At 34.3% G+C, this 72,089-nt stretch overlaps 2 protein-coding genes and 1 pseudogene across 4 annotated transcripts; 2 read left to right on the top strand and 1 right to left on the bottom strand.

The window, feature by feature from the left end:
• The first annotated feature begins 12,860 nt into the window (after positions 1 to 12,860).
• P58IPK (dnaJ homolog subfamily C member P58IPK) lies at positions 12,861 to 26,633 on the top strand. Its single transcript, XM_085951662.1, has 10 exons — positions 12,861 to 13,050; positions 13,388 to 13,504; positions 15,188 to 15,387; positions 16,128 to 16,328; positions 20,131 to 20,259; positions 21,257 to 21,481; positions 22,745 to 22,862; positions 23,404 to 23,536; positions 24,176 to 24,305; positions 25,362 to 26,633. The coding sequence occupies exons 1-10, from the start codon at positions 12,972 to 12,974 to the stop codon at positions 25,506 to 25,508; spliced, it is 1,479 nt and encodes a 492-aa protein (XP_085807788.1). The 5' UTR covers positions 12,861 to 12,971; the 3' UTR covers positions 25,509 to 26,633.
• Positions 26,634 to 36,304: 9,671 nt separating this feature from the next.
• SelR (methionine sulfoxide reductase SelR) lies at positions 36,305 to 50,496 on the top strand. Of its 3 annotated transcripts, none has more exons than XM_085951115.1 (4): positions 36,305 to 36,495; positions 36,671 to 36,775; positions 41,358 to 41,519; positions 50,199 to 50,496. In XM_085951115.1, exons 1-4 carry the CDS (start codon positions 36,405 to 36,407, stop codon positions 50,351 to 50,353), a joined length of 513 nt encoding a protein of 170 aa, XP_085807241.1. In that variant the 5' UTR covers positions 36,305 to 36,404; the 3' UTR covers positions 50,354 to 50,496. The 3 variants fall into 3 exon arrangements, with proteins under 3 accessions (XP_085807241.1, XP_085807240.1, XP_085807242.1); XM_085951114.1 differs by having other exon boundaries at positions 50,163 to 50,496; XM_085951116.1 differs by having other exon boundaries at positions 36,313 to 36,402; positions 50,163 to 50,496.
• A 6,390-nt stretch (positions 50,497 to 56,886) lies between these two features.
• LOC147069071 (S-phase kinase-associated protein 1 pseudogene) lies at positions 56,887 to 57,316 on the bottom strand (annotated as a pseudogene).
• Between the last annotated feature and the right edge of the window lie 14,773 nt (positions 57,317 to 72,089).

The following is a 72,089-nucleotide window of genomic DNA, read 5'->3' as shown; positions in this document are numbered from 1 at the left end:
TGTATTTTTTTTCTTCTGTTTCTCTGTATCCAGTGACGTCCCTAGACAAAATGCCGCCCCTGGGCAGCGCCATAATGCCGCCCCATTTTTGTATAAAATATTTTTTATCATCCGTGTTCGTGTTGTTTCTGGTCATCAAGGACGTCGAAGGGAAACGGAAGTAAACTAGACATCACGAACCCGACAAAAAAAATACAGCTCTGTTAAACGTTTCATGTTAATTAATGCATTTTGATTCCAACCAGTGAGCTGATTTTTTTAAATGAAAGATATTTTCGTTATTTAGTACTCAGTTTAGTTAGCTATTTCTATATATCGCTCATGAAAAAACAATACCTCGTATGCCACAAAACACGAGATGAAGAAAACTCTTTCTAGTCACTATCAAGGCATAAAAATTCTTCATTTTTTGTATATCACTATTAAGATTAATAGTAGAATACGAAAAATACATGATAAATTTGATGGAATCATAGAGAATATAGATATTTTTTCATCTCATCCACAAAAAGTGTCATGTGGCATACGAGGTATTGCTTTCTCATGAGCGATATACCAAAAGATTCTCCTCAATTTGCCGCCCTTTGAGTAACTGCCGCCCCCAAGCGACGCTCAATCTGCCTACCCCCACGGGACGTCACTGCCTGTATCACCTGTTTTTAGTGAAGCCCGCTGATGTGTAACGCGAAAACCGTCACAAAAAAGAATGACTCGAACGTCCCGAATACGACCAGGATTTCCCTACGACCTACGATATATGTATAATACCTATGCAACGTAGAGCTGTATTCTATAAACTGGCGCACACGTCACACAGAAAGCATTGTGCCATCGCGTTGATCTGTTGCAAGGTTTCAATGGGAGGGAACGAGATGGACGCTGAAGCGGGGGGAAACCGGCACGCCAGCTTATAGAAGACAGACTCTAGGTAAGTATTGTCCGTCACAAGAAAAATAACAGGAAGTCGCGTTAATAGCACGTAGAAGAATTCCAGTAACGTAACTGTCATGGCGGCAACCCGTGTTAGAGGCGTGTTTAAAATAATGTATCGGTTTTTTTTTTGGATGTTACTACTTTCCTTCTTCGCAATACGCCAAAAGTATACTAATAATAATTCTAATATCATTCCTGATCGTTTTAGACACATTTTTATTAGAAAAAGCTTCAAATTACGTATTTTGTCATATCCGTACACCACGGAAGCGTGAACTGAAATAATAAATTTGGGGGCGTTCCTCATTTGAAAACGAAAATGTGATTAGTTGCACTGGGTAGGATTGTTAGTTCACAGTTGTTTCAACACGTAGACAAGAAGTTCTTGTTCGACAGTGGGTAGTTTCGTGTTGACTGTCGAGTTTCAACGACTCAATTATGTCAAAACCAGTCGCACAATGATCGGAAGAGTCTCGCTAAAGTAAATGTGCGAATGCACCTCCTAAGAATAAGCCTCGAAAATTTGGCGATAGCGTGTCTGAGAATGAAGAGCAAAACAAAAAGTTTCAATTCTTTCGCGTGCTGTCGCGAGTCGCCACACACTCATTTTGGCGAAAGGTTTCTCTTAGTAAACCTATCGAGAGGCCCACAGCGCGCTTCTTTCGTCCTTCCATGTGTGATCTCTGAAACCTCTCTAAATTGCTACCGTGTGTTCTGGCTTTATGGCTCAAGAACTGCAGAGCTGATAGCTCTGAGGACACCTTATGGAGAAACAGTTTTCCTTAGTACCTACGAATATATTAGATCTTTCCCCGTTCACGTTATCTTCAATAAGCTTCACCATGTCTCCATAACGCCAATTTTATTGAAGGTGATAACGTCCATTCAGTGACGTCCCTAGACAAAATTCCGCCCCTAAGCAGCGCCAAAATGCCGCCCCATTTTTTATACAGTATTTTGTTTCATCCTTTCATCACTCCAATATCTAAGAAATGTGTTGAATGGATGAATTAGGTACTAAAATATATACCACTAAATCTAATTTAAAATATTGCAATATAAGTCCACGATTTTAAATACATATATTTAAAAATACACTTGACAACTTTCAAAACTCGCGAGTAACTGGCAAAAAGATTTGGATATGTACCTATAATTGAAAATATAATTCGCAAATCTGCACGTGTTATTGCTGGTCATCAAGGACGTGACGTCAGAGGACAGCGGAAGTAAACTAGACATCGCAAAACCGACATTAAAATTACGGTCCTGTTAAACCTTTTAAGTGTGTTAATTATTAATACATTTTGTTTCCAACCAGTGAGCTGATTTTTTTTATTGGAAAGATATTTCCGTTATTACTGAGTTTATGTGCATACCTATTTCTATTTAGAGGTAGGTAATATACCTAATGATTCTCCTCGATTTGCCGCCCTTCGAGTAACTGCCGCCCCCAAGCGACGCTCAATCTGCCTACCCCCACGGGACGTCACTGCGTCCATTCTGTGGTAACCCATTTCCTCCGCTTAGGACTCTTCTTAGGTGCAAACATAGTAATTCTTCCATATAATAACAAGTAATCCTAGTAAGTATGGCCAGTGATGTCTATAGGCAATGTGCCACCCTTAAGCAGACTTATTATACCATCACCTTTACTTCTTATTTTTAGTCACGAATGCAAGGGATATGCAAATTTCTTAGGTGAACCTACCTACTTTACTATCTTAATCTAAAAAATGCAACAAAAACCTTGTGAAAAATTACGTACTATTGTCGTCTACTGATTAATGGAGCGTTACTACGAAACTTACTCTCAAACACTTCCTAAGCAACGCATGGTCTGCCTGCTCCCACGGGACGTCACCGAGTATGACCAACAGGTCACTCACAAAGCAGTTTTTGATCGATCGCGGTCGTATTATTATTTTGTTTTATATCATCATATTATTATTAAATTATCTGAGAATGATGAATCTAACAGATTAGGAATTTACTTGAATTCACCGTTTTTAGTATAAAACTGCATCGAATGAATTAGACAATATTACAGTAAAACGATTAGAAGCTTATGTAAATGTTAATAAAAATAAATCTTTAATATTAATTATCAAAGATCTTTATCAAAAAAACCGTTATTAGATTTTAAGTTATTCAAATACACATAGATAAGCATTCGATTAATATTTCATGAAAATTTTCTGATTAAATTTCTTCAACCAGATCGATGTCCATATCCGTTTTGATATTCTGAAAAAAACATAAATAATTACAAGATAAAAAGAACTTTTTATATACCTACCACGTTTTTAAATTTTCTGTTGAATCATATAAACTTGACAATTCTATGTATTCATAATTTAGGACAAATAAGGCAATTGTCAACAAATCATTTTTTTGCTATTTTGCAACAAACAAAAATATGGAATAAGTACTGAAATGTCATTTTGACTTCCATAGTAACGCACGTATTTATTAATAATTTAGTTGCTAGGACCACCCCCTTAGCAACCGATAATAGTGGATTGGATTACAGATTTCTTCCGAAATAACTTTTCATGCAAAACAGAATTAACTGAAAATGAATTCAATTCTACTTAAAGATGGCTAAAAGTATTAAAAGAATGCATTGGCATCGTGTTACGATATATTCTAAAAGTTTCAAATGTATAGCTAGTCGGGAAGTTAGTTAAAAATCGATTGCAAGATTTGTACTAGACAAACAACCACCGGACAAACAAGAATACGACCTAATAAAAACGTTGTAATTAAAATACAAATAGTTACTACTGGAAACTATACCAATTCAATAGACATAATATAAAAAATTGGTAAAAAACCATATTATAGATACGCTTGTTTCTCATTTTATTATGTGAATTTGGCAAATAGCGGCGGAGCGAATGAAAACAACTATAGATAATCTATCATAGCGATGTGAAACTATCCATAAGCGATGAAAATAATGAAAAAAATGTAAGTAATAACAATTGCTTGGGTAATAATATTCTTAGTACGCCACTGGAAATGGAGTACCTACCTACCATAAATTATAATAATATGCGGGCTGTGAAATTCGATAATATGTCGTTATCTAGAGAAAAATGTCAAACTAACTATTATTCATTTTAATATTTAGTAATAGGTATACACTTGGGTATTTTTGATCATTCATCGGACGTAGCAACAAGTGGTCTTGTGGAATGTTGTTTAAATTACACCGAGCAAATTTATATGATTTGGACTGTCTAAGCTACATTTAATTTGACGGGAATGTTTTCAGGTATGAACGTGCGATGAGTTTCAAGACTTTCAAACAAACACTCGTTAATTTCCAAAGCATTGTACCTATTGGTATGAGAACATACTATTATTATGTACCTTGGTCTGAACCAGAGCTGTTTGAAACCATTTTTTTTTTTTAATATTTCAGTCTCATCAATTAGTCTTAAATCGAAACTCCGATTCCAGGGTTCGGAACATGAATACCTATATTATTTTAATAAAATATTAAGTACCTAGATGCTTTAACTATTACTTATATTGTATCTGTGCAGCATATGGACACGACATTGACTGTAGGCATTCTACCGCATTATTAAGTAAACAAAACTTTTGTAAAACATTACCTCTGAATGTAGGTATACTTAATAATATATTAATTATAAAAGTTAATAGTGATCAAAAATAGTAGAATAATAGAACCTATGGTACCGCTTAATTTTTAAATTGGTTCCGATTCGGGGTTTTCAAAAAAAATGGTTTCCATTTTTCCAGGGTTCGGTCCCGGTTCAATTTCCAGCTCTGGTCTGGACTAGCCATAAGCGTGACAAGCGAATCCTTTGTATCCAAGTAGGTACTATTATTTTATAATAATTATTATGGTGTTCTGATGTCCGTTTCCAAGGAGCGTGACGTCACTTCCCCGGTAAGAAAAGGACCTTTTCTTCGTCTGCTGGTCGCACCGGAAGTCCACTTGAATCACTTACTTCCGGTAATAATAGCTTCGCGAACACGCGATACCTGATTCACTGTAAAATAAACCATACCCACCTGGTCGCCAATCCAGTTAAAAATAAAGTATCTAGTTATATTTGGAATTTACTTGATCTTATTATGCAGTGCCGTTCCTAGGTAAAGTGTCGCCCGTAAACAGAATTAAAATGCCACCCCCTTTTATGTTTAGTTTCAAATTATACATGGTCAGAGGTTAGGTATTAAATTATACTTACCGCGATCTTAAAAAAGATGCGTATTTCTTACAAATCAATTATAAAGTATTTCCATATTATAAATATCAATATAAAATAGGAATTTAGGGGGCGAAAAGAAAAAAAATGTAAATAATACCTACCTAAGTAAAATGTATTAAATTGCATCTTTCATATTCTCAGTATTCAGTTCAGGCTTCGCTGGCAGACTCTATGAGCTTGATCCTGTTACCCGTTTAATATGTCCATGTGGTGGAGAAATGCAGGATGGAAACCACATCCTCTAGGAATATCCTAAAATATGTACGGAAAGGGAAGAACTGCTCAATTCAATTTAACGGGCTGTCCGACCTAGTCGACATAAATGTCAATTTTGTCGCCTTTAGCTTTAGATTACCTATTTACGAAGTCATACTGCCAACGTTGAGATCTCTTCACTAAGATTGTTCGGCAGTTTTGTATTTGCTTTTGTTACTTATTACAATTTTGCCTCAACGTGCTCCTCTCTCCAATGGGCACTATAAATTATTTAAAATCATGTAAATTCAGTCAAATCACATTTAAGTGCATGATCTTAGTCTTGGATTACTACTCCTGAGACATTCCTAGTCATAAAAAATATGTTTCACACCAAACGCAGTGTCCCATGACCCGCCCGATTAAGACCGGTGCGTGGCGGTGTGGTTTGGTGGGGCCATTAACTTAAATGATGCCAGCAGAACTATTCTAACTAGTTAACACGATCACACGTTTCCGTTGTTTTTCTTGATCTGAAATATCACGGCTACCACTCGGGTCAATTCTGTTTACAAGTTGGTTATCTAGATTGCAAGTTAATATTTCGTCGCTGTAGGATTGGTTTACCGAATAGACCAAATGTTCAGGAGACGAAAAACAAATTTCATAATCCTATATTTAAATACATGGAGATATTTAAATTGTTGTTTTTGCAGCATATGAATGATGTATTCATTACCATTACAAAGTAATTTAAAGAAAGGGATGGTTCTAGTCCAATTAGATACAAAAAAAACATTCTGCATTAAGAGGTCGACTTCAAAAAAAACGGATATTCGGGAAACCAATCTATAGCGACGATTTAGCAGCCACTGTAGAAGCTCCACGCGTGCACAATGTAACTGACAGTTATACTATGTGACTTTAACGTTTCTTTAACCCAAAAAAAGAAATGAAATGATGTATACGTATTATACGCTATATCGTGATTAGTTTTTAAATTACGTATACAATATAGGTACATTAAATTGTATATTATACGTTATACCTACAAAGGTACACTGCCGTTGTAATTTGTTGAAAATATTTCACGTAATCAATGACATTTCACAGCCAGCGGTGTAATATGCCAACTTCGACTTGGTGGCGCTGCGCGGTGACACTGGTGTCGAAATGTTATTATGAATTTTCAAAATCGCCGCATTTCAAGACGTAATTTCAGTCCTATATATCTCTCTACGAAGTAGTTTTCAGAGCCATTTGCACCCGCGTTAAAAATATCACGCCTGACGGTTTTTTTTTTTTTTTTAATTATTAATAACCATGTCCTTGCTTTTTCGTACAAGGTGGTTGTTAGTAATTTTGAACAATCACAAACAACCAGGCTTTGAGAAAAACACATACATGTTTTTGTCATGACCGGGAATCGAACCCAGAACTCTCTGACGGTTTATATCACGGGGTAATTGACTGTTGGAATACGAGACATCATATTATTTGAAACTGAGAGATTTTGGAGTTAAGGGAAAGGTATGTTAGAATAGCCCTGCGGATGTCCCTAATATAGCAACACTCCCCATTAACATACCCGTATGCTGTGCATAATATAGTATTAGTAACATAATATTATCAGCATACAATAGAACTGACGATCTCAGTCGATAATAAAGTATTCGTCACTCAAACTTAGCATAATATATTGTATTAGATATAATGAGTAGTCGATATCAAACCTTTTAATCAAGCAGTTCTTAAATAATCTCTCAATTGAATAATCATTCCTCGCATAGCGTGTTTGTCCATAATAAACATTAAACTATCAAAATAATAACGTCATATTATTATTATAATATGAAACAATAAACAACCATTAAAACAATTCTGTGTTTATTAATCAAATATGTACCTATTTTATAATATAAAACTAAGCTTAGTAGTTGGACATCATACCATTCATACCAAACAACTACAATAATGAATGGCGATCCCGACAGAAAATGAAGAACAACTACCGACATGCACACCTGTAGATTGACTCTCAATTGAAATAATAAATGCTAATATGCAGATGAGGATGAACATGAAGGTGGTAGAAAACATTTAAGGCGCCCCCTAATATTCACGCTCTGTTGACGGTCACGCTTCCTTACATGCAGATTTCCATTTCACGTTGTTTTAAAACTCATTTAAAATCATAATAAATAGTAGTTAGTGTATTTTTATTTCGATTTGCTACACACAATGCAAACAATACCTAAATGAGCGGCTAAGGACCGAAGGGGCACAATCGACTCATTCAATAAAATTGATCCGATCACCAACAGCTGAAGTCAATCATGTTGCCAACTGTTCTTTTACGCTTCCAGTGGCAATATGGTTTTTGAGGTTGTATTTTTAATTACTTTTGTGATATCAAAATTATAACAACGAAATAAGTAAAAAAGATTCGGGATATGTAGGTATATTAGGTACCTAGTGGTATTGTTTGCTAGCATAAAAACAGGCATTGTAACAAACAATTAAAATACACCCACGAATCGCCTATGGTGCCATTGTATACTGTAGGGTTGGCGAACCTTTTTACGTACACGTGCCAAAATTTCCCTAATATTATTTTATGACTATCCGGCGTGCCGAGCAGTTTTTCGAGTAACTCGAGCAGGAAAAAAATGAAAAAATAGTTCTCAAAATTCTATTTAAAAGTTAAAAAAACATAAGAAATTGAGCTTTTGAGTATTACTATAAAACTTCCTTAGTTTGGTTCTTTGCGCACAAATTGTCATCAAAATTGCTCGGATCAGATGAGGCATCCTCTCCGCGACGCGGCTTCCCCCGACGCCTGATGATGTCAGTTCTATAATATTATTATGTGTGACTTATAAAACCTAAGGACCAATCTATCCAATTTAAACTAATTATTAACTTATTCTTAAAGAATATCTGCCTGCTCTTTTTTATACAATGCGATCTGTCATTAATGCATAAATTTCTCCGTTTCCGTTTGCGCATCGATTGATAAATATTATTGGTAAAAATATTATTAATAACCGAAGATAACACGTATTTTTTAGTATTATATAATATTATATTTAGGTATTTGTAAAACTTTTTTGTAAAAAAAAATATGTTTTAAATAATATCTGTTTTTTTCTCATTACTATAAAACATTCGCGTGCCATGCAAAATCATCACGTGGCACGCATGCCATAAGTTCGCCATCCCTGGATACTGAATTGCTTATACATAGATAGGTCATACAGATACAGTATACTATATACCTAGTGAGCTCATGCATTATAACAGGAATTAACACAATTTTTCCTTGGCCCCGAGCTATTCCGCTGCATTTTTGCTGCGCTTATATTATTCTAAAATGTATACGCCATGTTCAAATTGCAGATCATCTCGCGACAAAATCAGATCATTCAATAATTTTATTCAAAGGGAATCTAATTATTATTATTATAAATGTCCAATTAATAATAATATTGTCTGTGTATTTATGGCCCCCAGATTATGAAGCGGGCACGTAGGCCAGGATGTTTGGCGGGACCCCCCCCCCCACGTATCTCTAAGGTTAAGGACAGTGTGATGTTCTACAATAGTGTTCCCCAAATGGTATTCCGCAGAACCCCACGGTTCCACGAGGTAAAATGAAGAATATTTTTAGTGGTTTTTTGTATTGAAAAATTAATCGCTTGAATTATTGAGTGATCGGCACTCATCATCATATTATTATGAAGCACTGATTGCGACCCCCTTTTGTGGTAGTCAAGTAACATGCATTATTTTATTAGTCTGGAAACCAGGGCTCGAAATTGACCGGAACGCACCGGAGCGCCGTTCCGGGTCGTAAAATCGGCAACATTGTCGTTCCGTCTCATGGAAAAAATAATTTTACCATTTGAGCTAAAATGGCCATAATATAACAAAAAATCACAAACTTATTTTTTTATAAAACACATAAAATTAGATAACTATGTTAATATTTAAAAAATAATACCGAGCGCTCCGGTTCGTAAAATTCTCCATTTCGAGTGCTGCTGGAAACGCATTAAAAACAATAATAACTTAACATTCTACGCGTGATTATCAATCATCATATCGTATCAAGTGGCATCGCTTAGCAATATATTTTTAAATAATAATATTTTGCAAGCAGATTATTTAATTTAATTTTACTATTAGAACAAATTTGTGGTGTGTGTTAATCTCACTTAACTGCTCGACCTGCAACGCCGGGCCCCCAGGTTACAGCCCTGTCACCCCCCCCCCCCCCCCTTGTGGAGGCCATGTGTGTATTACTTATACGTAGTAACTAATCCCATCGTTTTGCTACCTTCATAAAATTGTTTTCGCATATTTTGTCCAAAATAAACCGGTGTAGTACGCCACGTTACCGGTTGCCGACTGACAAGACTGATTTGAAGGTAACTGACAGTGAGTCCTACGAAACCGCACAAACTGGCATAATAAACAATATCTTGATTAAAATCACCTATGCTTCGTGCTTGAGGTAATATGTATAGGTTTCTTATTTTCGCATACCTACCATAATATTATTTAACTTCGGAATCAATTTACTGAAGTATGCAGTTGGATCCGTTGTTTTCTCAGCACCTCGATATTATGGTGCTTTCGAGAACAATGGTTGTTGATTCTGCACCAAGTAAAGCCGAATAGAGTCTGCAGGCTGCATTTTTAGATGTTTTATTTTGTAACTTATGGCTTCGTGACTCAGGTTGTAGAACGCAGCATTCATGACTCACAGCTCGAATATAATAATAAATACATAATAATATATGTGAAATTTGTACGCCATAATTATATTATAATAGCTAAGTAAAGTATTATGGTATTCTTATTTATATTCCTTTCCTTCTTACTTTCCATGAAATTATAAAGTTATTGTTTTTAAAGTTTTTACGTTCGTTTATAGTTACATTTACATAGTACCTACTACCTAGTATCATTGCAGTATTAGGAGGTTGGCCACTACGAATAATATGGTCGTGGAATTGGCCCAATAAATAAATTAATTAATAAAAAAATATTTTTTCAATTCAGTAACATCCAGGGGAGGGGAGGGGGTAGGCAGGCCATGCGTTGCATAGGGGCGATATATTATAAAGGGCGACGAATAAAGGAACGTATAAAAATATTAAGTACATCTTTTGAAAACACTGGTAGTTTCCTATGAAATAGACAATGCCGTCTCTTAATTTGAAAGTATCGACATCTAAGGCCATCCTCTCACGGCGCAACTTATGTCCGTCGGAACTGAAACTAAAATTCCAGCCAGTATCTAGCTAATGTATTTCAATGGCGGCTCGCTGACGGCGAGACTGGAATCTCTCAGCTTCAAAACGGTCGCGAAGAGATGCGACATGCTAGTCGCGCGGTCTCTGAAGTTTCCAGTCACCGTAAAACAATGGTACCAACATCATTAGATTTCGGTGAAAAATCATATTTTCTTACCAAAATTGGTTAAATGTTAATTGGAAAATCAAAATAACCTTATGTAAACGCTGCAGCGCGCGTGTTGTCAGTTTTTGTACAACACGGTTGATAGTTAAGTTTGACAGTTTGAGGTTATGTGATTATTATTTCAACTGGGTTTCAGTGGCGCCGTGTGCGAAGCATCACATTGGTCAGTTTATGAGTTCCTTCATAAACCAGTTCCATCAGATTTCAGTTGCGCCGTGGGAGGATGGCCTTAGTTTAAAAAATAATTGAAGCATAAAAAATCCTGACAACATACTGAGGTAACAGCTATCGTTTTATTGTAATGGCGGTGTATCGCACATTCAAAAAATTCACAAGGGTGCATCCAAACCTGTCAGTGCCGCAGACCTCCATGTACATAAAACCACCCCGTTTTGAGAGTACATTTAGTCGAAATGCTCTAATTCTCAGTAGATGATGTGTATTAAAGCTACAAATTTTGAAGGGACATTTTTTCATGAATTTGTTTCATGTCTTGTAAAAAAATCGCATGTGGTGTAATTTCTTTCACGATATTAAAAGACAAAACAGTGCGGACGACTCAACCGGACACTAACGATACTTACTAATAATTATGACCGTTAAACGGTAGGAGCGGCATGCACAATTTAAGATTTCGATCCTAAGGATAAGTCGCCGAAAAGCATGACTTAACTATAGACAATCCTGAGTATAGAGTTAAGGAATCATTAATCATATACTACTTTTGTTATGAACACGCCCCCTTCTGCATTACCATTTACCACTGACAGCTGCTGTCAAAATAAATTCGCATGTCTATAAAACAGTCCATACACTCAAATTCATTTAACAATGTATCTCAATATGGATATTGATAGTATTAATTCGTTTGGCATGTAGGTACTTGCAGAATATTATTTTACTTTTATACGCCAGTCCGCAGAAATACAATAATATGTATTTATAGTTATTGCATTTATAAAATGCATTTGTCATATTTTTGTCATCGTTTAACAAGTGTTTTCTGCTAAGGAAATTTTAGTTATGACAAATGTTTCTGCATTCCACACTAGGTACATATTAAAAAAATATGAAATAGGTACTTTTTGTTACCCTTAATAGATAGGTACCTCATAAATATGTAGATTAAATAAAATAATTATTTCAACTTTTCTTATTGCGGTTGGCACCCGGGCGCATAGACTATATACGGGCGGCAGCCATCCTGGCGCGGCCCTGAAAGGCTCCTTCTTGAAGGAGATTGAACATAATAATAATATTAGTACGACATCTGTCAATATAAACGCACACTTATTAGTTGAAAAGAAGATACATTATAATAGTGTATGTACTTATTTAATTTTATCGCTGGAATCGAATTAGTGTATTTTTTTTATATGTATTGTTAGACAAAATAGTTTAAATACGAATTACCTACATACTCAAATATTATTTGCCTCATGAATAAATAATTATTGTAGGTACAGACCTACAAACTTTTCTGGAGAATGGCCAAAAATGGAACTACGAACTACCTCAGGACGCCATATTGAAAAACGTCATTTGAATGTCAGATTTTGTCAGTTACGAGTCGTGATTGAGTAGTTTTCGACAGTGGCTTCCTTATTTCATTCTCCAGATAAGTTTGTAGGTCTGTAGGTAATTCTAAAAATGTAATAAAAACATTATTAATTTTAAATTTTGTTGATTTTATTTTCACAACACCAACATCATAGCCATTGATGGCGGATATTATTATTTCGAAAATCAATAATTAACAGATAACTCCAAAGATATTGGAATATATGAATATTATTTCTCTTGCTTTATGGATGATTTCAAATAGTAAGTTCTTGAAAATTAATAATAATTACTATTGAAAAGAAACTAGAATAATAATTATTGTTATATTTAATAATATTGAGTAGCCATATTTTTGATTATTTTTTTTCTTTCTTATGTTACCATACTTGACAGCAGCTGTCGTATTGTGCAATGATTTGGACCAATCACGTTAGACCACGAAAAGAAATAATGGAGTGTAGTTCGTGTGTCATATTTTTATTCAACTACTAGTAATAGATAAAACATCTCAACTATAACAAATTATCTAGATAGTCGCCAACCATGGACAGTATTCAAAAATTAAATTGGCAGAGATTAGCGACATGTCTACTTTTTTTAGCATTAGAATTATTATTCGGAAGTGAGTGTGATATCCTAACCTATCTCGTACAAAATATTGAAATATCCAAATGAAAATATTAAACAAACCCAGTGAACAATCTGCTCCTAATAACTTAATCGTTCCATATGATTGAAAATGACGATCAAAATAGTGAAGTTATTGATGTATCTCAAAATCCAGCCACATTTTCAAGTAGTCGGCTGGTTCTATGATCATTTATTTTGCTGCCAAATAATACATTTTAATCTTGTTTTAATTAAGCCGCTATGAATGTGTTATATTCGTGCAATCATGTATTGATTATTCTGGTGATTAATGCTATTATTCTGTGTTAATTTGATTGTTTTATGTCCAGTTACAGAACCAGTATCGGCTAGTTCCGCGGAAGTAAATAAACATTTAGAACTAGGAAGAGATTTCCTTTCCCGAGGACAGCTGTCGGACGCCTTAACACATTACCATGCCGCTGTCGGTGAGTGCTTTTGTTATTCAAAATATGACGTGTTCATGTAAACAAATTGAATTGATTAGAAATCCGCTTCGTATGCATTTTTGTATGTACTTAGTCGGTTTACGTATATTATCTATGGTCCGTAAGTACTGTCATTTTGACATCACATGGAATAGTATTCCAAATTCCAATATACCAGCGATTTACAGAATAATATTTCAAAAATATATTTAAAAACAAAAAAAAAAAACAAAGATATTTCTCGAATTCTCCGTTATGTTTATGTGACAAACAAAAAACTTTCATTTTCAACACGTCCTATAATTTTTGCCGAAATACTATCATTTCTTAGACCGCGTACTATAATTCGATGACAAAAAGAGAGCTGAATTCCAAAATGGCGACTGACAGCTAAAGATGGCGGAGGACCAGTCACAACACTCACAACCACCATTTATTTATAACATTGGTTGAATACACATGACTTGTCTTAAGTTTCTTTCCACGCTCAAATGATCTATAATGTGTTTCTGTGATGAAATCATGTGTGTGAAATTGTCCGTTTCTGAGAAGGTGAATGCGAAGAATTGATAACAATTATTGCTTTATTAATATTATTGATTTTTCCTACTACTGTATACTGTGAAAGATCATTCAGCGTAATGCACTTCATAAAAAACAAATATGTATCGAAGCCAGTTGACAGATGTAGAAGCAGCTATGCAGCTCGAATTGGGAAAAAAGAGTATTAAGGAATTTACATTTGCATTATTTTTAAATAAATAGATACTTATGTACTAAAATGTTCAAGTTTCTTTGATTAAATGGACTTGTCTATAAATAAATTGATCCATTTTTTTAGTAAATAAAATTTAGCTTTAATCTTTTCAATCACAACAAAAGTTAAATTTGGTGCGGCCACCAGACGTTTCCATAGAACTTTCAATGTCAATTGTGCGGGCACAGTTAAATTTCACATGAGAACCACTGATCTATAGTATAGAATAGATGAAGCGTAATTTAATTAATATTAACGCTTAAAATAGGTTACTAAGATTAATGACTAAATTAGCAGCTGCATTTCAACACCATTTTAGATTAAAGAGATCAAACAGACAATTATATGAGGCATATGTCTAGATCAGCATTTCCCAATTATTTTTTATCACGGAACCCCTTTATTATGTAGAACAATATTACGGAACCCTTTTAAACGTGGTACGTCAAAAAAATACTCCACAGAGGAATTTTTTTTTATTTTGCAAGTTTGAATTCTTCAAGAAAATTCGTAAGTAAGTGTCATAAAACAGTCATATTTTCTCCACAACTGTGATGTCTGAAACTTGAATTTGATTAGAATAGATGTTTTATGAACTATGTGCATTTCGAACACAAAATATCGCAGACTTGTAACAACACCATAATATTCCACAAGACAGGACAGACTTGACAATTATTGTAGACAGATACAATACACAAGTGGCGTAATATGTCATACTGAAACATCCAAACAGCTGCCAAAAATAGCAGATATAAATTATAGTTTATGATTACTATTTAATAATTTATCTATGTTTACTAATTCACTAATTTTCACTAGTTTTGTAATTAAAATATTTCATAAATGCATCCTTCTAGTTATAGTCCTAACATTTTGGATCGACCCCTCAAGTATAATTTCTATGTTATCTTTGAAATATGTAGAAGGCGACCCCCGCAACTACCTCACATACTACAAAAGGGGCACGGTGTATTTTGCCCTGGGGAAGGCGAAGTTTGCCCTCTCCGACTTCAGCAAAGTGCTGGACATCAAGCCCGACTTCACGGCTGCTCGGCTGCAGCGGGCTAACGTCCACATGAAACTTGGCTCTCTCACCGATGCCGCGCAGGACTATTACGATGTGGTAAGGCCATCAACTTGTCAATATCTTTTGCCATAAAATGTTTGTAAATAGTGTTTATGCAATGTTTATTTGTTCACATGCAGATGTATCTTGGCTTGGATTAAGCATGAGGCTCTTTAAAAGGTTCCTACGTCACAGACAATACAGTATTATTTTGACATGTGTATAATCATTGCATCACGCATGGATTTGACTAACTGCCAAGACACATGCCTATTTAAATTGTTCGACATATTATCATTGGTCTATCTTTTAAATCTTATAAATCCCATTCTGTTTAAAAATTAGGTTTTTTTTGAATATCACCGAATATCAACCTCTGTGTAATATTCTTGCACACATAACATGTCTGATTATTTAAAAAATATAAATATATAATCCAGTCCATATCCATATAGCAAATATTTTGCAATCTTCGGAAATTGTTGTTATTTTGTGTAGGTCTTTTTTATTTTAGAATTTTTTTAAATTAAAAATCTGCTATCAAATATATGCATTCACCTGGTCATCCTGCAATGGGGCTTAATTCATATCTTTGATTAATATATAGTTTGTCACATAATGCTAGTTGTCAGATGGGGCAATGTTTGTGAAAACCACGAAAGGCTTCACCTGGCAAGAAAAGAGTTTCTTCAACACATTTGATTTTTACACATTCGAATTTTCCTCCAGCGTGAATGTCCAGAATCCATCGTATGGATGTAAGCAAGTTTTTATTTAAAAGAATTTATTGTTCACAGCTGGTAGTGGAGCCTTACAATGAGGAGGCGACCCTGCATTACCAGCGCATTTCGGAGCTGTCGGAAGATATGCAGCTTGCAGAGGCTTATTACCGCGGACACGACTACGCCGCCGCCACAGAAATGGTGCAGCGGATCCTAGAAGTGTGTCCGTGGGCTTCACATCTGCGCCAACTACGAGCTGAGTGTTATATTGCACAGGTACTTACATTATCTAATGCTTTCATTTAGTCTACAGTGAATAAGATATAATATTTTCTAAGTGTCTACACTATACGACAAATGGCAGACAGACATTTTTGTTCCTACCGAATATTAAGTGACACATGGAGATAACCAGACTGACTTCAGATCATTGGATTGGCCAGTTGTTAACCGGTCATGGTGGTTTGACTGTTCTGTCAACTTGGCCCTATAGAGTCCCATATCATGCATAATAAGCGAATCGTAAGATGGCGGACTCCGTTGATTTGCCATACTTATAGGATAGGCTTTAGCTATATTTTCATAGATTTAACATATTGTATACAATTTATGACAGTTCATAGGGCAATCAGGACTATTTTGGTCTCCCCACTCCTTGGTGATTATTAAATAACAAATAGTTTGTCAATGTATTGGTTTTGGCTGCTTGTACAGAATTGACGAGGGAGTGTCTTTCCATGGGAATTTATGGCAAAATTTTTCAATTCAAATATCTGCTTTGATACGGCAGTATGTGAGATATATGAAATGTCAAATTAAAGTCGACTTTAAGTATTTTTTGGCAATATCTGCATATAGAATCATGTACTTATGTAATTATTAATTGGTTCAATCTGAAATTAAAAAACAGTGGAATGTCATAATAGAATAACATAATATTAACACTTAACTCCAAAACCAATTAAAAAAGTGATAAATGTGATAAACATATCACATTTAACACTATACAGGCAATTAATTATCACGGAAAGTTACGTCAAACGCGCTATCTTTTAACACGGTCTCGGATAGAGTACGTCAATTACAGATCGAGATGTGACTATTTTTTAAATTAGTAGTTAGCCGGCGCCGCCTTAACTTACAGTTACCTGCGAGCTGTCAAATATTGTAGGTTATGTTCGATTATCGTTTGTACACAAATTCGCTTTGGGTAGGAATGCCATACACGAGCACACACGACCTTGAGACTTATTTTACACGACATGTGTACCAACTTACATTTTCACCGTATTACCAATTATTCTAGATAACCGCATTGTTTCCATGTTAATTTGGAGAAATAAAAATAACAAAAATGTGTTAATTATTAAGAATAGCTCTGCTGCGGTCCTCGTCTGTTTCAATTTCATACGTTTAGGCTCCATCTCAATAATAGAAGAAGGTTATTTTCAAAATCTTTTCTACATACACTAATATTATGTATATACAGTCGAACTTGGTTATTACGATCGCGGAAATAGCGAGATCTCGGGTGTAATGTGGAAACATTCGTTGAGATTTTAGTTTATGATTTTCTCCATACATTTATTCACTTTTATAAAGAGCTACTTGTCGGGAATACCGAGCAAAACTGTTAATGTGTGGATCGTTTAAAAACAACATTTTCGACCCTAAACAATAAAATCCGACCAGACAGTTAACTAGACAGATGCCGCCGGGATCGGATTACGTTTATGACACTAGTTAAGTGTCTAAGTACCTAATTGGTGTTTTCGCCGACAACATTGAAAAAGTATCCACGTATCGTTGAAATTCCATGTAAAAAATCTAAGCTTTGTGTAGTCAGTAAGGTACCTACCAGCACCGGCGGCTCGGCACTCCATTACAATAAACAACTTCTAGTTTATGAATGCTATGCTTGTTTCGGGGATTTTTACGATGGTTTTCAGATTTTTTATATTCTATGCTTAGATAGAACGTGGCGAGAAAAATGTTATATAACGATATAACTAGTAATGCTTGTAACGGGCAAATTCAGTCGGTCCCATTTTCCTCGTATAAACCAAGTTCGACTGTAATTAATAAGTTAGTGTTATTCAGTTTTTTCGTGAAATTTTATCATTCATTACTTAAGAGGTACATACGTAATTGCCATTATAAAATAACACTATCTGCTATGTTTTATCAAAATGAGATGACATAAAAATTAAATAATTGTAATAATTGCAGCTTCAGCCAATAATAATTATATCGTAATGTTTCATGATAACGTTTACGACCGATAAAGAAGAAAAAATGTAATTTATTTTAAATGAAATATAATCCGTATCGTGTTTAGTGTAGAGGTATTTGAAATATTATGTAATTAGTTGATATTATTTACACAGCATTTCAATGGTATCATTCAAAATGTCAAAGTTTGTAGGAAGCAAATATCTACCTCACAATACGGCTTTCCTCGGTCTATATACGGCCTTCAGTTTAAAGAAATACTTTTCTATAATATAATATTATGTTCAATACTTTGGACGCTGTAGACGCACCTGGCGCGTAATGACCAGGCGGCCGATAGATGTAATTAACATGAATTTTAAAGGTGTTAATTAAAAAGTCATTATCTAGTCAGCAGCGAATGAGTTTATTGGTCCAATATCAAAATGGCAGCTATCTACTACACTCTACCAGGGTCAATCTTCAACTATAAAAAACCTATTATGTTATATGACTGAGGACACAGGCGTTACTAATTAACCATAAGCACTTATCTTTCACGATCACAAAGAAATTCTCAATTTTCCATTCATCGTGAAAATGATCAACACAAACAAAGACCCATCCAAACTAACCGTCCCGCACTACACTCGGTATTAATCAAGCGTATCACGTGGCCCTACGCTTGGATGTGAAGCATCAGCAGTTTTATACGCCTGGTAATGTCTCGTGAGCAGACCCAAGTCTGAGGTCACCACGCTCTCAAGTGAGCTTTGACTGAGTTTACGGATTGGGAGTGATGGGGCGGCGTAAGGGGGGCCCGGTTTGGCGGGTCGACCAGATAAGTGAGATAAATACAATACAAATTTGCTCTAATTGGCACTATGTTACTATAAGAATATTAACATTTATAATACGTGGTTTTGCGATGCAATTTTTGATTATTGTGTATCGATTCTCAAAAACTCCATAATTCAAGTGGACATATTAAAAAATACACCTTAATTTTAACACCATTTGGAAAATGCTACCGTAGAGTGTCGCTGCCTTTAACCTTAGCGATAGGTAGGGAACTCCGCCAAAGATCCTGTCCTGGGGGCCGCTTTAGGCTGTGGGTGCCATGCATTGCACTCTCTACTATACAAAGAGCCTACCGCGCGACAGCAAGGGGAAACTATGCTCTTTGATGAAATTTTATTTGATTGTACATTGAAATAGAGATGGATCGTATTAAAAAAATTCTTTCAGGTTTCTAACACTAATTCAAGGCTTGTTATCTCAATGCGGCCATTCCAAATATACATCAGAGAACATGTCTGAAGCTTTCTACAAAAGAACCGCGTAATGCGAAATGTCTTGCAGCTTTAGTAAACTTATCGTCAGCTTCTCTTTCATATAGTAAAGGCCCAGAACAGATCAATAAAATAGAAATATAAAACCCATCGCTATGGACCACGGTTTTGAAGCAGGGTACTTCATGACAGTGATGTCATAAAGCCCAAGTGAAAAAAAGTGCGCCTACTGTCCTCAGATATTGAAAGCACGTTACATTTATGTGACAAACTTTAATGCATATTATTATATGGTAGGCGTGACTTGAAAATAACATATTCTTTAACACTTGTTTAAGTTTATCCCATATTTTTCCACACTTGACATTTGTAACATGTTATAACCACACCCAGTAGATTAATTTTTGTGTTCCCTGAATAAACACTATATCTCCAAAGAAAATTTTTTTTTACGTGTTTGCATTAAAAAGGTTCTGAAATCGCAATCAAGTGTTGTGATACAAAAGATTCAATGGCCTCTTCCAAGATTAGTGCAAACTCTTTGGTTATTTAATTCAATCTTTAATCTTTTACAGGGAGATATTCTGTCTGCCGTATCGGACATCCGGTCGGTGAACAGGCTGCAGCAGGATTCCACGGGAGGCTATTTTAGACTGGCCACCCTTCTTTACACGCATCTTGGACACGTTGCTGATGCCTTGAAGGTGAGTCCAATAGCCGTATCTTCAATCATACCTGCCCTTTAAATGTACATCATTGGTTTACTTTTGACCTATGCCCAAATGCATAGAATAGTACTAAACACTAATCAGCTGTTATTCAGATACTGTTTAACATGAATACGTAGTGTATAATGGTATGCACACATGATAGGCAGGGTGTACCGGTAGTGCGACAAAGATTTAAATAAATTTGATAGCTGTCATAATAATATTTTTTTTAACCAGAAAACAAATTAATACAGTCGTTAATGTCTTGTTTCCGACAATGCAAAATTATTATGAGAGACGCAAATATAAAAGACTTTTTTTTGACCATGTCTGATCCTAAGAAGATCATAGGGCCTCCACGAGTGGAAGTTTGTTTTAACAGATATTTATTTTTACGAGAAATGGATGTTAGCCACTTGCTCAACCATTAGGTCCAAACTCTGATTCCAAACACACGCTGAAAAACAATACGTGTATTTGCCAGACCCAGGATGCAAACCTTACAAGCCTATGCGTAAGTCGCTCGGTCATTGCGACTAGCAGTATTAAATATGTTTTATTATAGTATTCATATGTCGACACTACATTGACATCTATAATGCCAACAGACACCGTCTCAATAATATATTAAATTTTATTGCCATGCCACTAAAAAATGTACCAGTGTTGGAAGACACTGTAGGTAGGTATAAAACACTGATAAAACAACTATTAGATTATTTAAATTTTATAATTATGTATTCAATTTATATTGTGTAGTTTTCATACATTTACCATTGTATATCAATATAAAAGATTTAAATAATAATCAAGCGATCGGAATTTAAAAAATGGCAAAAATTTTGATACAGCCACAAAAGAAAATTATTTATAAGTAATATGATTATAGTATCTATATATCGTTCCATGCATTTCATTGCCCGAATAACTGAAGGTTATATGAAGCCCGTGGTGACCTAGTTGATTGCTAATTATATTATGTCTCATTCAGGAAATCCGCGAATGTCTGAAGTTAGATCCTGAACACAAAGACTGCTTCCCATTGTATAAGAAGATCAAGAAGATCGACAAGTTCCTGACTGAGGCCCAGAATAATCTGGATGCCAGGGAGTTCAAGGAGTGCATCACAGAGGCACAGAGGGTGCTCAAGAATGAAGAGGAGGCCGGTATGGTCATCTTCGAGGCTAATAGACTCCTGTGTACGTGTTCTAATAAGGTAAGTGTTTTTTAAATTACATTATGTGACGTTATTACACCGATTTCTAGCTTGGAGCCATATCCCTGATGTAATTATGAGACGGTTATCAGTACTTGAAACTAACGTAGCCATCTGGTTTTCGCATTAGCAATAGCATTGGTCTTATAATTGGTTGATTTCTTTTTTTTTAACCACGTCCAATCCTAAGAAGGTCATATGGGCCTCCACAGGGTGGAGGTTGTATTATCAGATTTTAATTTTTACGAGAAATGATTAGGTCCATACTCTAGATCCAAAATAACATGTGAATTTTTTTTGCCCGACCCGGGATTCGAACCCACGACATTATAGGCTGACATGTTAGTCGCTCGGCTATCGTGGGCATAAATATAATTAGCTGAGGTTTTCAAATTCCACCAACATTGTAATTTAAAGCGAGGTAATGATGATGAAAGCTGAGGTCACGACAATACTCACACTGACGCATTGTTTACAAACAGGATGTTTCAAATGTTTAAAACGACTTTTACACGACCTCTCACAAACAAAAGATCCATCGAACTAATCAATAAAGGAACAGACTGTAAAAGCGTCTGGAATATTCTAAACATCAACGTATCAACGTAACGTAAACAGACAAACGGCTGTTTCTCTTAGACGTTGTGCAATGTCCGTTGCCTCAAAAACACACCAATATACACAGATTTCGTATCTGTGGATGGCCTCAGCTTTCATTGCGCGACCTATACTACATAGTACGATTTGTTACTGGCTTCAGGAGTTACCCAAATATTAGCTATGAATTCCTTTATGAACACTTAATACGATAGCTTAATGGATAAGACTTGTCACCAGTACAGTGAATGATCACTAGTGTGATCGAATCCTACTTGGTCCAACTTCTAATTCTAGTATTTTTTCGGTACTGTTCGGTTATCAGGAATACAGCGGAAAACACATTTTGAAAATAGCTGACAAACTGGATTATTTGTTAGGTTAACCTAACCAAACCTAACCTAACCTAACCCAACCCAACCTAAACTAACCCAAACTAACAAATAATACAGTATATCGGGTATTTTCAAAATGTGTTTTCTGCTGTATTCCTGATAACCGAACAGTATCATTTTTTCTAATAAGTATGTTTCTGTTCTTTTCAAAAATATGTTTTAGTAGATTGTGATTTTATTAGTTTTATCATCTATTTCAGGTTACAAACCCATCATCACAGTGTTGACTGAAAATAACTTATTGATATACAATTATTATTGTCTTTTCCAGGACGAACAGTACACGCCAGCAATTGGATTCTGCAAAGCAGCGTTGGATATTTTAAAAGATATTAATGTTTATTGCGAAATGGCTGAAGCGCTTATAGGATTAGAAATGTATGATGATGGTGAGTCGAACATTCAATATTTTACTTTTATAAAACTCATACAAAGAAATTGGACTCAAGATAAAAGGAGGCTTATTATACGCATTCCGTATTAGGGATTTTGAAGGCAGTTCTAATAATGATTGTATCAGTAACAAGTTCATTATTTTTCATCTTCTATTGACAGCCTGAAAACAAAATGGCAGCTCACATTCTGGTTTTTTTATGTGATCATTTTACAAAAAATAATAGTCAGTGTATTTGTTATGGCTACCTGCATAAAATTGACGAGGGGGATTCTTTCCATGGTAGTCATGGGAAATGATACACTTAAATTTGAACACAAGTCTTCGCATCAATTACATCGTCTTGTTCTTACTGATTAAGTCATTTAAGTCACATTCGCACAATAATTTGCATCAAACGCATTGACGGAGGTGATACCTTTGTCTGTGTTCTTCAAAATGATGTAACATGGAAAGATAGTGTGCGTAGGTAGCTTAGAGATCATTGCCTAAAAAATCAGACGTGAACCAGTAGTGATATGATTTATCTGTTGCAGCGACTCACACATACCAAGACGCTCTGGCCATCGATGGTCAGAATCCTCGCGCCAAGGAAGGTGTGCAGAGGGCACAGAAGCTCCAAAAGCAAGCCGAGAAGAGAGACTATTACAAGATTCTTAATGTTAAGAGGTAACCGTTTTTACTATGACTGAACTTCAGCCAATTATAATTCTAGTCTTGTATGTAACACTTACAGCCTGTAAAGCCTCAATTACATTGAGCTTCTTTACGAGCTGTTTATTGGCGAATTTACAATCTGCCTGTAAAGACGCCCAGTGTAATCATCGAATAAGCTAATAAGCAGGTTGTAAACACTCTACCGAGAAAAGTTGAAAGCCGGTCAACTTTATACCCTACACGCCGGCGTGTGGGCCTACTGCGTCTGCGCAGTAGAGCGCAGTACCAACCTCCCGGTAAAAAAACCAACTATGTTCTGTCAAAATAGTGGCTGGCTTGTGGCTTTTCAGCGAATGGACAGTTTTGTGTGTAATCATCAAATCGTAGTAGCTGAACCGCCCGCTTTTAAATTCGCCAATAAACAGCTCGTAAAGAAGCTCAATGTAATTGACGCTTAAGCAGTGTTCCCTGTAAGGTGTACGCGCGCAAACCTACCAAAATGTGTCTGTACACATGTTTTCATCCCCCGCACAGTCCTCACACAAAAATATGTCAAATGCATCATATGCTCCGCAGCAAATATGCAAGGAGAATTCACATCTGGATTTCGAAAATTATATTTGTTATTTAGATTTTTGTTTTTTTTTTCAGATCGGCAAACAAACAGGAGATAGTGAAAGCTTACAGAAAAGCAGCGCAAAAATGGCACCCCGATAATTACAGAGGGGATGAGAAAAAGGTGGCGGAGAGAAAGTTCATCGACATCGCCGCTGCCAAAGAAGTAAGCGTTCATCTCATACTTTTAGTCCATCACTTAAATATCTGACCAAGTCTGCTGTATTGTTTTATTAATTTGTCACCATATGAAAACTTTGGCAATTTTTTCACAAAGTTTCACAAATTCTCACGAATCCTGATTTGGAATTCATTTATTTATTAACAGGAGTGAACATTAAAAATTAAAAATTAATGACGAACATGACATGGAACATTTAATAAAAAACGTGTACATATTGTGTAATACAATAAAAAGTGTGAAATAATTTACATACAACAAAATTGGAGTTTGTCCGTTTGTTCGGTGGTTATAACTCAAAAACTACTGGACCGATATTGATGAAACTTGCACAGCTTATAGACTACAGTATTGTTACTAACTTAGTAGACATTCATCTCGATATTTTAAAAGAAACTTGCTAATAATAACATGTAATTATTTTAAAAAAATCGTGTAAATGGTATGAGTACAAGAAAGTGCGCTGAACAGCATTCTGAACTCTTTCCCATGCAAGTGGAATATATCAATACACTAATCGATTTGGTTGAAGAGAATTATTATTGCTCTCCCAATAGACATCACAGATGGCAGATTACATCTCCACCTTGTCAGAAACAGAGGTCACTTAGTAGAAACAGCAGATTTCTTACTTAGTCCATATCTATGATGGTAGCCAGTCTTCTTGCATCTTCGTTGGTCAACATGGTGTATTTAGTCGGGAAGAATGCATAGATCTCTTTTTTATTCAACCTTATATAATATGTAGCTGCATTTTTGCTATTGCTTTATGTAGTTTGTATGCAGAAATATGCTGTCGAAAGTGACGCAACACAATGATTTTAAGATAATAGTTTATAAATAATTCGTATAGAACAGCTTTACAGTATGTATTTATTATAGCCAGGTGAGGTTCTCTTCCGGCATCTGCAGCATGTGGCCGTGCCAGGTCCAATGTCGCCTCTTCACTCTCAGCGTGATGAGAGGCTGCTCGGTGCATTAAAACATAACGACCCTTATTATTATTACAATATATCTGATTTAATTGCCGTGTTGTTTCAGGTTTTAACCGATCCCGAAAAGAGGGCTCAGTTCGATGCCGGCGACGATCCTCTGGACCCTGAATCCGGAAGAGGAGGTCCTCACGGAAACCCATTCCACCAATTCCACCACGGAAGCCCCTTCCAATTTAAGTTCCACTTCAACTAAAGTTAAGGACCCAGTGAAGCGAAACAACACCCAAGACAAACAATGTGTTACCTTCAAATAAATACAGTTGTTAATTTATTCTACATAGCATGAGATAGCCTTTAAAAAATTACAGACTTATATGTTTTATCTTTATTTTCATATCTAGATAAAAAGAGATAAAAGATACGAGTATGGAATATTTTAATGGTGTACGTACACTAGAATATCTTATATCAGCGTGTCATGCTATGTCGCCCAATTTTGCCTCACACATAATATCACAAGGTCGTATGCAATAAAGGAACATGCAACCTTGCGGTGTTGAAGTGGCAATTGTTATAGAGCAAAAGTTGTGTCATATTGTAATCTTAGGGCCTGATGCATAGAATGTCGATGTTACGTAAAACTAAATACAATCCTTATGCATAGATGATATTTTACCAAAACAGTCAATAACATGACAAATCAGGATTGTTGTCGTTACTGTGGATAAAGTATACCCAATATTATTCACAAAATTGTCCACCGATTATTCGATTAAACGCTTGCAAACGATTCAGTCTTTTTGGTTGGTGTTTATCTGCTTGTTTTTTCTGTTTATAAAACGTAATTATTTGACAGTGAAGTTTGCAGTTTAGTTTCAATGTTTTCCCACCATCTGTTTATCGAAAAACGTTAGTTCTTAGTTCTTATTTATCCAAATATCGGCTGACTAGTAATTAAGTAAACTAATTTAAATAAGTACATACCACTATGCATACGGCCCTTTGGTTTTACCATTATTTCTACAACAGAGCATTAATGTTAAGTCACTGTAAAGAAGACTATTAATTTTTTACTTTAAACATCGTATTGACATCTGTGACATTTAAAAATGTCTACTTTCAATACAACAATGTGAATTATTCAAATGTAACTAAGTAATTGTTACATAACACCCTCCAAATGCTAGGCCTTGTTTGAAATAAATAATCAAAAGAATTGAATTGTAAACACTTTCGGATATGTTGTATAATCACCATTTGTACATAGTAATATTATAATTATATGATATAGTACATTATGCTTTGTACATATAAAACGCTAATGGGGCGAACACATTACCATCACGTTGTGTGCTGTCACAGTAAGCTCTTGCTACGGAAAAAAAGTGTACAATGTCTCTTTTTGGTATTTAAAATGTTATCAGACTGATGCTCCCATCCTGTAACAGATTTTGACAGTGGCGGCTTGTCCATATGCACTGCGGTACTGCAGGACCCCCACGCAAATTGAGACAAATGTAATAATATACATAAATTTATGTATGTTATATGAAAATATCAATATTATTAAGCGTGTAATCAGCTCGCCCGCGCATCAATACATCCAATGTCCAATAATAATATTATCATACACCGCGGTAGGTACTTGATTTTGCACAGTACCGATTTCAATAGAATATTCTCGAGTGGGCGACGGAGGGGCGCGGGCAGCGTTTCTCGCAGCTTCGTACTGCCGGGCAGACAGTCCGATTTCAGATTTCTCCGTTTCTGCGTCGCGCGTGAGTAAGCGCGCCACAGCGAGGAAAGAAATATAGCTATGATTTATTAAAATTGTTAAAATTTATTTCTGCAAGCAATTTATGCAAAGTTCTTTGTTTTAATTATATATATAATTAATTATTTGTATTTAATTTTGATATTAATAGTAAAATATAATCCAAATAAACATTTATTTTGATTTTTAATCAACCGCAAATATCTTATCCACGAGCCGCTACTGGATTTTGAACCAAAAACGAATAGGAATTGTCAGTTAGCAATATTTGCTGAAATGGCCAGAACAACAATGAGGTCACCTCATGCGTATCACTCTACATCATCAACCGCACGTGTCAGTGAATGTTTTTTCTATTTTCTGCTGACTTTTTTTGACTCACTCTTTGTTTTTAATGGTTTTCTCTATGGATTTTATATTAAATTATTATCTATGTCTGGTGTTTTCGTATATTATCTATAGTCTGCTGGTTGGGTTCTGTTCAAAATATTATCTATGCATGCAATATCGCAAATAATTTTAACGTACGCACATGTAGAAACTTAGAATTACTTGAATCATGAAAATCATTCAAAATATTAATAAATTAGAGTTGGCACTTTCCATACTTGGATTTATAGAGATTCAAAATATATTGTGGAATGACGAAACCATAGACTACATTTATCAGCATGACAACATGTGACGTGATGGTAATGTGTTCGCCCCATAATATTCGATATATTTCAAACAGCTTAATTATATATAATGAAAATACGCATCCCTTGGTAAAAAACCATAATGCATTTGAAAACAAAACATGTTTATAATTAATTATCAAAATCGACAAATTAAAATATGTTTTATTATAAAAAATCTTATAAACGCGTGAAGAGTACAGTTTGTCCTAAATTATAATACATAAAGATATTTGCACAAAAATAATAACATAAACCTATAATAATATTCTCTTTTTATACAAATTTTGTGAAATTTATCAGAATAACTTTAAATCTCTTTGTAGATAGGTTTTCAATATTTTTCGTCTTTTCTTATTACAATTCATTCTCTAGAATTTGCAGCTTCAATTATTACAAAGTTATATGTAACATTTTTTTTAAATATATATACTTATTAGAGTTTTGAGTTCGTGTAATAGTACGACATTATGTCACACTTCTGCAAATACATAATATAGACAACTAATTATTATTCTGCACCCTTTGTAAGTCCTCATAATTTGAAACAATTCATTAAAGGTAACGTACAACTTTGTAATATTGAACCAGCAAACTGTATACAAATGACAGCTAAGGGTCTGTGCGTACTCATCGAAGCTGTACTAATTCTCTATGCGTTGGTTACCGCGGTAATTTGTTTTGTTTATCTATGACAACCAAATTAAAATGTAGTTTTCATCCGATGTCTCCCAGACGTGGTTTGACTATAGGCACTGAGCTGCAGTGCCCACTCGATAAGTCAAATAAAAATATAAAAATTATTATAATACATACTGGTTTAATATCACAAAGTTATAAATATGTAACAAAATTTCATATATAACTTTGTAACGTTAATCAGCGATGTTACAATACCATTATTTCTGCAAACGCGGTTCAATACTCCTAACATATTACATATTATATCACAAACTACCACTGTGGGGTATGAATTCTTGGAGAGCTATTTATTGCAACATGTACATTATAATTTGATCGGACTGTAGGTATATGTCTGTCTTATACATACATAGAGTTGACTTTCTGTGATACGATACTTTCCTTTAGTTAGTAGAAATCACTATGGAAGTTTTTTATAACACACGCAATATGTATAAACGTAATTATTGTTATCGAAATATGATTTGTCGATTGTTTGTGTATTGAATAACTACTAATTTAGTATCAGCTAGATGTTTTAACAGTACGATTTGTTTCTTTTTTTTCAATACGTACTGTATATTCTTTTACTATACCAAATATATTACATGTCTGTTATTTTAATTTACAATCATTGTTCTTCTGTTTACTGTTATCATTGTCCTCAGTGATTGATCCACTGCCTCCCTATACCTCCTTTCACAGCTCCTAGTTCTTCGCTACCACGTACTTGATGAGTTAGTCGATCCAGCTGGTTTTAAGATGGACCTGTGCCTATTTAGTGTTTCTTGAGTATGCCCAGTAACCACTGGATAAATATCCACTCATCGAACGACATATTCAGCTCATTGCCATTTTTAAGTTTGGCAACCTTTTATCACTGCTTCGTTTTTTGTGTAATTTCCGCATCATGCCACGTTGCGCCACTCTTAGGATTTCAATCTTTCTTACATTTTAAGAGTCCATGATTTCACATGTATACGTTAGCACTGGTCGCACAAATTATTGGAACACCTTAGCCACAACGGGAGAATTTTGTTTTACATTAGAAAAAAAAGTCTCGATTCGATTGCGATTTATTACATCTAGAGATTGCTATGCCAAAAGGGCATAGGTGATGATTTTCTATTCATTCTATACTAAACAATTGTAACTTTCGCTAAAGTTTCCCTTACATCCTTTTGCCTTCTAGTATGACTCAACTCAAGCTTTTGCCTCCACTAGTAGGTCCGGTCATCTATTCTCTTGTCTCCTCATCACTCCTGAGTAGCTACCGCAAACATCTCTTCTCGAAGCTCAGTATAGAGTCTTCGTAAGGTGCCATGACTTGCAATCATTAAGCAGCACCGTCAGGATGCAAGCGTCGAATAGGTGGTATTAGTAGTGCTTTTAACAAAGTACAGTTGTGAGTCCCAGACATTCCGCATCGAGTCGAATGATGCTCCAGCCATTCCCATTCTGACAGCAAGCTCTCTTTGCAAAGTGCCATCTCCTGGTATTTGAAGCTGTCGACACTTGACGTTTTGCCCGTCCGGATCAGGATTCTTGCACGATTTGCGTAAAATGTTGGTTTTTTAATTGGTAACTGTATCCGTGAATTGTGTGTAAATAAAACAAAATCTGTCATTTTTGTTGATAATGATTTTTACCTGTTCGGCAACAATATAGGTATCGACAAAATTTTATTATTTGGCATGGCTGCGAATAACAGTGTTTTTGCTTCTATCGACATGGGACTATTTTCTAAATACATTATTCACTTTAAAAAAAATACAATATAATCTCATGTCCCTTGTTAATTTAAAAAAAAAAATGTGTTTTCATTAACAAACTTATTTATTTTATTGCCATTAAAACAAATTTCATTTTAAAAAAAAGGCCTTTATAAGTTTTATGCAATTTTTTTAACACAGCCTAGTTTTGAATTATGTATTAACAATTAACAGGTCGAGTGTTGTATCCAACAGAAACGTAATGCCATCCGATCTTCAAAAGTTAGTCAGCAAATATATTAATTAATGGAACCATGAGAGAATTTTGAATTAAGCTCAATTTTGCATATAATAACCGACTGAAAACAGAAAGTAAACAAGTGAAATTCAGTTTTTTCTTTCTGTGCCATACCTATATCAGGACGCCTTACATTGGTGATCATTCTAGCAAAAGCATATCTGTCAATTTTTTTCTATCTAACACAGTTCTTCCAATTTTGTGATGACACCAGATTTGGGCATACGTATTCCTGTGCTTTCTGCCATACAAATTCGTATTCATTCTTCAAACTCTACCCTCTACCCTGCCATTTCATTCCCCTTGAATAAGGGTTGAGTGAATGGTTATTAACAATCCTCATCAACTCAGCTATGATACCACCACGCTGCGGTGATCAGAAATTCTCTGCCTGACGATATACAATATGATTAAAAATAACAGAACTTCATTCCTGTTTAATGTTTGGTTTTTGTCATATTTAAATATTGAAGTGAAATAACTTTCCCAGATACATAATACACATTATTATGTTTCACTCACTCACTTTATTTCTGTTGTCTTGGGCCCCCATATGCATAGAATGTCAACGTTATGTAAATCTAACTAATGACGAAAGCCATGCATAGTTTAAAATGGAATAACAGATGCAAAAGTCTTGATTAACAAGTCAACGTTGCGCTGTTTTTGATTTCAATTAAGTACCCATTAATTATTAAAATACTTTTTTATTGATATACAATATGCTTAAAATATGAAAACTGCACAATATAAATTGAATAAATGTAGTACTTATATATTATTATAATACCTTGAATTATTGAACGAATTGAATTCTTTTGTATATTTAATTTTTTTGACATTTTTCAAATTTTATTTATTAACCCGGCCGGCGCCGATGTCACACACCTTGTACAAATCGGCCAAATTCGCAATGCGCATGTGTATAAATCGATGCCACCGCGTCCATATTCATCATACGGGACTGATTTTTTCACGTAAATTTGGCCTGATTTGTCCTTCTCCTGCCACCTATGACATATTTTAAAAGCATTGGTTCTAAATATAAAATAATCACCAAAGTTTCGAACCAATTCGTACGGCCAAGTTTTGCCGGTCGACAGAAATCAGTTTGAACTGCGCGCCGCGACTGCGCAGTATACAACAGACTTTCAACCGAGCGGGCCATTGCGCGGGATTGTATTTATCGCATACAAGTTGAATATTTACCGCAATCGTTGATAAATACTTTTTTTGCTGTCTGGTGTACTTATCACATTAAAACTGGCATGATTAACTATTGAACGTATGATTTTATTTTATCGCGATTTTTAAAATACTTTTTGTACTGTCTACCGTGTCCCATTTTAGTGAATGTGAAAATTAATACTGATATCAATAACTATGGTGTGTGAGTTTAATGGTTTCTGTGATTTGGCGTTTCTTAATACTGTAGTTAAACATTTTAAAAACATTTCATAGTTTTATAGTGCGTAAATATGGAGGAAGAAAATGTGCGTACTAATGAGGAATTGGACTCAGATTATGACATGTCGGAAGAGGAATTGGAACAACATGAGACTGATCATGATGTTGACGATACGGACTCTGACGAGCCAATTGAATTTTTGCGGTCATGGAGAACTGGTCCGTATATTCCAATAGTTCACGAATTCAATGATTGTCGATCTGGCGTGACATCGAACGACTTGGACGAATCCTCTCCCGAATGTCTTTTCTTTGAACATTTTTTGAATAAAAATATAATGTCGGAAATAGTGAACCAAACGAATACATTTTTTAACCATTCGTACAGTGCGGGAGACCTCGGACCGAAATCGCGGTCACACAATTGGACAGACACGTCAGTGCCGGAGTTGTATACATATTTTGCCGTATCAATGCTGATGACTCGAAATAAGCACACGTCGATAGAGGAACATTGGAGTACCGATCCTTACCTGCATGCAGACATTTTTGGGAAAATAATGGCTAGAAATCGATACCAACTTATTTTACAAATGCTTCATTTTTCTGATCCTAGTGTGACCGCCTCAAATGATAGACTAGCTAAAATTAGATTACTGTTAGAACACACAAGAACAATTTTTAGGGAAACGATGATACCGTATCAGAATCTTTGCATAGATGAGAGCATAATCGTGTTTAAGGGTAGATTAATTTTTAAACAATTCATTCCTTCCAAAAGACATCGATTTGGAATAAAAATGTTTGTGATGTGTGACGTAATGACAGGATATATTATTGACTTTATAATTTATTGTGGGGAAGGGACTGACATACAAGACAATGAAAATCTCGGTATTTCCGGTGCGGTAGTGACAACGCTAATGAAAGACTATATCGGGAAAGGTCACACCTTATGGTGTGATAACTGGTATTCGAGTCCGGCGCTCTTTAAATACCTTCACTCTCACAAAACGAATGCTTGCGGTACAGTGAGAAAAAATCGTAAAGATATGCCAGAGTTCAGCAAACTGAAAAAGGGAGATACCGAGGCTAAGTACAATAGTCCACTTTTGGCTCTGAAATGGCACGATAGGAGGGATGTTCACATGCTATCCACCCTCCACGATGCATCATTTGGACCAACGGGAAAAGTGAACTATAGAACTGGCGAAAACATTGAAAAACCAAAATGTGTTATAGATTATAACAAAAATATGGGTACGGTAGATAAGTCCGACATGATGCTTAGCAACTTGTCGTGTATGAGAAAATCGATCAAGTGGTATAAAAAGGTCGCATTCCACATGATCGACTTATATTTATTAAATGCTTTTTATTTATATAAATTTATTAAATCTGACAAAAAAACATTGGGCGATTTTCAACTCTGTGTAATAAAACAACTAGTGGACAAATATTGTGTGAGAATTTCAAATGCACCCCTGCCTAAGCCGACAGCGTCAACTAGCGATAATCCCGTACGATTATTGCCCAAAAGTGCAACGGGACATTTGCCAGAATACATTTTACCGACACAAAATACCGATAAGCCTAGAAGAAAATGTTTCGTATGCGGGAATTCTAAAAAAAATCCGAAAAAAACAAAACTCTCTCGCTATATGTGCCCAACGTGTGATGTTGCGTTATGTCTGTCACCTTGCTTTAAAATATATCACACATCTAAAGAATTTTAAAATAGGTTTATTATTGTATTTGTTTTTTTTTTTAATATGTGAGTTCGTGTTAATTTATCAATAATATTCAATAAGTGAAGTGTTTGTGTAGTTTAAATATATTAAAAGGGTCCCCTTTATATTTGTTTACGACTCAACCCGAAGACATTAATATGTGATTTATCGATATGCACTTGAAAATTAGTAATGCTCGATTCGTGGGAACGTATGCACAAGTGTCGAAATATTACACACCGCGCAGAGCTCTAACTATTTGCTACAAAATGGCGACTGCGGTAAGTTCTTTCAAATTTGGATAGCATTCGTTTGTTCGAGTGTTTCTGATATTATAACTGATTTATTACGGTTTTTTAGTGTGTCGAAATTATCTTAATGGCTTTGGGTTCTCGACTGGAGCTGTGACATATTTTTTATTGCTTTTTTTAGTATAGAACAAAGACGATAATGAAATTCATGCGTAGTTATGGTGCGTCATACGATTTTTGAGGCAGGTGCCGGGTTAAAATAGCGTCAACAAAAATAGTGTAGACAGTTTGAATAACACAATAAAACTGCTAGTCTTTTGTATTTGCGTAGATAATTGGTACTCAAAATAATTTTGTTTCGTTGCGGATACAAGTTAATGACACTAAAAACCGTATGTATTTGATTTCTGGTTAAAATAATATGTAGTTATATGACGGCTGTCAGATTTGTTTCACTCTTTCGCCACTAGTGGCGCTACCTACGTACGCCCACCCACTGTATACTAATGACTAATCACTAGTTACCCAAATAATGGCTAATTGGTGATTAGTGACATTCTATGCATCCGGAACTTAGTATGTCATATTCATGGTCTTTGCCTTGTTTATATATTAAATTTCTACAAGTATATAAATGAGTGAGAGAACTAAATGATAATTTATATTAATTTATAATGAAAGAATGTGGATTTTGTATGTCTGTAATGTAAATAATTTTGATGAAATAAAGTTTATTGTTTTTAAAATATGTGTTTTATTGGATTTGCTAATGAAATTAACAATACAGTAGGTATTGATACTTTGTTGACACCCCTAGTCATAAGCCAAGTCTACACTCGGGACTTTTCCGTACGTCTCACGAATTGAACACGGCATGCGTCGTCGGCCCTCAAATCGGTTTGAAAATGGCTGCCATTTTGTGATGTAAGTACTAGCGCACAGCGATCCGACCGGCTTGGATTTCTGTTCAACACCCCAGCAGCTTCGTATTTTTTCGGTAAGATTCGGGTCGTTTGTGCAGTTGCTTGTTAATAAATATATTTTAGTCTATTGGTAGTCAATGTTAAGAATAGTTTATCATATTGGATGCATATTAGTAAGTATTGAAATATTACGATTTTTTGTAAAATTTCGACTGAAATGATGACAATGATCTTTATTGAAGAGTATAAGGCACATTGCGCATTATGGGATATAACCCATAAAGATTATACAAACAAACTGAAGCGCAGGTATATTATCTGACTTCACGAAGTGAAAGCTGTGATGAACGAATGTAGACACTAAAACGGATTCATCTCCTCTACGCATGCACAAAACTTCTCGGTGTAAAACCAGAATTTAAAAGTTGAAGAGGAATTGGGTGATGAAGTGACTAAATGTGGACTTAGCTATAGAAACCTTAACCTTTTCTATGCCTCACGATATTACTATGGCAGTATCTGACAGGCCGCAGATTAAATGTAGAGCAAAGCTCTTACTACAATCGCTGTAATACTGATAATTTGTGGTTTAGTATTTCATAATTATTCAGATATCAGTGCTTAATTTTTTAGATTATGTAAATCAGTTTAGGTACAGTAGCTAGTAATTTGAGTTTAAAGTCAGGTAAGACAACTCGCGAAATTTGTATGTGCGGCCTCGTAGAGCAAGATAACTTGCTGAAGGTATAGAATCGGCTAATGATGAAACCCCCAAGAGGCGAGGTGTAGTTTGCGAAGGGTTTACGAGGCATTCCCAACAGCGTTTTTCTTGCCATATATAGCATTTTTGAACAGGCGTACAATGTTAAATCTAGCGTTTTTAAACAATCGCGGGCTTAATTAAATCTAGTAGGTGGCACTGACTTCTGCATCATTTATTTCACCTTCTACTTGTAGCTTCCCGTTGCTTCAACTGTGGATAATCAGACTGTTTTGGGCACATTCTCCATACCCAGACACTCCAAACTTTGAGTTGCGATGAACAAATGGCCAGCTGATATAACTTTACCTACTATGGTTGTTCACCCATAAGTTATTGCAGCAAGTCGCCAATGACATAATCTAGCTGATATATTTTAGATCGGTTAAAAGCTTAAAAATACGTAGTACTTCGCACGCAAACACAATTTATAAATGCATAGGTATAACTAGGTACCTACCTACTGAGCGAAATTTCATCACGGATGTTTTTTGTTTCGTACTGTAACGGAAAATTATTTATGGGTATTATTTTTTGTAACATGGCAATTTTTAAGTAACCAGCTGTCAAGTTCAAGATCACTTGCTTTGCTAGTGGTGTGCAAAATCGATTTAATCTACAATAAATTCCGATTTCATACGTCATGTCCAACAAAATGGGCCTTTATGTTTACCGCTATTATACTAACTTAATGATTGTTTAGTAATAATTTGATAATAGGTACCAATTTTGAAATAAATTAATTAATATTTATAGTTTCTCAGGAAACCGTGTCGTAATGGATAATCGACTATCCACATTGAATCGATATCGATTGTTGATTCAATTTGCCCATCACTAGTGTGACGTTATGTCCATCGTCTGTCAAAAAGGACGGCAAAAAATAACTGTACACAACTTGCATAACAATTATTATCTTTTTAATTAGACACCGGTATGTATACGTTGGCAAGAAGAGCGCTAGCAACAGGAATATTTGTTAACAGAGCCGTTTTAGCGAGCAGGATAACCATCCACACTGCTTCAGGTGGCAAAAAAGCAAACTAACGAATCAAAATAATATTCACTCTTTATAGAATTTCGTTAACCATATACGGTTGCCTTTGCTGTTATATTTATAACTGGGGCAGGTCTTATTCGATATCTGGCGCTTCGTGGACTCGCACGCGTCTTCAGTAACGTGTATTTTTGTGTTTTTCCAGCGCTTGGAGTGAAAAAAATGGAAGATAAAGAGGCTTTAAAACAGCGTTTGACACCTATGCAGTATCACGTCACACAAGAGGCTGGCACAGAGAGACCCTTTACAGGTAAAATCATATATATTCAAAATATGCAGGCTTTACGTTCTATCTTTTAATATATTATTATGTCATGCTGAATTTAGATGGACGTTGTCTAAATACATAAAGGCAGGTCCCAGAATGTTTATTTTATTCATAATAATTCAACATGTTTATAAAGATGGAATTTAATTTGTTTTAAACCAACTGTCTCTTAATAAACCCTAAACAATCAAGGGATGTGTTGTATCATTCTTAGTTTACTAAATTTAGTAAATATATCAATTAGGTACTTACCATTCTCATTTCAAAGCAGAACATACAGTGTAGAGGTGTGTTGACAAATATGTTTTTACAAGGATTAATTGCTGGACATTTTGTTAACCACGTCGGATACAAACGCTCCTTTTTATCTGTGCTACATCTCAGGATGAGATCTGGCACCATTGCTATCTTGGTGTAGTGTGTAAGCAGTAAGGCACTCGGTTCTCATCTGGAGGCTCCGGGTTCGATCCCGGTGAGGTCACAATATTTTCATGTAGTTTTTTCAAAGGGTGTTTATGTGATCGTTTCACTTCTACTACTACACTACTGTCACTGGACCACATGGTCTATTGTAGTGTTAAAAAAAGAACATATTATAAAAACATTTAGATGAATCATAAAAAACTACATATTTCATACATACATAATAATGAAACGTGAAAACTGGTTGCCAAAGATGGTGCCTTCCTTCAATGTGCCATAGTAAATTGACATTTGTTTTATATGTGCCTCCATTTTTTACGAAGAATGGTTGAGACAGGACGGGACACATTGAAAAAATAACATACATCTTTTGCCATCTGCGTGATGGAACCTGCATCTCACAACTCATGCGCTCTACCAACTATTACTATAATTTATAATATCTACTATTAATTTTTTTTGGGATTTCGTAATAGGTATGTTTCTGAAGTTGCTTCAAATTACGTATGTTCAATAAGAAATGTTTTTCAATGTTCTGTATTATTCATTAAATAAAAAATAATTCAATTAAAAAAGTATAATATTATACTAGAGCTTCAGCTCCTGACCACCTTCAGCTGAGGAGTGTGCCGAAATTCTTTAGTAATTTTGTAATACCTCAAAACATACCTAGGTACTTACTTCTTTGAAAAAAATCATAATATAAAGGAACGGTTGGTTCATGTTGGATTCAAAGTCACATCATTCACTGTCCGGATGAGTGCTCTTGTCTTACCTAATCTAATAGTAACCTAATGTAATACCTAATCATTCCAACTAATTGTGAAAGTGACCATGTGTTTAAGGACTTTTTTGTAGGTATGTCATATTGTCCATATTCTTTTCAATTTAGTCAGCTGTATTGTTTTTGGGACAAAATCTCTCTACCCCGATCAAAAGACAAAAATAAATCTTTTTTATATAAAAATCGCATGAGCTAACCAGTTGGCAACCATACTTCTATTTTCAATCGGCAATTGCTGTCTCAAATTGCAATTCAGATCCCATTGTGGTCATGCCGTGTCAAGGGCATTGCCTATAATGCTATTAACAAGGTTGCCACAATCCCATTGTCTGTAAAATTGTGTAAATAATATTATTGTCGAGTGTGATAATTGACAATTAGGAACTTTACATTTAACATTTGTTTCACTGTCTCCCTACTAAAAATGTTTGTCACCTCGTCACGGAATAACTCTTTCTGTCGGAACTTTTGGGATGTAAAATTTAATTCTAAACCATCATTTACTCCCAGAAGTAACAAAATTTTGTTAAGTAACGCATTTTAAAATGTTGTTTACTTTGGCCTAGCAATAAAGGCCTATAAATAAATAACCCATTTTGGCAAAATGTCACTTATACGCCCTTTTGGGGTGAATTCAAATCTATTTATTTACATGAGTGAACATTACAAATTACAAGATGTTCACAACACGACATTAAAGAGAATACAGTGTACTCTCGATTATCCGTGCATGAAATGAACGTTTCAATATTTTTATAAATAATGATATAATAGCGTCCCTCCGATAATGTGTCCGGCGTCAGTTTATTAAGACCTGGGTCTCAGATTCGAATCCCAGATCTGGCGTCTCACATGTTATTTTTCAATGTGTATTTGGATCCAGAGAATGGATTTATTAGATTGAGCAAGTGGCTAACATCCATTTCTCGTAAAACTAAAGTCTGTTACGAAATCTCTACGTGAGACAGCCACATAGAATTGTAGAGCCAATGAAAAAAGATATGATATAATATATATTTAAACATGTAAAATAACTATTTGCATTAGAAATATTTAATGGTATTTTAAAATGAAATAAAAAGAGGAAAGGGGATGGTTAATTAACTTCATTATTAAAGATAGCTTATATTGTGCCGACCCTGTTTTGATGAACATAATAGATGTATGAAAAAGGCAATGAAACATACATGCTGCAATGTGGCTTGCACCTATTTTAAGATACATGTATGTTCCATATAAGGCTTCAATTTATATTGTTGGCAAGTTATTGGCTATGGACAATAAATACATAATGGAATGTATTTAGGTTTGTATTAACCCCATTCAAGGTGCACTAACTATCGCTTGCCGCCAATAAAATATGACAATAATTGAATGTTGTTACCAAAGTGTTTCGACTAAAACAAGAAAGATCCTTGTGATCTTTTAGTATTACTGCACTATATGGTGAACATGTTTAGTGTTATTGACTAAATTGGTAGCCACCTGTAGCGAAGGGTGGAGGTAGGCTGTTAAGATTCGCCATAAATAGTACACATTAAATTTTGTTAATCATACAAATTTGTTTTTATTGAACTAAGACTACAATTTACAGATGGTGTTGGTTAGTTTTTAAAAATCAATTAAACCCTGCCTAACCAAACCATAATAGTTTTGGTATATTTTGGGCGATATGGCAAAATTGTGCACAATTTTTCACTCATACTTATTTGTTTTCATTCGATTAAGAATACATATTACACATATTGTTGGTTAATTTTTTTAAATTCATTAAACGATGCCTAACCAAACTATAATAGGTAAAAAATATTATTCTATCTATGAAATATCCAAAGTTATGTATGATTTAATTGCATAATTTTAAATATTTTATAAATAGACAAGTATTTTTTACTGTTATCTATTATGGCTTGGTTTTTGCAGTGTTCAATTGAATTTTAAAAACTAACCAACACCGTCTGTCAATTATAGTCTTATTTCAATGAAAACAAATACATATGACTGACAAAATTTAATGTGCACTATTTATGGCGGATCTTAACAGCCTATCTCCGCCTTTTGCCACTAGTAGCCACGAAAAAAATATATTTTGTATATTGGTGCATTGAAACATGCCTATAATCAACGCCTTGGAGCAGAAGATAATGAAAAAATCATGCTGCCTGAAGCAGTTGGACACGATTCTCTCCGTGAAGTTTAACTTCATGAATACTTTTGCAAATACAGTACCTAGTGTGTTATTTGAATGGTGGCTAGAAAAGCTGAAAACCAATGGTACTGAAATTTTGAAAATGTTTGACTATTCCGACGTCCTGGAAGGCTGCTAAATACCATTCACAGGGTGTATACGGCGGAGATATGGGATGTTAGCTTGACCTGGGAAAGCGCAAGAAGATGGGCGAGCGACAGGGATTCAAGAAGCACCTCAATAACCTTTTTTCGCTCATATAGACATAGACCTACAGTGCAAGGTGTCTTCTAAACCTGTGGATTATGGGTTCGAATCTCGCATCTGGCAAATTTAATATCCTTGGTAAAGCACATTGGCAGGAATCCATTTTTACTAGTTGAAAGCACAAAATCAAGCTCTATAATTCGCCGGTATTCGATTGTCAAATTCAGTAGTCCGCCGCCTACAAGTATACAAAGCAGATGAGATAGGTTTATTTTGGAAACTTCTCCTTCGTAAAACGTACGTTCATCGCAATGAAAGTAATCTAGGTACCAGGGAGGAAAGTGCCCAAGGACAGCATCACAATTATACCGTGCTCCAATGCAACCGGGACACACAAACTGAAGCTTTTGGTCATAGGGAAAGCCAGGAATCTTCAAGCCATTCAATAATATCTGCCTCCCCGAACAACTGGTTGTGTCAAGTGACTTAGTTTATAAATATGTATAAATTAGTAAATATTTGATTTTGATTATAAATAAAACCGTCATTTGCTAGTACAAATTTCTCAAAAAATCTATTTTTACGAAATACCTGTTTTAATTTTTACCACATTTTGTATGTATGCACTATAATCCGCCGCTTTCACTAATTGGACACTTGTCTGGTTTTTGGGGTGACAGATTACTGAAAGAGTACTGTATGTATATATCTGAGGTGTTTTCAAATTATGTATATTTAATATATAGAATATTATATTATATTGTTGACAATTTCTAAAATAGTTTCTGAATAACAAAATTGGTCCGACAATCTAATTAGTTAGAGTTTTTACATAAGGATGTTGTGATCGATTCTGTCAAATGCTTTCGAGAAGTCATAGGAATTACATGTTTTAATTACCTAATTATTTTAATGTAAGGGTGGTATTTATGTATCTTTTGATTGTATTTTGTTGTTTTCAGGATGCTACAATAAATGCTACAGCGAAGGCATGTACGTGTGTATAGTCTGCCGCCAGGACCTGTTCAGCTCCAACACAAAGTATGACTCTGGATGTGGCTGGCCGGCCTTCAACGACGTCCTCGCCAAAGAGAAGGTCACTCTTCACAAGGATACCAGCACCGGTATGCCACCTTCCATCTGCACAGATGGAATAGTATCCCACTTCTAAACGGCAACAAGTCATAAATTATTGTATTTTTTAAAAAGTGACTATTGAAAATCAGACAGGATTTAGACATCCAACATCTCCCACATAAGACACACAAGGTCTTTAAATCCATCTCGACACTACCCGCCATCTTTTACGAGGTCCACCACATCTTTATTTGCCTTCCGGCTTCTTGAAAGCTTGTGTTTTGTGTACTCTGCCCAGCCATCTCGTGTGGCGCAATTTCATGGACTGTACGATGTGCAGGCTCCCGTACAAAGCGTACAGTTTGTATATCTGTCTCCATCCCAACTGTGTGTCATTGATGAGTCCGAAGATACCGCGTAGCACACTCTGCTCAATTAACGAGCACATCACCATCCCAAAAAACTAGTCACGTCAAAATCATCCTTAGGCCACAAAATGCGTGGATGTCTTTTGCCGCTTTGTATGCCATTGATTTTCCTTGGATAATGAGATGGGAATACTGTACTGTACCTTTGTTCTCTCGTAATGTGGCTGAGGTACTGTAGTTTTCTAGTTTTGATACTACGCAGAATTTCACAGTCCTTTTCCATTCGATTGATAATGTTGAAATTTGTCACCGGTCAGTCCAATGAATTTTGAGGATGCATCTATACAGCCATGTCTCCTAAGTTTTGGCTCTCCATGACATCTCCTGGTTTAGCATTCCATACCATAGAAGAGGGTTGAGAGAACATAACAGCGAACCATAGACAGTCTCAGATCTTGGTTAAGGTCTCGATTGCTAAGGTGCAGTGGCGAAGAGTGGACGTAGACTGTTAAAATTTGACATAAATAGTACGTTAAACGTATTTGTTTTCATTGAACTAAGACTACAATGTTTAGGTATTATTGGTTCGTTTTTAAAATTCAATTAAACCCTGCCTAATCCAAGCCATAGTAGATAAGTCAAAAAATATTCATTTATCTATAAAATATCTAAAATTATGCATTTAAATCATACATGGTGTTAGATATTGTATAGAATATTATTTTATCTATTATGGTTTGGTTGTGCAGGGCTTAATGAATTAAAAATATCTAACCAACGCCATTTGTAATATGCATCCTTAATTAAACGGAAACAAATAAGTATGACTGGAAAATACGCACTATTTTTGTCGGATCGCCCATAGCATACCAGCTAAACTATCATGGTTTAGTTAGACAGGGTATAATTGAATTTTGAAAATTAACCAGCACCATCTGCAAATTGTATTCTTAGTTGAATGTAAACAAACAAGTATAACTGACAAAGTTTAGTGTACATTATTTATGTCGAATCTTAACAGCCTACCTCCAAACCTCGCCACTGCTATGGAGGCATCTCATTTTGAGAAATATTCTTTTTACTATTTCAATTCTTGGTTTTATTCCTTGAAACTGGTGCGATTCACCATTATATTCTTATTCTGTCAAAATTTTTACTAAAATCGTCTCGTCTGTGATATCTCAATAACTTTGCCTATACCTTAGTTGTTTTCATTTATAATGTCGCCATCTTGTATGTGTATGATAGTTTACCAAAAGAAGAGATCCATTGCTTCATAGGCAAATAAAATTTACTTTACATTAATTACGACTTGTTGCCTTCTGATCTGGAGTTCATTCTATTTATCGAAATTTATAGCTGTAAAAAATAAATGATAGTATCCCTTGATGTAAATTTAATTAATGAATACAGTCGAACTCAGTTATTACGATCTCGGACATAGGGAGATCTAGGATAAACATTCATTGACATTTTGGTTTGTGATTTTCTCCATACATTTATTCACTGTTATAATGAGCAACTGATCGGATATATCGGCTAAAATACTGTTAAATGTGTCGATCGTTTAAAAACATTTCGACCCTAAGTGTGAGGCCTCAGTGCCAGCGTTCGGCGCAGCGTTCTGCGTTTTGCGCAACTCAAACGTATAACCGTATAAATGTATAACCAAAAAAATACATTGTCTCCGAATATTTTCACACACGGTTATACGTTTGAGTTGCGCCAAACGTTCAACGCTGCCACTCAGAACGTACACTAAGCAATAAAATCCGATCGGACAGGATGCCGCCATGGTCGGATTACGTTTATGACACTAGTTAAGTGTCAAGTACCTACCTAATTGGTGTTTCACCGACAATAATAAAAAAGTATCCACGCATATGGTTGAAAAATCCAAGGTTTGTGAAGTCCGTAGGTACCTACCAGCGTTCATTACAATATACAACTTCTTTTGTAGTTTATGAATGCCATGCTTGTTTCGGGGATATTTTATTTTCGACTTTTTGTGTTATGTGACCCCGCTCATTTAAAAATACCTATTCTCTGATATAACGAGTTATGCTTATAACGAGCAAATTCAGTCGGTCCCATCTTCCGCGTAATAACCAAGTTCGACTGTATTTATATCGCCACAAATTATTTATTGTAGCATTTTTCATAGTATTGCATCCATTCCCATCCAATCAACTAATATAGAATATTAGGGAGTACGCTTACGTCAGTGTTTCCCAAACATGCAGCAAGGGTGTTCGATATGTTGATTTAACCACTAAATTATCACAACGCATTCATAATCTATGTAATTCGCGATCTAAATTTTAATTAAAAAATGACAAAGTACAACAAAAGAATCTATCGTGTACCCTTAACATCATGAGTACGCATTTCACAGTTTGGGAAACAGTGACTCGACGACGCATTGAATAAAACACAACTGAAAATTATTAAATAATAATGCAAACTGTTCCAGCGAATACTAACCAAATATGAATTAGGTATGTTACATATTAATGATATTTGTGAAAAAATGTGTTGTTTTTACAGTATGTAAATTTATTTTACTATTAAAAACTCCTGTCCATTGGTAGCCAAACGGTAAGATTGCGGTAGCTTGCGTGAGAAATAATCTAATAGAAATTAAAAATTTTGAGATTTGTTAAATTTATTTATTTTACATTTAGTGAACATTACAATTTATAAATTCAAGACAATGTGACATGAAAAAACAAAGAAATTCAGTTACAGTATGTACAGTATGCAACAAGCGACCGAGTTAAATATTGGCTGCTGCTGTACCGGCCTGTCAAATCGTATGGAGCATGAAAATGCCAAACGGCCGGGCAGCTTAAGAACACCTTTTTCATACAGGAAGAAATATTCTTTCAACAACTGAAACACTTTTCATCAGTAAATTTCTATTTGATGGAGTACCTAACATTTCCGCGTATTTCTTATTTTTCTTAAGCGAAATCACTGCGATTGTGTCTGATGACAAATTTTTGTTCAATAACGTTTAGCGAGTATGAATATTTAACATTTAACGTTTTGACCAATGGCGGCCGGTGGTTTTAGAAATTCTTTAGACGGGGGTGCACGTTAAAAGTGAAAGTGGTTTTTCAAACATGAAATTTTATTTATTCTATCACTAGAGTGAGTGATCATTATACAATTCTGAATTAAAATGTAAAAGATTATTGAATAACTGATAGAAACTACCACTGCACTAGAACTCGGCACCTATCAAAAATGAATATAGAGGAAGCAGTAATTTGCAACTTTACAGGTGACCATAATAAAATAATAATTTCTATGGTTTCGCATACATATTTTTCATCAATAAACGAACGAAAACAAATTGTAACTTCGTCATGGAACAACTTATATGTAGCTTGTTTTTATTAAAATATCCCTTAGCACACTCGATTTTATATGTTTGGTTAGTTTTTTCTGAAATGTTAAAGCAAGACTTTTCATTCATCATAAAAAAGGATATGAAAGATACCAGTGTAACATGTTATTTAATGATTTTCAGTCATGGATTCCAAACACATAATATTATCATAACTAACTGCTTTTAGTGTACTAAAACTATCATAACACATCGCACCGTGAGTGTAAAACCAAGGCATCTGCAAATTTTTCAATTTCGAGATTAAATGCAAAACAACCGCAAAAGTCGTGAACTTGATAATGTAAAAGTGAAGTAACTGAAAGAACATGCAATATAATGTAGATATATACCAAATATTATGGTTTTTTTTAGAAACTCTATTTAACCTAACAAAACGAAGACTTCAAACCCTAATATATCCAAAATATGTCTTTTGCAGATGCCTTGGCACTCACTGTGCGACATGTCCTTCATTAATTAATTAATCTCATTTCTTTATCATTTTTTTTTTAAATCATTTAAGAAAATAAGAGGATTTCCCACAATAGACAAAAAAGTAGTAATGTGTCCACTTATGAAGTCGTGGATTTTTCGGGTTCGAATCCCAGGTTTGTTAAATTCACATATTTTTCAATGTTTGTTTGGACCTTGAGCATACGTCTAATAACTCTGAGGTTGACCGAGTGACTAACAGTCATCTCACGTAAAAAAAATATGTTAAGAAACCTCTTTGTGATGCGGCTGAGATTTACAGCAGGTCAGTTTTTTAACATGTCTATTGTTGATAATTTTATTGTCGGTCTACAAATCTATCTTCAATACGGAAACCCGGGTCGCAAAAAATGACTTAAATGGAATAGTACAGAGCTTGAATCCATTAGATAATGTTATCAATGGAAGTATGTAAATGGTTTGTATCTCGAAACACCACTTGTTAACACCTTTAATTTTTTTTTTAAATTAATATTGCAACAGTCGCGGGCAATTATTACAGTAATTTTTTTAATATTATATGTATTGTGAACTCACTGGGAATCGAATTCGGAACTCTTGATATGAAAAGTCAGTGCTTTACACATTTAGAGCCGCCTTTAAATATTGTAGAATTTACTACAATTATTTGTCAAAATAATTATTATAATGAAATTATTCCACATAAACGGCAGTTCAATTAAGAGCATTAGCCACCTCGGTTACTGAACTATGATATTACCAAAATAAAAGTAGGTGAATTGTCTGTTGTCCCTATTGCCATTCGTGTTACATCAGCTCCCCTCTCGCACTTTACTGTTACCCGCCTGAACTATAACACGTTACTTATATTTAATGTGGTAAATATATAGTTTGTTTGCGTACTAATTACATATTGTGTTTTAAAATTTATGGCTTATTACAGCGTTCTTACGTGGCGGTTTTTGTCATTCAATTGTATGTTAAAACCGAAAGGAATATTCTCACATATCGATTTAAATTGAACCGATAGTCGTAATCAAGATGGCGACAATTGAATTGGTTAATTCGTGTGTCTTCATAATTTCTGATATTTCAAGTGACAAACTAAAGAAAATATTGCTGGAAAAGTTTAAAAAACATTGTTTGTCAACTAAAACAGTGTCAAACAGTTTGTGCAAGTCGAGATAGGTTTGACATGCCAATACAAGTTGTTATCATAACCTTGGTTACTTGCCTAGACAACTTCATTCAATTCAACTTGGAGGTTGATCAACTTTGTTGAAATGTGGTTCCCATTTATCAATTGACGTTCAACTGTCAAAAAATCACTATGTGAGATCACGGTATAAAACATATACATAGGTTTATTAACATGCTATAATTGGCTTTATTTGAGGCTACCTTCATGAATATTTATTTGTCATCACGAAAAATCGCCAAGCACGTTTGGAACTGCAAAAAAATATTTGTGGATAAAAAGATTTGTTTCACTTTTTCCCCGCTAGTGGGATTTCCTTTTAGTGGAAACTTGCATGAGCACATTCATTGTAAATTAAACACTGATTATTATAGACCCGAATAACAGTTGTTTTGTGTTTAGTAATGTTCTATGTGAGTATTAACACAATGCTTACGGGCCCTTTTAATTAATTTTGTAATTAACGTGTTAATTTGCATTTGAAAAGTAATTAGCAAAAACACAATTTTGTGCGGCCCGTAAGCTATGGGTTAATATGAGAATAATGAGCTCCCAATTTAAGTATTAATTAGATACAATATTTTGAACAATACCTGCTTCATATCTTCTTATTTTCGTTTTAAACATCTCATATTATCATTCATCTTTAATATTATTGTAAATTGATTATTGTTTGTGGTAACACTATCAAATATAATACGTTCTGATAATAGGTTTATTCCTCATGCAAGTTACAAGTTAATTTGAACCAGTTTGAGATTAGTATTTTGTGCACATGTGCAATTTTAAACCGACAGATTTGAACATTCAGTCATTTGAAAGTAGTTCAAAACTCCAAGCATGAACCAGCTTTTGGCAACAGAGTTCAAACCGGTGAGAATATAATATATGCATGCTCTGAATGTCTGCAAATCATCCACAATGCTAGATGGAACAAACCTTTTATCACCAGAGACGGCATCTTGGAATTTAAGATACATAGTGGTTCTTTTTGTGTTGCCTTGTCCATATAATGAGGGATTTTTTCCACTGTAAATAGTATGGGAACCGAGAAAAATCCATTAGTTTTACACATTGCTGTTTGAGTTCAGTTTGTGACTGTACATGATGGAGTTAACATCTTTGTAAGATGCAAGTCACATCAGACGTTGTATGCTGTTCCTTTTTCAACCTCTGCCTTTATTTTATTGTGCCCAACGCGATTGGAATGTATCGCGCCGGGTTTATTGAGTTGTTGTTATTACCTCTAGGTAATTGCATAGAATAACCAAAGAAATAACAACTCAATATGTAATCCCGCTTCGATACATTCCACTCGCGGTGGGTACAACAATGGAATAAAGGTTCAGGACTCGAATCCCAACAATGCTATTAAAAAAAGTATATATTGAAGTGTTGACAGTCAATGATCAATTCGACGACAACATGTCGAAATCGCTAATTGAATCAAAGAATTGAGGACTTGTCACAGATACTTGCAACTTCACGGTCCACGGTACAAAAAGATTTAAAAGGACCGGTAAAGTTAACAAGTTTAATTAACTGCAATTGGTTAATTCTTCATCACGACAATGCATGTATTTTTGCAGTGGGAACTGTGAGGTTCTTCTATCGCACATTCCATATTTCCCAGTAACACATTAATGGATTAATGATTTAAATACCTAAAAAAACACTTACATAATTGGGTATTTTAATGTGAGATTAAAGATATTTTATAAAAGGAAATCCTCAATCATAAAAGATATGGGAATTAATGATAAGAATTATATTTATTTTTTTCGAACATGCCCGATCCTAATAAGATCATATGGGCCTCCACAGAGTGGAGGTTTGTATTAGCAGATTTTTGTTTTTACGAGAAATGGATGTCAGCCACTTGCTCAACCTATTAGGTATACACCCTGACTGAAACACAAATTGAAAAACAGTATGTGTATTTGCCAGACCCAGGATTCGAACCTGGGACCCACGACGCTATAGGTCGACGCTTAAGCCATGCGGCCATACTGATATATTATATTAGGTATGTAACAATAACTCATAGAGTGCTGACGACACGGCTGCCGTGTCCGCATTAGATGGTCATTAGATACAATTAGCATATTATTTAAATGTGTTAACTAAATAGTAATTAACTGGTCCGCAGTGAATGAGTTAACTCTGCTGCTCTATAAAATAATGGATTTATTTCTGGTCACCCTGATGTGATTATCATGATGTCAATTGACTTAGCTGTGTACAAAGAAAGACTTTATTTATTTGGTGCTGGTCTTTGGTCTTTATTCTAATGTCAACTGTTTTTCTCGTCTCTCTCTTTCCCGCCTTCAAAATCTCCTCCAAAATCCTTTTTTTTTGTCTTTACCACTTTACCAATTTTATTTGTTTTTTTTTTATTTTGCGCTTTTTCATCATAATTTCATTACATTGTAATCATTAACATTTTTTGTTTCTATAATAATTTTGTGTCTGTTTTTATTTATTTGTATTTTTCATCACAAATGTATTCACACACTTTTCTAATTGGATTTTCAAAATGCAATTTAAATCATATTACAATGGCATATTTAACACTTTTTAAACACTGCCATTTTTCTTTTATATTCCAATAATTAAAACATTCATTGAATAATAATTTAAAAAAATGATAATTTTTGGTGTTGGTTTTTTTATTTATTTTTTTGTTACGATCTTTTATTGTTGTTTTTAACCCCCATTTTCGACATGCTGTAACAATCCTGGACACTTTCTATCCCCAACGCGTTCCATATTTGAATTTGCACCATAAACAATAATTATTATATCTGACATCCCATATGTTGTGTATACTCGATCATTGTCTATTTTAATAATGAACCGTTTTTGATTGCTTTTTGCCACTGCCACTAATTCCATATTGATAAAACTCACTGCATTGAACAAACACATCATGCTTTCTTTTGATCATTATAATCGATTAACTAAACCTTTCTGTGGCTTTTATGACTGTCAAATTATTAAAAATAAAAAAATAATCGCTTTACCTATTTTAAAATTGTCTTAATTCTAATAATCTTTTTCTCATTTTCAATTTGTCAAATACGCTCTTTCTAATATCATTATGTCATAAAATATTTGCAAAATCCCCATTCGCAACGATTTGACAACTTAACTCCAAACTCACATGTGCCAAACTGTCGAAAATTCCCCGATTATATTATTTGCACCCCCTCTCCGCCGTGCCCCTCCCGAGTCTCTGTCTGTCCCGACAAAAAAAAATGACGATTGCGATACGAAGTGGGCGGCAACATCTTACTGATTCTGACGCGCCCAGGCCTCGTGAGGACGGAGGTTCGCTGCGCGGCTTGCAGCGCTCACCTGGGCCACGTGTTCGACGACGGCCCTGCCCCCACCAAGAAGCGCTTCTGCATCAACTCTGCCTCCATCGACTTCATACCAGCCCAAGGTGCCCCCACTGAGGCGTCGTGATCTACGAAAAATGACTCGGAGACGTGCTGTGGTGTTTTGTGAACGATTTTAGTAATTAATGACAGTTTTATCAATGGGTTGCACTTTTGCATTGAATACATTCGTTAAATGCAGCCATATTATATATGGAGTCATATTCTTGTGTAAGGATGTCACATGGGAAACCCAATACAAAATATGACTGTGTTATACCAGTGTGTTGAATTCAAATGTGAAATGTAGAGCTTTATAATTAATTCTATGAAATTTTAAACTAACTTTGAATTTCCAGCATAAAATGAATGATACAACATTGCGCACACTACGGATAAGAGGTTAAAACGCTCGCTTCTTTACCTGAGAGTCATGTATTCGAATCCTGTAATTTGGTAAAATTCACATATTTTTTGAGCAATTCAGACCCAGGATATTGACCCCATGGATTGAGCAAATGTCTAGCAAACAATCCACATTATGTAGGTCAGCGGCGAAGGTTGGAGATAGGCTGTTAAGATCCGACATAAATTGTGCACACTAAACTTTGTCAGTCATACATATTTGTTTTCATTGAACTAAGACTACAAGTGTATTGGTTAGTTTTTAAAATTAAATTAAGTTTTGTGTAAACCAAGCCATAATAGATAATAGTCAAAAAAGATTAGTCTATCTATAAATATCTAAAATTATGCCATTAAATCATACATCATTTTATATATTATATCATATAAAAATATATTTTTTATCTATTATGGTTTGGGGTAGTCGAGGCTTAATGAATTTAAAAAAACTAACCAACATCATCTGTAATATGTATACTTAATACTACGAAAACAAATAAGTATGACTGAAAAGGTGTGCATTATTTTTGTTGGATCGCCTATAGCATACCTGAACTATTATAGTTTGGCTTAGGCAGGGTTTAATTAAATTTTAAAAACTAAACAGCACCATCTGCAATTTGTATTATTAGTTGTAGTGTGCACTATTTATTTCGGATCTTAACAGCCTACCTCCATCCTCCGCCACTGATGGAGGTATCATTGAGCAAAATGGTGATTTCAACTGTTATTTTAATTTTATTTAGTAATATTTTGTCATTTGAGGTGAAACACTTGAATTTCATATTATGTCAATCAAAGTTTCTTTTTATTTCATCAAATTCAATTAAATCTGACGCATTGAAAAATAAGTGAAATGTGATTGTATAGCGGAGTTACCAAATTCATGCATTATCTATGTAGAGGATGTTGTGTTATGCAATAAATATGTATACCTACTTTAACATCCTTTAAAAGTCTCGGGGCCAATCTTACTGCAGAAGGGTTTACCTATTTATTATTTGATACTTACTTGCCAATCAAGGTAAAAGTACAATTATATTAAATAAATCAGGAAAGACGATGCACCTTTTCCCACTTGTAACCAGTTGAAGGTTTGATAGCAGTTGGCTTTCACGACTTGATCCGTTGAGTCAACTATCTCTATATGCAGATAATGTAGGAATTTGATGGAAAATTTGCAATTTTTGCTAGTGCTATTTATTGTAATTTGAATTACGTAATTTTCTTACTGTCGTTATACATAATTTTTAAAAGGACAGCTGTATCGGATACCAGTTCCTGGGCATTTTTACTTAAGACCAAAGACACTTTAACCTTCCCTTTACGACGCTAATAAATTCCATTCGTTCCGGTGATGTCACCTTCGGTTACCGTATGTAATTGATAATATTACAGTAGGTAAAAGAGAAATAAACTATTTTGACAACATAATAATATAAGTCTAATAAGGTTTCATCATCATGATTTACTATTTATCTATAAAATGATCGAAAAGACATCAAAACCTACTTACAATTAAGTGAGTATTTCGATATATTCTTACAGTCTACAAGAAGGCCGGTCATAATACTATCTTGATCGCACCGCTAACTCTCATGTCTCTTTCTCACAATTGAGTACACAATTGAGTAAGTTTATCTTTGTTGTATATACTTTTAGATCTCTTGTTTGCAATGGAACGCGACGCACGTTTGCAATGTGGATTTATAATTATTTATGACAGGTAAATGAAATCTGATAGATATCTATCAATTAGATGCGATATTTTATATTAATATAAGTGTATATTAACTGAAATATTTTCAGTTTAATGAGCCTGGTAACCAAGGTGACATCGCAGTAACGGGAGTGTTAACATTCATACTGAAGTTATATCTGTTAATTTAATATTAAATTACAATAGTTTGATTAAAAACACAGCATTTAATGCTAAAAGATTACTTAGGCCGAGATACATAGAATATTACCAAACACTAATCGTTTTTTGAGTGATTATCGTTTAGTTTAAAGTAACCTGCGTACAAAAATGTGTGGATGTGATAGATTACCTGGAAATCTGTTATTTTTAATTAATTAATCAAATATCTATTGTATACATCAGTGCTCCGCAACCGGTGTGCCGCGGCACACTAGTGTGCCGCGAGACGATGCTAGGTGTGCCGCGGAGCATTTTGCTTCCAAAAAAAACACAAATAATTTTGTATATTATACAATACTTACTTAATAGCCAAAATTGCGTACATGGCTGGTAATAAATACATTTGAGCACCTGCATGAACTTAATAAAACAATGCAAGGTCAGAATGAAAATATATTGACGTGATCTGATATATTAGAAAGATTTAAGACAAGGATCTCTACAAATGTACCAAAGGACCTACCAGACCACCAATGAAAACAAGCAATTAATTTTGGATCCGTCTCAAAAACAGTCTTTGCTTCAAAATAAATTTCATCATTACTTTCATACAATCAATACGACTAGATTCGAAACCCTTTTGCAACCAATGCCAAAAATTCTATAGAACCGCTTATGGTATTTTCTGGATTTCGGTTAATAAAGAATATCCTCGAATTTCTGACAAGGGTACCAAACTAACTAAGTAAGGCTAAAAACTTGTACGATCATTGAAACAAGCTATTTATTGATAATACAAATACATGGGAATAATAATGTACATTTGGTTCCTCGTTGTGTGTTATGTTTATTTAATTATTTATCAAATAATTAGGTATGTAATGTAATTTTGGTGCCCTGGGGCCCAAGCTCAGGGGAGGTGGCGTGGCAGGTCAAGCAGATAAGTGAGATAAACACAAATTACAAATTTGCTCTAATTGCAAAAAAAAGTCACCTGCGGCGATTTTGCTTAGCTGGCTTTAATATTTTAACACAAACGATTGTGGGATACAAGTTATTATTATTATGTCAATACTCGACAAATAATTATTGTTCACCCGACAGCTAACCGTAGTTCAAGTGGATTAATTAATAAATACAAAAAATCGCTAAACATAGAATCAATACGATTTATTTTACTTCGAACATCATTTCAAAAACGCTTTTTTAAAGTATCACACTGTCTTTGGGGTCACACTAAAGTATCACACTGTAACTGGGGTCCATATTTTGGTATATAAATTGTTTTACGTGTGGTGTGACGCGAAATTTTGGGAAGACCTTTTGTGTGCCGTTGGTGAGAAAAGGTTGCGGAGCTCTGGTATACATAAACACAAAAGATTAGCCGTATTAATTCATACTTCAGGTATGTGTTATTATATTGTTTCATTCACAGCGTGTTTGTAATATATCAATTTGTATTGCAATGTCAAAGATGTAATTATCTGCCGTGCATCAATTTAACCGATAAAGCAACAATTAAATTATTTAAAATTCAAATTTACTTTTAAATTACAATTATACAATCTTTATTGTGCAGTTTTCATACCTTTATCCATTGTATGTTAATTAAAAAATATTTGAATAATTATCGGGCAATCGAAATTTAAAAAAAGAGTCAACAATTCATTCATTGCCTCGCTAATCAAGATTGTTGTAGCGGTCATTTTCTTTTGATACATGCATATTATTAATGGAGAACGCACTCAATACAGTAGTTAGCAAGTAAATTCGTGCATAGCAACATTCGCACATGTATAGGTAGACGTCACGCAATTTCCATTATGCCATATCACGCATCGGGAATTTATAGCAATATGGCCTTTATTGTAATGGCGTTAGAACAGTGTTTCTAGTGTCAATGTTCATTTTAGCGAACCCGTTCGAACCGAACCATTCGGCAGACTCGACAAAAAGAATCGGGAATTTATAGCAATATCACCTTTATTGTAATGGCGTTAGACCAGATTATGCCATTCGGCAGACCCGACAAAAAAGTGAGTGTCATTTTTTTTTCCAGATGCTTCGTCCATATTAATGTCACTGCATGCATGGCATTACTTCGATTTAACGTAATGTCGACATTCTGTGTATCTCGGCCGTAAGCTGTGGTTATCAGTTCATCATAAATATTATATATATGAATTAAAATCGCCTACAATATAACCTTAAAATAATACGCTTTTTTGTGTTTATTTTGTAAAAACTAGTACGTTTTTTGTATCGAAACAAGTACCGGTAGATACACTCATTTTCATTCCTTTTTTATTCATTCAAGGAATCCATCAAGACAGTCCAACTCCACGAGGAATCAATTTTGGCAAATAGTCATTTTTGTGTTTATATTTGAATAAACTATTTTTTGATGGTTAGCTTCATTAGAAGTGAAATAAAAATGCTGCCTATACTATAGACACGTCACTAATAAAATATTTTTTTTATTTATGCTATTAGCGAATATTGGAAATATACAATTTGTATTCCTTAAACTCTTGAAATGTTAATGTAGAATACGTTTATTGGCTGGACCTACCTTGCAAAAAACATAAAGTAAAAGGTGTTGCATCATTTTTAGAATCAAATAGAAAAAGTCGCCCAGATTTGATACTGTTCCACGCTCGTATTCAGGTGCTCTAACTCTCAATTATAGTGGAACAATAACCATGAACATGCTCAGATGCGATTTTTTCTAGTGCATACAAATTACATAGGGCGAATTTGATTATTGTTATGGTTTCTATTTCTGACTTCAATTACATCAAGCCCAAGCTCTCGCTTGGTGTCACCTCTGACAATCACTTATTTTTTGTCAAAACTATCGAACATCACGCTAATGTAGTATGTTTATATCGGCATAGTCAATCAGGGCGAGAAAAATAAACCAAATGCAAACTAAATTATGTGCGATAAAAAAGGCTTGCTTTTTTTTAAATGTTTGAATGCCATATTATTTGTCAATTGCCAATTGTCTATTAAAATTTTTATTTGTGTGTTATATTTATCTAATTTTATTGGTAATAACAAAAAACGTATTCTACCCATAATATTTTCATGAAAATTATTTTATTTCTGTTTTTTTTTTTTTTAATTATTGTATACTCCAACCATAGTACTTTTTGGTAGATGGTGTTTTACATATTTTTCTTTGTAATTAATGTATGGTTGTGTCAAAAATACGTTCAAATTGTTGTATCAGTGATCAGAAAAAAGGTTCTAACTAACGATATCGTATTATTATAAGCTATTATTATAATAAATTGTGAATACTAATCTAATGCCTTAAATTTTTTGTACTAAATTGTCGAATTGGGCGGCTTTGTTTCCTAGCCACAACTTTACTATTCTGCCTTTGTAGATAAAAATGACAGCTTTCACAAATAAATATCATTAAACTGAATTTAATGTGTTCCCGCTGAATATCACAAACTCGTTTTTTAAAGAAACCAAAACATTTTTCTGCTATAGTGACGATTTTATATTATTGTGATTGACAAGTCATGGCAGCCGTCTAGTGAACTGAAAATATCACCCCTCATTCACGTACATTCTATTATCCCCGTCCTTGCTTTCCTCCTTTCACATTATATACGACGCTGCAATGTGTTAGCAACAATATAGAAGTCACACTATAGTTTCAAAATCCCTCGCTGGAACGTATTAGATAGAGGGAATGATTTATATAGAACAATGTAAAATTATGAATATGAATTGATGGTTTCCAACCTTTTGGTTAGCGGGAACGTTTGTCGTGACATACTTATCATTATAAATACAGGAATCTAGTTAGTTAAATATTTATTGAAATACCCTTACCCTGAATCGTGTAAATAATGTATTTTTAAGTGAAAAATAAATGTTTTTATTGTAAACAGTTTTTTCATTTCTTTATTGTATCCAAAGATGTTGTGAACATTGAAGTTAATGGCCCCACCAAACTACACCACACCTGCCCCGCACCACACCCGGTCTTAATCGGGTGTGTCACCAGACATCGTTTGGTGTGAAGCATCATTTTTTTTAATGACTGGGAATATATCAGGAGCAGTTACCCAAGACTGTAACCAGTTACAAATGTGCTTTGACTGAATTTGACATGACTTTAAATTTAATTAGGAGTTAGAGAAGAGAGTTGTTATGAACAATCCTATGATTTGATTTTTTCTCCATCCGCTGTGTTTCCCACAACTGTTATGCGTGCTGTACCATGGTACAATAAACGTTAGGTGCCATTCAAAGTTGAAGCGAGAATTCCAAAAGCAATCTTAATATAAGAATAACGATGTTTTCTTGTACATATTAGATATTTTTTTGTTTGTCTACAAGTAAGTCTTAAACATCTCCTTAATTTCTTCCGGTGTCTTGTGTCTGATCATGTTGGCCACTGTCTTGCACATGAGGTCCAGAAGATCTTTAATATCAAGATAGTAAGCAGCCGCAGTGAGCTCGTATCTAGATAGTTGAAAGGTTGACATTCATGAAATCGGCGTCCCACGGTGAGATATCGTTGTTTCTATGTCCCCCGTCGTCTGTCGGGAGAGGGTCGTCCTTGTGGTGCGTGGCCCACTGGATGACTTTTTCCAAAGTGGCAGAGTTAACATCGGGAAGAGGGACAGTTTTAAACTCATCTTCGTACAATACGGCGTTCTTCAGGATTGTCATGATGGTGCCGCAGCATTTCGCTATTTCTACGTCGACTATGAACTTTTTGCTGTCCGATGACTGGAGTTGGATGTTGAGCATTTGTAAAATTTTAACAAAATTAATTAAAGTAATATTATATACCACATTAGAAATCTTCATATCGTGCTATCCCCTAACGGAGGCGGGTCACCATCATTTTTTAATATCTGTTATCCGCAGTGACGTCCCTAGACAAAATGTCGCCCCTAGGCAGCGTCAAAATGCCGCCCCATTTTTTTATCATCCTTTCATTACTCCAATATCTAAGAAATGTGTTGTATGAAGCATGGCCCCCTCATCCTGAAGCGGGCCCCATGTTAGGATCTTTGCCCCCCCCCTACCTATCGCTAAGGATAAAAACATTGTGACGCTCTACAGTCATGTTTTCCAAATGGTGTACGCGTTAAAATTGATGTGTATATTTAGTGTTTTTTTGTATATTTTAATACATACACTTGAATTATGGAGTTTTTGAGTATCGCTACACAATTATAAATTGTATTGTGTAACCACATAATTTTAAATAATTTCATTATTGAAGGAAAATAGCGCCGCAGGCGAATTTTTTGCTATTAGAGCAAATTTGTGATAAGTGTTTATCTCACTTATCGAGCCCGAGCCCCAGGTTAGAGCCCTGTCAGCCCCCCCCCCTTGTGGGGGCCATGGTTTGGATACATTACTAATAAAATATACACCTACCACGAAGCTGAAACATACAAAACTAAATTTAGATATCAATAAATAAATAAGCGAATAAATATAATATTAGTTAGACACTTACCCAAATCACCAGAGTCTGAGATGCCATTTGGTTGATATGTCTGACACATTTGGTTTGTATCATTTAGTAATACCTACGCAGATGTATTATTTTTTCTATGCTATTATTGTACCCTACAACATGTAAACAAAATAATTTTCCTCATTATTTTTTAATATAAACCTAAATTTAATCATAAATACACTATTGATTAATAGTCTCAACATTCAACCGTTGATGATTGAAATAAACTACAAATCCACACTATTATCAGCAAAAAATATATTTACAAAAAAACGACTTAAAAGAAGGTATTGCACAGTATTGTATTCACAGCACGATAAATATGATATAATCTAGGTAGATACCTACTAGTGTACATTTTTTTTACAATTAGCTGGTACTTAACGTAAATACCTATTATATGCACGAATACTAATTGATTATGTCAAATGTCAATAAGGATTAATAATCATTATGAATAGGTATATATTTGCAATAGGTACAGGCAACTTTTAAATCTCGTGAATGACTGGCAAAAATATTTGGATAAATTAAAAAATACGGTATGTACCTACCTATAAATCTCTACCATAAATTCTCCTTGTTTCGTTACCAACGTTGATATATATAATATTATTTTCATTTAATAACTATGGCGCGACATAATTATTGGCTTTTGCGCAGTATACCTACCACTGTTATGAAAGGAACTCTTTAATCTGAGTAAATGACATATTATTATGACTGATTTATTATTCGTTTGTGATGTTTTACATTTATAAAAATATTCATAATGTGTATAGGCGCCAAGTTTATTAGCATTTGTATACGAAAGCGAGCAGTCAAACATAAAATAAAAAAATCACTAGCTGAGCGTGGTGACATCATACTAAAATCGCTGCGAGTACCGACTTGGTAATAATAAAAAAAGCATCCGGAACAAAAACATCTCCAAAGCTCTGGTTATAATATAACTAAGTTTAGGTAGCTATTTCTATATAATACCAAATGATTCTCCTCGATTTGCCGCCCTTCGAGTATCTGCCGCCCCCAAGCGACGCTCAATCTGCCTACCCCCACGGGACGTCACTGGTTATCCGCAACAGTTCGGTGGAGCTGGTTTTGATACTATGCAGAACTTCTCAGTCCTTTTCCATTCGAATGCGAACAGTCAAAGAAATCTTGAGAATGCCTCTATAGAGCCACATCTCGCCATGTTCTGGTTTAGCGTCCATAACATAGAAATGGATTTGAGAGAACAGTACAGCGAACCATACGCAGTCTCACACAGGCCCGGATTTACCATTCGTAGGGCTGAAGGGCCTGTAGCCCCGCAATTGGTATAAGCCCGAGTCCGAAAAATAAATTGACAAAATTCATAAAAAAAAATGTTGAGGCAGAGGAGGCAGCCACCTCCACGCTAAACGTGACAAAAATAAAGAGTGGAAATATTTTCTTTAAAATATAATAGATATTATTGAAATCAATTTCAGCAAAAAATAATATATAATAATGGTGACCATACATAACAGAACATGACAAAACAGAACAGCCAGGGGAAAAATGAAACATTAATTTTTGTGGAATCTATTTAGGTAAGTTTAAGTTAGGTTAGGTTAGGTCATTATTTCGTTGTACTTAGTCATCCAATCATTTTGAACATATTATATTGATTAAGATGAGATACCCTAAGCTTGCCGGCAAAATCCCGTTTATTTGAGGCTTTCTAGCGATTAGGAATGCAGAAATTAGGTAATTATAATTTGATTTATTATGGCGTATTGAAAATCTGCGCTATTAAAAATCTATCAACATCATAGACATAGGACAATTTCAATATTAAATTTATATTTTTCCTGAAAGGTCATCCGTCATAGTGATATTTTTATCGTTGTTCTGTTTTGTCACTGTTCTGTTTCGTGCTGGAACCATAATAATATACCTACACTCTCAAGTTTGAAATCATTAAAAAAAAAAAGTCTGTTAACAATCATCAGTTATCAAATACATCGGAACGTTTTATAAGATATTTAATTTATCATAATACTACCCCAGAAATGTGGTTGACTAGCTCAGTCAAATTATAGGGCGTAATATCAAAATTAAAATGTCTATTCCTTTTGCAGGATGTGTGCAGTCTATCAGGCAATTATTAATAACCCTTAGAATGCTACGCAACGATATATCGTTGTTTTTGATAATTGTCAGAAATGCTAACAACGATCGTCGTTTTGCTTTTGATGCCTGAAATGTTAAGTTAATTTGGGAACATTCTACTGCACCAGTGGTACGAAACATTGTTTATCTATTTAGTTTTATTGTTGTGTAATATAACCCGATTCATATATGTTTTGTGACTGGGTAGGTTTAGAACTTATAACTATTGTATTTTTTTTCATGGCATCACCCTTTTACAATAAAAATAATTCCAAATACAAATTTCAGTTTACCATAAAAAAAATTGTTTACAGTCAAATTCTTGGTGGAAGGACAATGTTTTATTTTATTTTATTTTATGCATTTGAAATAATGGGAAAGACTTTTACTCATCTCAGTGTTTAAAGTAGAGTGGATTTGTGCTATATAAAAACAGTTACATTTATAAAAAAATAATGAAATAAAATCATTTGCAATACATATTTTAAATGTTCCAATAAACAAATAAACAAACACCATGAAGACCTTTTTCACAAATCACGCATATTGTACGCGATCTTTTAACGAGGCCACCATGCAATTTTTTTCTTTTCAGCCGGGTAGTTTCCTAATTCTACTACTTTGTATTATCCCTCGTGTGGCATAACCGATTGTTTCCAATAACTGATAAAAATCAAAACTCTGTGCGCGGATCGTGCATTTCGCTCGCTCTCGCGATCGCCCGCATGATAGAGCGAGAAAGAGATATGTCAATTACTTGCCTCGTTATCTATTCAAAACGATAAATTAATTACGAAACGTGTTTTCATGATATTACGATTTCGCGGAATCAATTAGAGTGGTAAGGTGTCTAAAAATAATACAATACTTTAATTTATCAACAATTATTGGTAGCATTCCTCGACCGGATTTTGCACAACATCATAGCAGCCAAAGGGTTTTTAAAAGAAACACGTATATTGACTGGTATTTAATTTTATATTTTTTCACTTTATAATTTTTTACCAAGCAAGACTTAGAGTGGAATGCAGAAACATTTGTCATAACTAAAATTTCCTTAGCAGAAAACACCATGCAGAAACATTGTCCTTAGTTAAGATCATTTCTTGTTCATTGTTCGCTCTTAATACACTAACTCATATTAAATGTACTTAGCTTAACTTATTGTATATTAACTTAATAATATTAGATAAGGAAACTTTTTACGCGAACCACAGGAGCGGAATAAGTCTTTACTACATTATAGGAGGACGCTGACTAACTATTTTCGGCCTACATCCTTTCACGATTTTTAACTTTCGTCATCAGCCAAGAGAGGCACTTATTAAAATTCTAATGGATTCAAGCTCTGTACTATTCCATTTAAGTCGTTTTTTGCGACCCGGGTTTCGCCTTTCGGCATCTTCAGGCGTCATGTACACTCACCAAAGGTAAACACACACTGACAACGAACACCCTTAACTCTCCCTTATATAGTAAATCAATACAATAAAGTAGGTAAAAACTACATTACCTACCTATTTAGTCAGAAGTTACAACAACAAATACAATAAACAAATTATGAATAGCTGAAGTGTCAGTAAAAAACCTAATTAGTAAAAACCCTATCTTATTAATAACAATACACTGGACAGCATATTATTATAATAAATCGTCAAACCTAATAATAGGTCAAAATTCTTACAACAATAAAAATACTACACTCAAGAGGTGTAAATCGTCAATTCTAAGAAAAATAATTAATCGAGTTGACTAATGAGATATTAGTATTTAATAATACTCTTACAAGGTACCTACTTTTATAACATTATTTTTTAACAAAAACAAAATTATACATATAAACTTGCTTAATATAATATAATATATAACTCACCTAATATAATATATATATATATTATACAACTATACATACCTAAATCATCATCCATAGATTCTCATACAAACATATATAATCTCATACAAATATATTATATACATTTTGTGTCAATACAATTGACCATAATATAGTCTCATATGTAAAACATCATAATTATAGGATATAACAAAGGGCTACTAGGAAAGCTAAGTTGATCGTTCAATATAGGTAAGCTCTGCAACTGTGCTCTATTTATTTCTAATATTTCTTGGTAGAATAATTTATAATCACCCGTATGACTGTGAAGTAGTTTTGCACCCTTTTTCAATGTCAAACGTGTGTTGTTCATTTAATAAGTGGTTAGCAAACGTTGAAGTGTCCTTCTCCAATCTTTGGACTGCTAAATGTTCTGAAATTCTAATATTTAGGTTCCTCGTAGTTTTACCAATGTAAAATTTAGGGCAGTTGTTACAGTCTTATTTGTAAATACCGGATTTATTTTTAATCTCTATGGAATCTTTATTATGTATTAATAATCTACCAACTGTGTTATAACAATAAAATGCCGATTTGACATTATTTTTGGACAGATGTTTTTTAACTTTTTCACTGGTTTTACCTATATAACTTACACTTAAGGGCACAGTTACAAATTTGTGAAACAAATTTTCAAAACGAACTTTCAACGATTAAACAAATTGCTATTAACAACGGTTATGAGGAGTCTCTTATAGACATTATATAAAGGTATAGAACCTACCATACAGGTCATTGCTAATCATTGGTGTAGATTAAGTTATATAGGTAAAACCAGTGAAAAAGTTAAAAAACATCTGTCCAAAAATAATGTTAAACCGGCATTTTATTGTAATAACACAGTTGGTAGATTATTAATAAATAATAAAGATTCCATAGAGATTAAAAATAAATCCGGTATTTACAAATAAGACTGTAACAACTGCCCTAAATTTTACATTGGTAAAACTACGAGGAACCTAAATATTAGAATTTCAGAATATTTAGCAGCCCAAAGATTGGAGAAGGACACTTCAACGTTTGCTAACCACTTATTAAATGAAAAACACACGTTTGACATTGAAAAGGGTGCAAAACTACTTCACAGTCATACGGGTGATTATAAATTATTCTACCAAGAAATATTAGAAATAAATAGAGCACAGTTGCAGAGCTTACCTATATTGAACGATCAACTTAGCTTTCCTAGTAGCCCTTTGTTATATCCTATAATTATGATGTTTTACATATGAGACTATATTATGGTCAATTGTATTGACACAAAATGTATATAATATATTTGTATGAGATTATATATGTTTGTATGAGAATCTATGGATGAGGATTTAGGTATGTATAATATATATATATTATATTAGGTGAGTTATATATTATATTATATTAAGCGAGTTTATATGTATAATTTTGTTTTTGTTAAAAAATAATGTTATAAAAGTAGGTACTTTGTAAGAGTATTATTAAATACTAATATCTCATTAGTTAACTCGATTAATTATTTTTCTTAGAATTGACGATTTACACCTCTTGAGTGTAGTATTTTTATTGTTGTAAGAATTTTGACCTATTATTAGGTTTGACGATTTATTATAATAATATGCTGTCCAGTGTATTGTTATTAATAAGATAGGGTTTTTACTAATAAGGTTTTTTACTGACACTTCAGCTATTCATAATTTGTTTATTGTATTTGTTGTTGTAACTTCTGACTAAATAGGTAGTATAACTTCCCTCCATTTTGAATGTGAAAACAAACTGTCACTTTTATCTTTAGTATTCTTTTTTATCATCTGTATTTGGGATGAAGGTGGATAATTAACACACCGGAATTATTTCGGAAACGACGAGGTTTATTTGATGATAATATATACTAGATTACTACATTTTATATAATTAATTTTTTTTGGATGACGAAATATGCGAGCGCGAACGAACAGTGTTTTCTCTCTGCTATCAAAGACGCTTCCCCCGCTCAAAACAAAACGACTTCCGAGCCGGGCACAAATGCGGGGTTGCCATTTGTATTTTTTTTGGACAATGTTGCCGGTCAGATATTTATTAGACATATATTAAATTATGTTATTATTTAATTATTTTTGCAATCAGCCGTTACTATTTGTTGGCTTCGATACCGATTCGGGCCTCTCAAGATACACAAAGACATCCCCAAATGGGGACCATACGGGGGTGTCACAGTAGGTAATGTAGTTTTTACCTACTTTATTGTATTGATTTACTATATAAGGTAGAGTTAAGGGTGCTCGTTGTCAGTGTGTGTTTACCTTTGGTGAGTGTACACGACGCCTGAAGATGCCGAAAGGCGAAACCCGGGTCGCAAAAAACGACTTAAATGGAATAGTACAGAGCTTGAATCCATTAGAATTTAAATTCAAAGTCCATCAAGTACATTCGGTCGAAAGTATTAATATTAATAATATAATCAACTGACCAAATTCCATAAGTTTTTAAATTCACTAGATGATAATATTAAATTTACATTAGAAGTAGGTGTTAAGAAAATTAATTTTCTAGACCTAAATATTAACATAGAAAAGAACATACATGAGTTCAACATTTATAGAAAACCGACATATTCGGATTGCATTATACATAGTTCCTCGAATCATCCACCTGCATATAAACTAGCCGCATTTCATTCAGATATACATAGACTTGTAACTGTGCCCTTAAGTGAAACAAATTTTCAAAACGAACTTTCAACGATTAAACAAATTGCTATTAACAACGGTTATGAGGAGTCTCTTATAGACAAACTTTTAATAAAAAAGAAAATAAAATTAGTATCTAAATTATTATATAAAGGTATAGAACTTACCATACCGGTCATTGCTAATCATTGGTGTAGATTAAGTTATATAGGTAAAACCAGTGAAAAACTTATAAAACATCTGTCCAAAAATAATGTCAAACCGGCATTTTATTGTAATAACACAGTTGGTAGATTATTAATAAATAATAAAGACTCCATAGAGATTAAAAATAAATCCGGTATTTACAAATTAGACTGTAACAACTGTCCTAAATTTTACATTGGGAAAACTACGAGGAGCCTAAATATTAGAATTTCAGAACATTTAGCAGCCCAAAGATTGGAGAAGGATACTTCAACGTTTGCTAACCACTTATTAAATGAAAAACACACGTTTGACATTGAAAAGGGTGCAAAACTACTTCACAGTCATACGGGTGATTATAAATTATTCTACCAAGAAATATTAGAAATAAATAGAGCACAGTTGCAGAGCTTACCTATATTGAACGATCAACTCAGCTTTCCTAGTAGCCCTTTGTTATATCCTATAATATGATGTTTTACATATGAGACTATATTATGGTCAATTGTATTGACACACAATTTATATATGTTTGTATGAGATTATATATATTTGTATGAGAGTCTAGGGATGAGGATTTAGGTATGCATAATTGTATAATATATATATATATATATTATATTAGGTGAGTTATATATTATATTATATTAAGCGAGTTTATATGTATAATTTTGTTTTTGTTAAAAAATAATGTTATAAAAATAAAAGTAGGTACCTTGTAAGTAGTATTATTATAGACATCTCGTTAGCTAACTCGATTAATTATTTTTCTTAGAATTGACGATTTACACCTCTTGAGTGTAGTATTTTTTATTGTTATAAAGAATTTTGACCTTTTATTAGGTTTGACGATTTATTATAATAATATGCTGTCCAGTGTATTGTTATTAATAAGATAGGGGTTTTTACTAATTGGGTTTTTTACTGACACTTCAGCTATTCATAATTTGAGTCGCTTAGAATCATAACTCACATATTGCAATTTTGTCGTTTTTTAGTTAAATATGCCAAGTGATTTTAAATGAATTAATCTATATACCGAAAAATAGTTGAGTATTAAAAGTCAATTTAAACCATGTGAAAATCGTTGACAAAGTTCATTGTTGGTGTAATATGTCGTATATTTCAAAGAATAGAGTTTTGTCACCAACGCCTTCCTAACCAATCGGGGAGCTCTATTTCTCATAGTATGCTGTATGTCTGCAACGTTAGAAGTATTAGGTATATATATTTAAAAAAAAATAAAAATTATTCGACTCTCTCACTCATTAATATTCTAGGGAGTTCAATACTGTTCTTCTAATTACAAAAAATAGTGCTCTGTTGGTTTTTAGCGATTATCTCAAAACTTGATTTTTGGAATATGTGAGTTATGATTCTAAGCGACTCATTTGTTTATTGTACTTTTTGTTGTAATTTCTGACTAAATAGGTAGGTAATGGAGTTTTTACCTACTTTATTGTATTGTTTTACTATATAAGTTAGAGTTAAGGGTGTTCGTTGTCAGTGTGTGTTTGCCTTTGGTGAGTGTACACGACGCCTGAAGATGCCGAAAGGCGAAACCCGGGTCGCAAAAAATGACTTAAATGGAATAGTACAGAGCTTGAATCCGTTAGAATTTAAATTCAAATTCCATCAAGTACCTTCGGTCGAAAGTATTAATAATATAATAAGCAACTTATTGTTTCCTAAATCGCGGTCGATGTAGTGACACAAACAAATTTTCGAGACATTATTTAGTCAGCCATTTAAAACGACGCATTTTTATAAAGTGTATTTGCGTGTCCGCATAATATGGATTTACATAAAATGATTTTACTTACTTAATAATAAAATTTACATGCTAGGTTCATACAACATTATCATTTTTGAAACATAATTATACAATTTAAATATTTCCTAATCTATTGAGTGTCTAGACTTAGAAAGAAAGTTTGACGACTGTCCAAGGGATCTTAGTTACGGGTTTTATAAAGCCGGCGGGGTAAAGATTAGGTGACAATGTTTGGGCCATCAAATATATATACTTATATTATTTTATTTATTTAACCTGTAATTTATGTTGGTGTTAATCAGATCCTTTATTATTGAAATGTAAGGTCGTTTTAAATTTAAGATATTCGTAGAATATGAGTCGAGACACTTTCATTAATGTTTCTAGATGCCTCAACGTGAGTTTATGCTCAACTATTCATAAAATGAGGGGGTCAGAAGCATAGGCAGCTTTCTGCAAAAAAAATTACTTTTTAACCTATGAATGCAGAATCATAGAGCTAAAAATTCTGCATGTTGTAAGCTGATGTTTTACTAGCAAACTCGTCTTTTTTCAATAGAAAATCGTTGTTAAAAATTAGCTTCAGAAGCAAACCCAGCTTTCTTCACTCTTAATTGTTTCGTCCCATACAAAAAGTCACGTGACAAAATGGCGGCTCAGTACATTTTGGCGGTTGCCGTGTGAGTTTTTGCTGCGGCTTATAATCGTGATTATTGTGCTAAAATTGTGAATCTAAGTGTTAAATTACAAAATTTGAAAGATGGAAAGTCACACTTTGGAAATAGCTTCAAATAAAGCTAGGAAACGCTCAAGATGTCCATAAAACTGGAGGAGAAATATGAGTAAAATTTCGAGGTATAAGATTAATAAAACAAGCATCAAAACTTTTTTTGAACAATGTAATTCTTACAATTTGACAAACAAAAATCCTTTCCATTGTAAGTAATATTATTAGGTATATCTTATAATTATAAATAAATGACTTTATATATTTGTTTTTTTTTTGTGTGCAGGTAAAGATTTTTTTCATTTATTCAAGTTACAATGTTTGTCTTTGAGTATTTTTATAATAAAAAACATGGCTGACGGGCTAAAAACTAAGAAGCAAACATGGCTTTCTTTCAAGTTGTCAAAAGCAAAGTCAGACTTCTTGATGGGTGAGAAGCAAATGCAGCCTTTTTGAAATTTATTATGCATATATCTTAGTCATGTAATAAAATTAATGAGTTCTAAAAGTTAAATTGACTTTGAAACACAATATTCTACTATAATGTATAGCTTACATAGATTAAATTAAATTGTAAGACTTGTTATCGGTTTTTGACGTTTTCCTCAAAACTACTCACGTGGTAGAAAGCTGCCTTTGCTTTTAGGCACCTCAAATATTAATTGTTCATTCAACTGTCAATCCACTGATTTTAACTCTTTCATTTTAATAATTGATTCAGGAATCAAACCATTCAATTTTATGTCCAGAATTCCATAATTCATTATTTTTATTATTGACTCATTTTAGATACGAGTATATCCATTACATAATATTGATTAGGTACTTTTAACCTTAAATTCTAGACCATTTAATTACTTACATTTTTCTTACAAGACCATTTGGTCTGCCTGAAAGAAATCATCCATAGTTCACTCTGAGTGGCTGTAAGTCGCTCAGACTGAACTACGGGACTTATCACATGTTTCTTTTAGCGTTGTCTCGAGATAGGCCGCATAATTAAACACGGAATCGATATTCACGATCGGACCGAAATAGTTGTGACGTCATAAAATCGTCGCAAAAAATGCTGGCTGAAGGCACGCATTTTGTGGTCGTGTCACACGCACAGACTGAATTCGACCGGCCTATAAAGGTAGTGTTATTGATGCCCTCCAAGATTTCCACATCCCCTGCTTCGTTACAGACCAACCCACTCTTTTTCAGCGACCGCAATCGGGACCCCATTGCGTCACCCGGAGATCGAACTTCCCTCGAGTATAATATAAACAACAAAAGATGGCGGTCAGTCTGTCACTTGACCTAAGTACTAGTCTCAGAACCCACCCACCCTTGGTATTAAAAAATAATAAATACCAAATCACAAAAACCAAGGGCATAGCAAAAAAGATAAATTGCTACTCGAGGGAACTGCATCAATCACCCAAGCGCCGAGACCCTGAACTCGTGCTCTGCACACAGTCATGGAGGAGCCTCAGATCTCGCCTGCCTTAGAGGCGATGTCTCCAAGCTAAACAGCTGAAGCCACAGAAGAGAACGACGGAATCGACTTCCCCAAACACCTCCTGAAATCAGCCAGACAAGATGGCGGAAGATGTTTGAAAGCTGTCCTCAACTGCGCAGAAGTGGAAGTCAATCGGAATCGACGGACGGAATGTGAATGCTCAAAGCTTTTTTTTCATTTAACCAAGAGATGCACCTATCCAGATCATAAAATGGGCCTCGGGTCGGGCGCGAAGCCACCGAGGCCTATTAAACAAAAGAAGAGGAAAATAAAAATCCCTAAAGGCACTCCTAAAGACATTTGCTTGATATAACGGGGATAGATATGTTATCTGGTGCCCCATAATTTTATGTTATTACCCCAAACAAGCAAGCAATTCCCTTATGACGATGTAATATTTTTCTTATTTTATAGAAATAGTTAAATATTATTTCAGATTATTATAAAGAACGTAATTATAAGCTAGAATAAGAATGTTTATATTAAATAGCAAAAGATAAAGGCGTCAGACACTTGTTTCATCGTAAACTCAGTAATCTATATGTGTAGGTCGGTGGATGTAAATTGAAGGGCCTATTCTTATGCCAATAGGTACCTGATAAGAAGTTCTAAATGCCTGCACTTTTTATTTCATTCAAATCATGCTTCAATTTCTGTCGTACGACATTTTTCGCGGTTCTATTTCGAAAGTTATCACTCAGGCGCCCTTCAAAAATTCATTAAAAATAAACCCGATTACATAGACTCAATTTTATAACTGCAATACATCCGCCCACTTAAACATGACTACTCATAGCATCTTGGTCCCTCAGACAAACCAATAAATTCAAATAAATTAAAAAAGGGCGGTTTTATAGACTAGGGGCCGTATGTATGACATTCCGAAATTCTTTATAAGCTATATAATAGACTTTCTACCATATAGCGTATAGTACTGTTTGTGACGTAAGCAATCTGATGTTACACGTCATTCAAAATGGCTGCTTCATCTGTCACTTTCAAATGTCATAATGCATTCATTACAACAAACGTTTGCTTGAGGCCCTCGTTTATTTTGTAGACTCTGTAAAACATTTGAGAACTTTAAAAACAGTTCCTAATCGTGCTGTTTATTCATTTCATTCATTCATTTATTCTTATTCCGTTTTGACATCTCATAATAGAAGTGATTGAAGTGAAGCTAGTCATAATACTCATAATATAACTGTATGTATTGCCACCAAATGGAAATGTTTACTGGGAATACTCCATCCTTTTGTACAGTAGAATTATAAAATAACTGATAAATTATTTAAAGTTTGTAATAATTATTCATTTATGATTATTAAATTTATATGGTACCGTTCGCACACTTTCAGACACATTTACAATTTAAAAATTTTAAATTAATGATGGGGGTTTGAAATTTTATAAGTTTGCCATTATATGGACGCCATGACACATTATGACGTCATATCGTGATATCACTAACCAACGGATTACATTTGCACTCATGCATACAAATGAGCAGTATTTAGCCTATAAAGTATTTGGGAATCTCATGCATACGACCCTAGATCGATGCACAAATAAAAATCAACACACAAATCCCTTATCTATATTATCCATAAAGCATAGAAAGACCGCATAGTTGAATTCAACAGGGTGGCTAGTTTGATCATTCGTATCAACAGCACATACCAGCTTCAGCTTTTACAGGTGTGTGCTCACACACAGGGCCATGGCCCCCGCAAGGGAAGAGCTGACAGGGCTTCAACCTGGGGGCCCAGGCTTCAGGGGAACTGGCTTGGCGGGTCGACCAGTTAAGTGAGATAAACACATAGATACCACAAATTTGCTTTAATATTAAAAATGTTACGGGTAAATTTATAATTATTTTTAGTGTTTCCCGACTAATAAACATGACTATTTATCCAACATGGCGAAGTGTCGCATGTTACTTGGTTATAACAAAAGGGGGTCGCGATCAGCGGTTCATAATAAATGATATCGAGAGCCGACAATAATTCAAGTGAATTTATTTAAAAATATCAAAAATTGCTAAAAATATACCAAGTACTCTTTATTATACACGGAACCCTGAAGTTCTGCTGAATATCATTTGGGGAACACTACGTGTAGAACATTACACTGCCCTTAACCTTATGGAAGGTTGGGGGGCTCCAAACATCGTGGCCTGGGTGCCCGCTTCAAGGTGCGAGGGCCATGCACAAAGCTATCCCGATGAGGAAATGGAACATATTTACGAGGAAATTGAAATGCATGAAAATAAATATGCCTTTGTCGTGCGAGTTGGATCTTACCACAGAGACGATGTAGCGGTCGGTCGATTCGGCCATTATCCAAAGAGACGCCAGAGGAGACAATATGGTTGTAGAATTTTCTGAAAGTGGCAACTCCCACACCGTGAACTCATTCTTCAAGAAAAAGTCGTCTCGTAAATGGACATGGAGAAGGCCAGCAGGAGGGGCTGGTGAGATCGACTACATCCTCACCAACAAGGACATTTTCCAAGACTTTACAGTAGTTAATCGATTCAATACCAGCAACAATACCGTATGGTGAGGTATAGGGTGCGATTCCATATCGCTCTTGAAAGGTCCAAGTTGTTAAAGAACCCCTAGCGATAATACTTAACACTTGAGAGACAAGACTGAATTTCAGAATAATCTGGAAGACAGACTTGCGGCTTTCCAGGCTGCTCCTGTCTCCCTATCGAATGTGGAAAGTATCAACCATTATAGTACTCGTATTATAAAAGAGTAACATACATATTATAACAGATACATAATTAAATAAATTTGACTTTATGGCGGACATCTTGGTAACTATAAAATATTAAGTTTTACTTCGAATTAGTTTTCAAGCGATAATTATGAAGTATTTATATTTTGGCCACCATCTTGCGATTTTATCAATTTTCAAATGGAAAATATCAACTTTTACTCTCAATTAGTATTCAGCATCACAATACGTGTCTAAACTGAAACTCAATTAATACAGACGATACTCTTATTATAAAAAAAAAACAATTTTGACCATCATATTTTTAGGTATATTTCTGTCACTGAGTTTTAAATAAAATCCTGCAACTTTTGGAACTACCGAAGCAGAAAACTCGTAAGCACTGTCTGCTTCAATTTTTTATGTAAGTCTATTCGACGCTTGCAT

This window comes from Rhyacophila brunnea, unplaced genomic scaffold (genome assembly GCF_057557595.1).
Source record: "Rhyacophila brunnea isolate RB1 unplaced genomic scaffold, BYU_Rbru_1.0 scaffold_24, whole genome shotgun sequence".
NCBI classification, from domain to species: domain Eukaryota; kingdom Metazoa; phylum Arthropoda; class Insecta; order Trichoptera; family Rhyacophilidae; genus Rhyacophila; species Rhyacophila brunnea.
This window is presented reverse-complemented; position numbering and strand designations above follow the sequence as displayed.

What these genes read in the sequence shown, in the direction of transcription:
- P58IPK (XM_085951662.1), top strand. Translation starts at nt 12,972, where the DNA reads ATGGACAGTATTCAAAAATTAAATTGGCAGAGATTAGCGACATGTCTA. An exon ending in ACATTACCATGCCGCTGTCG is followed by an intron (nt 13,505 to 15,187) that starts GTGAGTGCTTTT and finishes TGAAATATGTAG; the next exon opens with AAGGCGACCCCCGCAACTAC. An exon ending in ACGTTGCTGATGCCTTGAAG is followed by an intron (nt 20,260 to 21,256) that starts GTGAGTCCAATA and finishes TGTCTCATTCAG; the next exon opens with GAAATCCGCGAATGTCTGAA.
- SelR (XM_085951114.1), top strand. Translation starts at nt 36,405, where the DNA reads ATGTATACGTTGGCAAGAAGAGCGCTAGCAACAGGAATATTTGTTAAC. An exon ending in AACCATCCACACTGCTTCAG is followed by an intron (nt 36,496 to 36,670) that starts GTGGCAAAAAAG and finishes GTGTTTTTCCAG; the next exon opens with CGCTTGGAGTGAAAAAAATG. An exon ending in CACAGAGAGACCCTTTACAG is followed by an intron (nt 36,776 to 41,357) that starts GTAAAATCATAT and finishes TGTTGTTTTCAG; the next exon opens with GATGCTACAATAAATGCTAC.